A 72,089-nucleotide genomic window follows, 5' to 3' on the forward strand; every position below is an offset into this window, starting at 1 on the left:
ACTTTCTGTCTTCCCCTAATAGTTCACTATGTACATAAGGTCCCTCTTGATCTATAGGAACCTCAATAAGGGGTAAGCCAACTTCCCTCTCTAGGCTATTTCATGTGTATCGCTGATAATCGGGATAGTCATTTTGTGCATACTGGTACATCTGTTGCGTTGTTGCTTGTGTGGCAGCAATAGGCTGCACTTGTGGTGGTGCTACGGTCTGTTGTGGAGCTAGCTGTTGCGGAGCTGGCTGTTGCGGAGCCGGCCTAGATTGTGCATGCTGAGGGATTTGTTGTTGATTCTGATCCTGTCTAGGTGGACGTGGTCTTTCCTGGGTTCTACCTGTGGCAATGTTATGTTTCAAGACTGGACAATCGTGTATATAATGACCTTGTTGTTTACAATAGTTGCATGTCCCTTTCACCGGACCTGCGGAATCACCTTTTTTATGACCATCAGCTGGAACTGACTGAGCGACAAGCATTTTCATTTTCGTATCTTTCATACGTCTTTGTTCATGTTCTTGTTCTTCTCTAATTCTATTGTGGTGATATTGTAACATCTGTAACATCTGTGACGGGGTGTTACCTTGCCAGGTACTCTCAAATTTCAATACTCTATTCTTAACTTGCGGTAGGGAATTTTCAACTAATTTTGTCACAAACAGATGTGGATATGACTCGCTACTTGCTTTTATGCCACTATTTATACCAAAACATTTTTCAAATCGGGAATAGAAATCACTAGTGTCTTCATCTTGCTTTTGTTTACAGGCTGAGATTGCACCCCAGTCCTCCTTTTTCGTAGTTAATAAACGTGGCAGTACCTGTACTAGTAGTCCTGGTAGTGCTGTAGTCTTTTCCCCAAGCCCTGATCCTGCAGCTCGGGCCTTTTCTTCGTTTTCTAATGCTGTCCAATCTATCTTTTGGTCTCCCACCTCCCATTCCTTTTCTTTGAGTTTCTCGTAAACACCGGCAGGCATTAACACTTTCAGTATTTTCATAATGTCGGGGTAGGTATACTCTCCCATGAGTAGCATGTCTTTTATCTCACGGTGGAAACCTGCTGGATCCTTGTCATGGCTGGGTACTACTTTCTTCATTTCTAATAATTCGATTTTAGTTATAGGCGTGTACACAAACACGCGTGTAAAGTTATTACCTTCACCTCTGATTGGGTGTACTTCGCGTAACGGATTCAGTCTATCTATGTGATACATTTTTCTTCCCATAGTGGGAACTGGAACGTGTTCTGGGCACACGAAAGTTATATACTGGTTTCGAAATTCTAGAATTTCTTTAATCAAATCAGTACCTGAACCTCTCCATTTATTCGTGAGTAATTCGGTCAATATGTCAGGTAAGGGTCCAGGATCGGAGTGTTGACTTTTATATAATATAAGGAGGTGTTGAATCATGTATATACTAGCTAAACGCTGTTCGTATGGGGTAAGATTCAGAAACGTGTGTGCTAGTGCATCTTCACTGTATTTGTCGGGACAGTCAGCCCATTGTACTGCTGACCTGGCCAATTCTTGTTCATCCATGGAATCGAGCATATGGTACCCCCTTCGATCTCGGAGTAATTTATCAGCGGCTTGGAATAGGTGTTCAGGGGACCTTGTATTTAACATAGGGGTTTGAAAATGTCTATTACATTCTGGACGTATCGGACATATCGGATCATTGAAGCCTCTAGTATTTATGTGGGGTCTTCCTCTACCTACATAAGCTATCGTATCTAATTGTTCTGATTCTTGCTCCTCCTCTCCCTCTGATTCAATTCCGTCTGCTTCTCGTCTTTCTTTATGTATTCGTTCTACTTCTTTGCGGATCTTTCGGCACATAACTACTATGCACGACTGTTTATCATGTTTCTCGTCTGCTATGTTCTGACCCCATTTGGCAAGTTTTTGCATGGTATCATGATCTGCCTCAGGCCTGTCTTGGTTCCTGATCACGCAGTTTATGAAAAAACGTAGTAGTTGTCTTTGTACATCCACTTTCTGGTATTCCATAGCTTCGTTAATACTTTCTGGGCCTCGCCCTGTTTGGACAAAGTGATATATATTGTCTAGATGTTCAACCATTCCTGGTATCGTCATTAAATACAATGTAGCTCGTCTTATACGTAGTGATGATAGTAGCAATCTGTCCTGTTTACCTGGCACTGGATCGTATCTACAATCCACAAGATGTTCTTTAAACATGTCGGATGTCGCTAGTTGGGGTGTACGTTGGAGTGCTAAATCTCTAAGGGTCTGTTTATTTCGCGGCGGTGTGGCAAACATGTCTGTCGTACCTCCTGTAGCACCGTCTGAGGTGCTGGGCAAGAAAGGATTCGTTGGACGTAAGATAGAAATTGTAGATGCGGGAAAAACGGTAGAAACGGACGGACCTGTGGGAATGGGCGTAGGAGTTTGTTGTTGCGGGGATACAGACGGATGATATTGGCGTTGAACACCATCAGCAAGCGGTGTGTGTGGTGTGGTATTAGCATACTCGGGAGCTACGTCATCTAAATAGGAGGAAAGGAAAACGTCTTTTGCTGTTTTAGGATGTGCTTTTATCGGGAGTAATGGGGGTGTCAAGTTTTTCGGTATTTCCGGGGTGGCCTGAGGTAACCCTTCGGCCAAAAGAGGATACATACCATTCATAAGGGTATTTCTTTGTCTATCTACTTGTTCTGATTTTACTCGGGTACCTTCCTCAATTAATAGATGTTCTCGGGCTTTATTTGAATTCTCCCTACCTTTCTCTTCCTGTCTGAGCGCTTTTTCTGTACGTCTATATGATTCTTTACGCCATAATTCAATGGCATCTTTCTGTGACTGTCTGGCTTTCTTTTTCCATAATCCTTCTTCTACTCTCATGATGCAATCTGTATCCCAGGTCCCCGCTGCGGGCCACCTCTGACTTTCTGGCAACTCTTTGGTGTAGTCCACCCATAAATCAAGAAATAACACGGCATCTAGGCCATGCTTATGATACATAAAGTACCCTGGAGTGTCCCTAGGTGGGATGGGAACAGCTTCTTCGAGTACACCTTTTCTAGTTTTGATCTGTCTTAGTTTTGAAAAGAGCGGCATTTTTAGATCTTATTATTTGAACACACTTAATACAGTAAACACAATAATGAACAATCATTCACACCACAATATGTAGAACGTATTAAACATTTAACATTTGACAGTTTAACGAACGATGATAACTAATAAGAAACTCGTTACGGACATAATACTAACACTAAATAATACTTAATTATATGCAAGACATACTAGATATACTGCTAAACAGTACAGATACACTGCTGAAACAGTGCAGACCGGATTTGTGTACCCAAACCCGTCTTTACCGGCACAGATTATGTGCACGTTTAAATGCCTCCCCGGCAATGGTACTCACCGGGTAGCTCGGAACGGAAGGCCTCGGAACTGAACTGAAACTGGACCGGACTGGACTCGACTCGTCTGGACTCGGAACTTCGGAACCTGGTGGGCCTCTGTATACCTCGGATCTTGCTCTCTCAGCTAGGCTCTGGTCGGGATACTTCGCACTTCTCACCGCCTCGTCTGGGTGTTGATCGCAGCCTCAGTCACCCCCGCTTGGCCGGAGGGAGATACAGGAAATCCTGCAGGTACGCGTTTTTGTCTGTTCAGCTGTGGCAGGAGACCGGGCCTGCAACGCACATCCGGCGCGTGAGATGAGAAAGTGTCCCTGTTCGGGCGCCAATTTATGTAGTAAATATTTCATTACCGGTACTATTTTTTATGCGGTAAAGTCTAGTAAGAATAACTCAGTAAATATAAGAGGCAGAATCCGTGATATTAGAGGTTCTAAAAGGCTTTATTCCTCTACAAAGGAATTTCAGTTCGAACTGAAGGCTTCAAATTCCATCACCATGAAGGTTCAGGAAGGAAGGCAATACATTATTGACAAGTAATGGTATTTATATGGAAAGCATTACATTAAGACAGATGCAAGAGGCGTAACAGCTGATAATACAGATATAATACACATACGTAATGGAAAAAAGGCGTAAACATAGGTGTAACTAAATACGTCATTAAACATGATGTCACAAGTGGGTGGATCCATGAGAGAATCCTGCAATGTCAGCAGAAATACTTGGCAGAGATGCGCGCGCAGCCGCATGACGTGTGATTGACGTGCAACTAGAGGGTGAAGGGGACTTGACATTTAGCTCTACATGTGGAGACAGAAGTCTGGGGGGTCATGTCAACCTAATCCCAAATCATATCTGATATCTTATGTTTAATGAACTGTATTATCCAAAAGGAAAAGTCTCTCGGACGGAATCTATTCTATACTGACTGTTAGTGCGTGTACAAGCGTCTAAGTGTCTACATGAGATGCGAGGGGGCAGGAATCTTCCATGGTAACAGGGGCTATGAATTACTAGCATGAGGACAGTGAGGCATGGCCCTTTGCACGGTAGCTGGAAGAATGTTTACCTAAACTACTAGACAGGAATGCATCGGATGAGGAGCGGAGCAGATAATCTTGAAGGTGAAATACAGTTTTTGGCAGGCAACAGGCTGGATCAGGCACCGTTAGCCGCGCAGGGAGTAGGACAAAGTTCATGGATACAGATGCAGGCTCGGACTGGAGCTTTCAGAGGCAGAAGGCAGGAAAAGACTTGATGGCAGAATTCAGGGCCTACTCGCCTGAGTCTGTAAAATGTGGAAAGCGAACCACATAAAGTCGGTGGCCTTTCATACTTAGGAATGGAATATCTGACCCATTCATAGCGGATCTGAAAGAGGACATGTTGACGGTGGACGCACATGTATTTGCGTCTTCATAACTGAAACTGGAGGGAACATACATGTACTTATAGCATGCACATGGAGCCGTTGGGGTCTACGATAGGGGACATAACTGATCACAAAATTCATATTTCCTCACTCTAGGAGCAGCAGCCCCAGGGCACTGCAGTTTCCAAGCAGGGCCTGTGTGCAGGGAGCTGGCATAGAAGCTCTGCACGCACCGCTGTGCTGCTTGTCAATTTTATATCGCGTGAACTTAACCTAAAGATATTATAGCGCTTCATATGAAAACCAGTTGTTTTACAGTAGGACATATTTTTTTGTAGGCATGTGGAGAAAAGTAAGTTTGTTAGAACCACAAAATGTTTAGCTTTAGGGCAAGATTTAAAGCCCCATATTAGTGTAGGCCTTCAAAGGATCAAAACCCATAGGCACGCTGTACCATATTGTCATAACAGAAAAGCTGCACACGTTCTAGCCAAGAATACAGCCACGCATGTTTCACAAAGACAGACATAGCCTTTGATTCCTGATCCTTCTCTTATCAGGGCTACCTCCTTTCTGCAGCACCCATAAAACACCTTGGCAGTAGTGTGAGCACTTGCAATAAACTACTTAGAAATACCAAAAGGCTGGCTTTCTCGGAGCAAAAACAGAATCCTCCTGCTCCACCTTTTTGTAACCATTTTTTTGGGTAAATATTTGTGTTGGCGTGAAAAACGCAGTACACGCACATCATATACACACGCATATACAGAGTACACAAACACACACGTCAACTGAATGCACACATTACATATGTACACAGATAATAGACAGTGTTTTGCCCCACACACAAATTCACAAATACATAATGCAACCAGCAGCAGCAACAGGATGCTACAGTTTATACGTGGGACGTGTGTAGGGAACTGGCTTTAAAGCTCTGCACGCGGTGCCGCGTTTCAATTTTGTATAGCGTGAAGTTAACGGAAAGATATTACAGCGCTTCATATCCAAATCGGTTGTATAGCGCTTTATATAAAAAACTGTTGCATTACAAAAGGACATTATTTTGCACGTGGAAAACATTGCGCCGAAGGAGTGGGGAGCCAACTTTAAAGGGCTACACCGATCGTACGTCAATTTTATATAGTGTAAACTTAACCTAAAGATATTTCAGTGCTTCATATGAAAACCAGTTGTATTACAAAAGGACATGTTAGCATGAATTTAACCCGAAGATATTACAGCGCTTCATATAACAAGCATTTGCAATGCAATAGGTCTCGCATTTTCAAAGTTTAAAGTTATTGGTATTGTAAATGGCAATGTCTTTTATGTATTTGTTTTTAAAACTAACAAATAGATAAAAGGTTTGTTATTTATAATGACCGTAGGTGAAAGGTTAATGCAAAACGCTGCTAAAGGAGGAGCTCCCGCGGACTGCTCTGGTTTTTAAAGGGCAGTGTATTTGTTAGCTGCTTAAATAATTTTATAGATTTTGTAACTTAATACAACATAATGTTTTCACCCCCCAAAAGTTTTTACGTGCATAATACACACCAAAATATATGTTGTTTAATTAAAGCAGGGCGGGAGGAGGTCGAAATTGTGCTCTACAGCAGTAGCAGAGTCTAAGATGTTAAATAGAAACACCCTGTCACTCCTATCACCGTACACAGAGATGTTCCCAGGCTCGTCGCCTATTTCTTTGCAGCACAGCTTCCTTTGTTCTTATTCAAAGATGTAAACGGATGCTGCTTTGATGTATGCAACAACAAAATATATGCTGTTTAATTAAAGCACCATGGGAGGAGGCCCGGATTGTGCCGTCTCGTGTTAAGAGAGTCTCCCAGTGAAAATAAAAAAACCCTGTCACTCCTATTACTGTACACAGCGATGTTGCCAGGCTCGTCGCCTGTTGGTTTGCAGTTGGGCTTCGTTTGTTTTTATAATATTATACATTACAGTAGCGATAGCAGTGTGTGGTGCTTAAATAATTTTATATATTTTGTAACTTTAAATAATGTGATGTTGTTTCCCCTGTGTCAAGCAAACATTTACACTTCCTAACACTAGCCTGCTGCCTCTCCCAGGAGATACTTCTTCCGGGACAGATACATGCCCTCCAGCATTTGTTTACTGTCTGGTATGCATGTCTTTGAACGTTATCTATATTATCACCTTTTGTTAGTGATCAGTTAGCAGCTAAAAGCAAAGTGTTATGTTGTTTACACCATGCTGAGACATTGCGCCACAGCAAAACATAGAACTCTGGTGGTAAAGCTGCCTTTAGGGTTGCAGGGTAAACAATTCACTTGAGGAATGACAACTTGAAATGCTGCCAGAGGTGGACCTCCCGCTGGCTGCTCTGGTTTTAAAACAGCAGTGTATCTTTTAGTTGCTTAAATAATTGTATTTATTTTGAAACTTAAAAAAACTTAATGTTTTCAGTAATAAAAAAACACCGTTTGCGTGCATAATACTTGCCCCCAGATATATCTGCTTGTGCTGGGTATTGTAAATTATAGTACTGATAGCAGTTTACCCAGGTGGCACAGTAACTTAAAGCAACGTAATGTTTAAAAAAAAAAAAAAAAACACTGTTTACGTGTTTAATATTTGCCCCCAGATATATTTGCCTGTACTGGGCATTGAAAATTACAGTATTGATAGCAGTTTACCCAGGTGGCAATCTAAACCTAATTTTGAGTAATCTGTGGGTAACACCTTTCGTAATGCACAAAAAGTGACTGCAGCAGAGCGTCTCATTGCGTGTGTGGTGTAATGTAATATTTGGACGCAGTTTGCATGCACATTTGGGGGCAGATCTATATTGGAGATGCGCCACTTTTACGCCGCCGTTGCGTCACTTTTGTGACGCAGCGGCGGTGTAAACCCTGCGCCACGTTGCGCCATATTTACACTGTGACGCATCTATGGAGATGTGTCACGATGTAAAGCCCTGCGCAACGTAAAACCTGCGTCAGGTTTCACGTGGGCGTGTCGACAGAGGGGGGGGGGCGTTCCGTCGCGGGAACGCCCCTGAAAGATTTGACTGAGTCACTTTCCCAACGCTGATGCGCCAAAACCCTGCGCCTGCTTGAAGCAGGCGTAAGGCTTGACGCACCATGTTAGGGATAGGGTAGGTTGGAACAGTGCTGGAGTTGCGTCGCGCTTGCGACGCAACTGAAGCACTGCGCCAACCTTACGCCATCGGATGCGTCACGCATCTGTTTATTCCTGCGCCATGATGCGCTGCATTGTAAATGCGGCGCATCATGTGCGGCGCAAGGGTAAACTTGCGTGACACATCATTCCTGGCGCATCCTTGCTGATTTGCAGGGATGCGCCAGGAAACATAAATCTGCCCCTTGGATTCTTAGAAAATGGAGAGAGATGCGACCAGACCATCAAAAGGATGGGCTACAAGGAAGGGATGGAATCCTTGTAGCAGAGGGGAATTCTTGGGCCAAAGGAGCGGATGATAAATGATACAGACGAAAAGGAGACCGAATGAAAGTGAGGAAAAGGGAGGAAGGAGATGCGAGCAGAGCAAGGCTGTGCGAGAAGGAAAGTGTGGAATGTTTTGATCAGAGTGTAATGCAAAGGCCAGAGGAACGTATGCTGAATGAAAGTGACGAAAAGAAGACATAATGAAAGTGAAGGAAAGGGAGGAGAGAGATGCAAGCAGAGCTGCGCAATGCTGGGCGAAGAAAGGGAGGATTGAAATGCTTGGAGCGGAGCTAAATGAAACTGACGAAAAGGAGACCGAATGAAAGAAAGGGAGGAGGGAGATGCGAACAGAGCAGCGCAATAAACAATGCAGAAGGATGTCACCATGTGCCTTGCGCTCGGCTGGCCCCTCGGCCATGTTTACTGCAAACACATGGGAATGCAAAGGCATTAATTCACCCGGATGGCTCTGTGTGCCTTCAAGCCCTGTGGCGCCTGTAGTCTGTTTCCGGAGCGAATTAAAGATTCAAGCGCCCGATAATGCGTGAGACATTCTGCTAGTATCTTGTGTGTTGTCATAAAAATTTGACCAATGTCCAATTTGTAAAACATCCTTAAAAAAACATGACAGTGTTGTGTTTGTATATCCCACTCTTTTTGTAAATTGTATTCTAATACACTTACTCTTACATCAACTCTTACATCAAGTACAATCTGTAAGCTAATGCAGGAAGGGCACAACCGAGTGTCGTTATATTTGTACACTACCAAAAATGCAATCTAAACCTAATTTTGAGTAATCTGTGAGTAAACCCTTTAGTAATGCACAAAAAGTGACTGCAGCAGAGCGTCTCATTGCGTCTGTGGTCTAATGTAATATGTGGACGCTGTTTGCATTCCAATTTGGATTAATCTGTGGTTAACAACTGATCTAATTTACAACGAGTGACTGCGACAGAGCGTCTCATTGCGTGTGAGGTGTAATGTAATATTTGGATGGAGTTTGCATGCACATTTGGATTGTTAGGAAATGGAGAGAGATGCGACCTGACCCTCAAAAGGATAGGGTACAAGGGAGGGTTGGAATGCTTGGGACAGAGGGGAATGCAAGGGCCAAAGGAGCGGGTGATGAATGAAACTGACGAAAAGGAACGGATGATGAATGTGATGAATGAAAGTAACCAAAAAGGAGACCGAATGAAAGTAATGCTTGTTATTTATTAAGTAAGCTGAATAACAGCGCACAGTCTTTTCAGAGCGGGGGCAATAAGGCGTGGTGTGACAGGACTTCTCTGACCCGCCGAACCCTCCCTCACTGCATCTGCTAGCAATAACTAACGACCACGGCTGTGCGCCCACTGCAAATATAGTTTTTAAGAACGCATTTTACCACATTTCCTTCACACACAAGTAACATTTTTATTCACGTTCTGCTGCAGTTTCTTAGAACTTCCGACTTCAGCAGATAATGGAACCAAGGCAGATGTAGACAAGGGAATGTGCCGAGGATCACAGTTTTCTTTTTAAACTGGAATGCGAGCGTAGGTTTCTGGTTGGGTTGAAAGTCAACCTTCAGTAGCACGCACAGTCGGCAGAGGAGTCAGGGAAGGACAGACACCGGGGGTTATGCTTTCATTCATGCACTCTCATCCGCACCGGTTTGTTTTGAGAGCAAAGTGAAGCAATATATTTATCTGTAACATGGCTTCAAACAGGTACGACCGGTCTGGTGCAGAGATAAATGCGCACACAGATCTGCATCATGGGTTTTGGAATACATGACGCCGGATGTGCTCTGCCTGGAGGGACGGCAGTAATGTGTCATGGGTTCCGCACGGGGGGGGGGGAGGTGGTGCATGGCGCTCTGCGGCTGCTAATGCCCGCTGCTGCCCTTCATGATTTCACACAAAGCAAAGGGGCGGCATCGTTCCCAGCAACATAGTAAAACAAGCCCGGTAGAGCGTGGCAGCAGATAATGGAACCAAGGCAGATGTAGACAAGGGAATGTACCGAGGATCACAGTTTTCTTTTTAAACTGGAATGCGAGCGTAGGTTTCTGGTTGGGTTGAAAGTCAACCTTCAGTAGCACGCACAGTCGGCAGAGGAGTCAGGGAAGGACAGACACCGGGGGTTATGCTTTTAGTAGAGGGGAATGCAAGGGGCAGAGGAGCGGATGCAGCAGTGAAAGTGAAACCGAACGCGCTGACACGAGAATAAACAAGCCCGGCGGAGCGTGGCACGCGCGCTTGGCGGGGGCGGGGGAGCGCATTCCAGGTGGGGGAGCGGACCCTTTGAAGTACTCCCAAAAGCGGAGTGCATGGCGGCACGATGCGCGTGATTGTGCGCGTGCTAGCCATGCAATCCGCTTTTGGGAGCACTTTGAAAAGCCCTTTTACAATAGTTTATGCAAAGGTTGGTCGCACACTGCTTGTCACACCAGCAAGTTGCCCCAAGGGACTGTGGTAGATGTAGTGGCGACGGCGGGTACGCCTATGCCACGATGTATAAAGAACAGTATGTGTTGTGTTAGCCATCCCTGGACACATGTTTCGAGGTAGTTGCCTCTCGTCAGCAGGGAGCAGGTCAGTGTAAAGGGGTGCCGCGTGGACTGCCAAAATGTAATTAAAACAGGTCAAGTACCTCTCATGGCGCGCGGGTGCAGATCCAAGGCTCGTCAGCCCGTTGGCTCAAGGGAGCCGTAATAAATTATGCAAAGGTTGGTCGCACACTGCTCGTCACACCAGCAAGTTGCCCCAAGGGACTGTGGTAGATGTAGTGGCGACGGCGGGTACGCCTATGCCACGATGTATAAAGAACAGTGTGTGTTGCGTTAGCCATCCCTGGCACATGTTTCGAGGTAGTTGCCTCTCGTCAGCAGGGAGCAGGTCAGTGTAAAGGGGTGCCGCGTGGACTGCCAAAATGTAATTAAAACAGGTCAAGTACCTCTCATGGCGCGCAGGTGCAGATCCAAGGCTCGTCAGCCCGTTGGCTCAAGGGACACTCATTTTCACTTAAACTTTGGCATAGGCGTACTCGCCGACGCTACTTCATGGACCACAATGCTTTGGGGTAACACGCTGGTAGGACGAGCAGAGTGCGGCCAATCGGACTTTTGTTTATATTCAGGCTCCCTTGAGCCGGTGGGGCTGACAAGCCTATGGCTATGCACCAGCGCGCCTTGAGTGGTACTTTACCTGAGAATACTTTTTATGGCAGCCTACGCAGCAACCCCACACACATACCTACTCCCTGCTGACGAGAGGCAACTACCTCGAAACACGTGTCCAGGGATGGCTAACGCGACACTCATTTTCACTTTAAACTTTGGCATAGGCGTACTCGCCGACGCTACTTCATGGACCACAATGCTTTGGGGTAACACGCTGGTAGGACGAGCAGAGTGCGGCCAATCGGACTTTTGTTTATATTCAGGCTCCCTTGAGCCGGTGGGGCTAACGAGCCTATGGCTATGCACCAGCGCGCTTTGAGTGGTACTTTACCTGAGAATACTTTTTATGGCAGCCTACGCAGCAACCCCACACACATACCTACTCCCTGCTGACGAGAGGCAACTACCTCGAAACACGTGTCCAGGGATGGCTAACGCGACACTCATTTTCACTTTAAACTTTGGCATAGGCGTACTCGCCGACGCTACTTCATGGACCACAATGCTTTGGTGTAACACGCTGGTAGGACGAGCAGAGTGCGGCCAATCGGACTTCCCTTTCACAATAGTCTCGCTTTGCGAACGCTTACGCGATTGCAAGGCGAGACCTAAAAACCAATTGTAGAGTGCTCTATGTAAAAAAAAAAAAACAGTTGTGTTACGGAAGGACATGTTTTTTTTTGCACATTAAAAACATGTTCTGCACACGCTGCGGTGTTGCATGGTAATTTTATATACCGTGAGCACTTCAATTGAAAACCATTTTAAAAATAAGCAGGGCTTTGTGTCAATTTTATGTAGCAAAACCTTAACCTATAGATTTTTCAGTGCTTCATATGAAAAACAGATGTGTTATAAATAAAAATACTTTTTTCACGTGGATAACATTGCTCTGAAGATGTATGGAGCTGGCTTTAAAGCTCTATATGTGCTGCGGTGTATCAATTTTATATACCGTGAACTTAACCTAAAGATATCACAGCGCTCAATAAAATAAAAAACAGTTGTAGTATAAGAGGTCATTTTTTTGGACGGAAAACATTGGGGCCAAGGTTTGGGGAGCTAACTTCGAAGCGAGACGCGCGCTGTGGTGGGGTAGGGGCGGAGCGAGGCGCTTGGGAGAGCAAGCGAGAGGAAAGCCAGATGGTGCCTGATCGCGTGCTTTAAGGGTGCCACGAGGAAAGCCAGATGGCGGCTGTGTGCATGTCCGCGCGCTTAACCGCAAGCTTTAGGCCACAAGCAAAAGCTTGTGGTCAGATTTCTAAAGCCCACTCACTAAATGTCTCGCCAATCCAGCACGTGCGCTGGCTCAGACGAGACCTAAAAATAAATATGTAACCTATTCCCTGGCCTTAAACCTGGGTCGCCAACATGAATTCATGGGAAATTCTTTGTTTAATTTGAAAGGACTCTATTATAGCCGAAATATCCATCAATACTATTAGCCCCTTATATAGGCACCGATTACATTAAACAAAAATAACACAGAACCCAAACAGAAAAACCCAATCTAGCGCTCTCTTTCCAAACTGTCAGGAGACCATTAAGGCCACGCAAGTATCAAACATACAGCAAATTAAATATTTGAGAAAAAATTCTTGATTCCAAATCAAGAACGGAGACAACAGACAATCAATTTCAACATACACCCAAAATATATGTAACTACCCCAAAAAATGTAATAACTGCAACGTTTAAAAAAAAAATGGAACTTAACGTTGCAAACTAAATTCCAGTTTTATCTTTGCAAGGCTGTTTCTCAACACCGGGCTGAGATATAGAGATATATATATATATATTCCATGTTGGTGTAGTCCCACATTTCCTAAAGGCAAACTCAATTTTACATTGGACAGTCAACTTTTTTTTTTTTTACTTTGTTTTTTTTAATATAATTTACAGACGATATATTTACATCCTTCATTATTTTTGATGAACATTTCGAAGGACAAACAGCATTCACATCAGCCTAAAGTTCCTTCATAAGTGCTCCATTCATCCCCGCTTCTGGACACACAATACCATCCAGCCCCTACGCAGAGTAACACAGTTGGATACATGGACGAACTCAGACTGATGAAAAACCACTAATCACAACTGGAGTGCAACTTGAGAATGACACATGACAATGCAGACAGGAGCACATTCAAATGCAGCCTGAGATGCTACCACCAAATGATACGGACCACCAAGTGTGCTGCTCTGGCGGACCGCACCAACAGAAGCAAAGAAGTTTTTATCAGGGTTGTAACATAAAATACATATTAGTGAGAAAACCACAATATCCTCCAACTGTATGTTTTGATGAAACTTTGAATGAGACTAGGAGCCATTTACTGGCAAGCACGTAATAGAAGGTCTACATCATTATCTGTAAATATACTTGGTACCACGGTCTAATTTACAAATTTGAATAAATAGTTGTACTCAAGACGAATGGTGAAAAACTATAAGTTACTATCATATAGCTGAAGCTGTTTCCGAGAGAATAAGTTTCCTTTTTAAAGTGCTGGATTGGACAAAAAACATTCCTGATCTACAATGCACATTTTTGTATGGTTTTGTCAGGGGCTAGCTAACCTATGGTCATCTATATATAGAAAGAAAAAAAATAAAGAAAAAAAAAACAGTGGTTGCCTTTGTGTAGTTCAATACTGTTCCTTGCAAGCTGCAATGCAGTGCTTGATGCACTCCCTATTTCAGCAATTGTTCCTTTTGTGTGTATATGGCGGCTTGCACCTGCAAAGTGAAAACACCTTGGCTTGTGGTGCTATACAGAGATGGCAAGAAAAGATATCTAGTGGAAACCCTTAAATTGTCTGTAGCACACGGCATTCTCAGTCAATGATTGCATATTGTGAATGAATCCGCTTACTATTCCCCTGACCTTAAAAGGGAAGAGAGAACTGAGCTCACATGAGAATCCAGAGATGTGCTTGCTATGCCACAGGTACCCCTTCACAAACTGCTGTTACGGATTATGGTTCTAAATGAAAAGCCCAGAATTGTTGTTGGTCACACCAATTGTGCTTTTGCTCGGAGCCTTGGAAACTTTGGGAGACTTACTGAAAGCAACAGCTCTCTCCCACAGCCAATCTAAATTAAAAGGTCAGATTAAAAACTTCCTTCATTGATTTATTGCATTTTGTTGAAGCCTTTAAGGGATTTAAAAATGTGTTTGCAAACTGTTCTTCAAAAGGAGCAAAAAGAACAATTGATGGACAGAATGTAGAACAAAGTCATACATTCACCCCAGTACAGAGATCTGGGCCTAAATCCATCGTTTTTTTGCTCACCATGCCATTCCAGTTTGAACCCAGCCATATGCAAATCAGTCTTGACCCTGTGCCCCATGGGAACAGTCCAGCCCGAACTGCCAAGCCAGGTCCTCCCTGGACTGGAAACAAGCATCCTAGGACCGGTTTCGGGCTTTCACCCCTCATCAGCCAGGATAGCTTGAATCCAGTGGAATGGAGAGCACGGGTGAGGATGGCCTGCTATTGCCCCTGGTTCCTATGAAGTCAAGTTGCCTAACTTGACATCCACTAGGATTAGAACAGCGTTGTATCTACTGAAGAAATTTTTTTTTTAACTCTGCCCATAGGCACAGTGTCCTCTGTGCCAGTGATGCTAAGATGTCAGGGGTCTTTGGACAGAGGAGTTGGAGATGCACCTAAGCAGCCAATGTACAAAATGAGTACCACTGTTTGCGCCGAGCGGATTAGCAGCATCCTGCCCTGCCATGGAAACATCCTGTGTGGAAACATAACACTGTATGTATAAAGCAGATTGGTTATAACTTTGATCCTTGCACTTTATTCTCGCCTACAATTATCGCGTTTCACTAAAACTTATATTGCTCTTTCCCTCTTCCTATTGTGCTGCAGCGTTGGTAACATCAACATTGTTAGAAGAGCAAGATGTAATCAGAAGTTGAATAAGACACACAAAGCTGCTATACCACAAACCTCTGACCAGGGCTGCTACGATGTCAGAGGTTGATGAAAAGTTCTTCATCTTTAGTCGAGACAGCCAGGTCCAGTATTTTAGTTAGTAATTGATCAGGAGAGTATTTTAGTCTCTGTCAAAACCCTTCTTTAGGAATCAAGTAAATTCCCCTATAAATATTCGCATTCCTACAGTAGACATCACAAGCAGTGGCCACACGCTCCTCCAAGGGAAAGTCTTGTTAATTCAGTACAGAATAAATTCATGATTTCCTTATAAACTTCCAGGCACAGACACATTGCACATCAGCTAGCACTTTATAGGGAGAGCTTTAATCTCAGATTGGCCGGACTAGATACTTCAGACTAAACAAACTCTAGTGATAGCTTAAGCGTGAATCCCAGTAGTTCTAAGAGGTCACTTTTGCAGACATGTCAGACCCTCTTATTTTTTCTACTCCCCATAAGGGAGGGTCACCAAAGGTGCCCGTCTTCGTTCTGATTATACAAATCTGAGCCTCTAGACTCCGCTCATTCATATCAGAAGAAATGTTGTTCTACTCATGTAGAGAGTAGTCTCATCATTTTACTAAAAGAGCCGCTGTAACCAGCTAAGTCCTGATAATTACTGCTACATAGCTTCCCAGGCGTGGTCAAGGGACTTCCTTAATCTTTTCCCCCGCAAAAATAGTTCAGTCTTAAACTTCCCTTTAATGTGAGGAAGTGTGCTATCCTCTTATGCCTCTCACTGGATTTCTGTTGTTTTAAAGTTTCCTCTCTGTCTTCCAACAAAAGCTTATAACTGGAAACTTCAGGTTCTTCCACAACAGGTTGACACCACCAAACTAATATGCATTTAATTTCACTTCCACCAATGGGGTCAATCACGCAGTAATGCCAGAAGCCAACAACCCAAAGGGTGCTCAAGGAAAGTAGTCAATTTATTTCACAAGTTGGTGCCTTCTGGTGTAGATCTATTCTGATACCTGCCACGGTTTCAGATTCCTATGGATGATATTTTCATTACTTCAGTGTAGTTAGGAGTGATATTTCAATGGCTATGAGTGACACTTTCTCTTGAGCAAAATAAAGCAACGAAGATGAGGGTAACAAATACCAATCATTACACACATTTTATACGTTCTAGAAATCGTGCACTACCATTAAACTTAATTTGATTGTGTTTCACACTGCACTCACTGACAACTGGAAGTTGCTTGTTATTTTTACTTACTCTTTCTGTTCTTTCAGTTTGAGCCAGGCTGGGCAGCGTGCCTGGGTCATTGGAGACACCAAGGCAACTCAAGCTGGCTGCTACAACCAGTGACTCCTGTGGCAGTTTCAGCTCTCGGTCCTCTATTCCTTCAGCTGCAAAACCAGACCTGACTCAGTGTGAAGAATGGCCTGTTCCAGTCACTCTCTCAGCCGCCAGGGTTTGTTAACTTGCTGGAGGCTGCAGACCATTTGACATATTACACCCCATAGTGCGTGCGGTCCGGTAGTCCAGGTCGGGTGTGGGCGGCCAATATAGATATTATTAAGTACCTAAGAGCAGCCGGCCCGGTTGGGGCAGGCCAGGTGCAGATAGGCCATTATAAATATATTTTTAAGCCCCGCAGTGCGGTCGCCCCGGTAGGGCAGGCCAGGTGCGAGCCAGCCCCGGCCCCCTGAGGACCATGTTTAATGCCGCCAAGCACTCAGCAGCTGGCTAACTGCCCTGCCTACGCGCTTCTGCAGCAGGACATGACGTTACTTCCACTCGCTGCGCCAGGGCCACAAAGTGTGTCACTCAACCAGACTGGGGCAGGCCCCCGACAGGCTGTCTTGGTTGTAGCTAATTAGACACTCCCCCTGGCCGGGCCATGACATCAGGCTGTCTGACTTACAGAGCGCCGCGGGAAATCGATGAATACAGACACATTGTATCATCAGGGGTGTGGAATTTAATAAAATATCTACTTGTCCATGGGGCAGGAAGTTCATAAATCTACTTGTCCTGAAACAAAATCCACTTGTCCCTTTTGTGCCAAGTAATGTGGCGACAAATTACGGCAGCAATCTCATTAAGCAAGAGTTCTGATAAAGCCTCTCTAATTAGGCCAGGGCTTGTACCATAGTAGGGTTTGAATACTAGAAATTCCCTTATGTTGCTACATTTCTGCAGGTCTACATACTGGAGCTGAAGGTAGTGGTAAGCAATTGTTCAAGGGTTGGAAGGCATTTTGAGTCTGTGCAAACCTACTAATTTGCATGTTTTAAGGGTTTTCACCAACTCTTTTTTAATCTTTTCCCATACTGAAAAAGGTTGGAAATGAACTCCTGGCAGTGGCAGACGTTAAACTTCTTCAGGATTGGGAAAAAAGTGGTTGGAGGAAAAGTGAACTTGAAACATTCAGATTTTCACATGAGCAAATCTACACAAGCACATTTGCTCATGCTAAAATGCAGTTCACAAATATTACAGTACTATTTCTTGGCCTACTTCTGTAAATTCTTGTGAATTCACAGAGACTGTATATATGCACTTAATGCATGGATATATACCATGGATGCACTTTTGAGACTTTCTTTAATAATTGGGCCTCCAATTAGGCCTGGGGTTAACCATGACCTTTTGTGTTTAGTAAAATTATGTCTCTCTCTCTCTCCTTCTCTCGGTCTATCATCTGGCTTCACTGTGAGTGAGAGTATTCTGCTCTATTACAAGCAGCATATTGGCACACAAAGTAGTTTTGTTCAGAGCCTGGAAGTGCTGTGGCAATGTGTGCTTTTTGAACCCAAAAACAGTTTTTTGCTTTTGCCAATGCTTGTTAGAATGGCGAGAGCCCTGCAGCTCCCACACAGATATTGTTTTACAAAAAACAATGCCTAAACAAGTCACGCATTGACAAAACCAAAAGCCTGACCACTAATTTCAGACCTACTGGCTTTGCCAATGCTTGTTTATTTTTTTTTCCCCACAATCATATTTTAACCCCTTCGCTGCTAGGCCTTTTCCCCTCCTGTGCTAAGCCTTTTTTGGGCTATTTGGGGTAGTGCGCGCTTAGGCCCCTGTAACTTTTTGACCACATTAGGTATCCACGCCAAATTTGCGTCCTTTTCTTCCAACATCATGGGGATTCTAAAGGTACCCAGGGTTTGTGGATTCTCCTAGAGGGTTCCCAGAAATTAGTCAAAAGACAGCAACATTTTGTTTTTTTTGAGAAAAATGGGGAAAAGTGGCTGCAAATGAAAGTGTCTGGGTTTTTCTCTGCAAATGATATCAAAAAAGGGTTTGTGGGGTAGAAATCACAATTTCTCCAGCTTTTAGGGAATGACAGATTTTTGTCAGAAATCCAACATTTTTTACACAGTTTTGACATTTTTCTGGGACATACCCTACTTTTGCTATTTTTTGTGCTTTCAACCTCCTTCCAGATAATGGTAGAAATGGGTAGAAAAGCAATAATGGATCCTGGAAAGCTATACATTTCTGAAAAGTAGACAGAATTCTGAATTCAGCAAGGGGTCATTTGTGTAGATCCATCAAGGTTTCTTTATAGAAACTAACAGTTAAATATAGGAAAAATAAAACATTTGTTGAAAAAAGCAGCCTTTTGAGTCAACGTTTTCACCTGTAACTTCTTCTAATTATGACATCTCTTTGAAAGCAATGTACCGTTACATCTGGTGGACCTTCCTGGTTGTGGGGATATATAGGACTTGTAGGTTCACCAAGAGCCCAACGAACCCAGAGTAAAAAACTGAGCAGCATTTTGTAATGGTTTTTATTTTGTTCCGGGTATATAGCAATTATTGTGGGAAAATGTATACATGGAAAAATCTGTATGAAAGACACCTATGTATTTCTGAAATGGGAACAAATTACAGAGTTTAGAAACAGTGCATATTTGCACATTTTCGAAATTGGGAATACTCATACTTGCATGACAATTATTGGTAATTTTTCAAAATGACTTTTTTTTTTTACACAATGTCTTTCATTTGGAAGGGAGAAATGCATCAAAAATCAATAGGTAATAAAAGTTGCTTTACAAATCTGAACTACCCTAAGTCTCCCGATAAAAATGGTACCTCACTTGTGTGGGTAGGCATAGTGCCCATGACAGGAAGTGGCTCAAAACCTAAGGTGAATACACCACATTTTCACACTGGAAATTTAAACTTTTTTTGCGAAGAGTCTAGCTGTAGTTTTTGAACTCTAGCCCTACTGGCACCTAGGGAAACCTAGCAAACCTATACATTTTTGAAAACTAGACACCCAGGGGAATCCAGGATGGGGTGACTTGACTGCCTCCCACCATGGTCTGTTACCCAGAATCCCTTGCAAACGTAAAAAATTGACAAAAAAAAAAAACACATTTTCCCCACATTTCTGTGATGGAAAGTTCTGGAATCTGCGTGGATCCACAAATTTCCACCCACCCCGCGTTCCCCAAAGTCCTACGAGAAAAATGGTACCTCACTTGTGCGGGTCGGCATAGTGCCCGCGACAGGAAACGGCGCAAAACGCAACGTGGTCACACTTCAATTTTGCAGTGAAAAATGACCCTTTTTTGGCAAAGTGACGAGCTATAGTTTTTGAACCCTAGCCCTGCCGGCACCTAGGGAAATCTAGCAAACCTATACATTTTTGAAAACTAGACACCCAGGGGAATCCAGGATGGGGTGACTTGACTGCCTCCCACCATGGTCTGTTACCCAGAATCCCTTGCAAACGTAAAAAATTGACAAAAAAACCACATTTTCCCCACATTTCTGTTATGGAAAGTTCTGGAATCTGCGTGGATCCACAAATTTCCACCCACCCCACGTTCCCCACAGTCCTATGAGAAAAATGGTACCTCACTTGTGCGGGTCGGCCTAGTGCCCGCGACAGGAAACGGCGCAAAACGCAACGTGGTCACACCTCAATTTTGCAGTGAGAAATGACCCTTTTTTGGCACAGTGACTAGCTGTAGTTTTTGAACCCTAGCCCTGCCGGCACCTAGGGAAACCTAGCAAACCTATACATTTTTTAATACTAGACACCCACGGGAATCCAGGATGGGGTGACTTGACTGCCTCCCACCATGGTCTGTTACCCAGAATCCCTTGCAAACGTTAAAAATTGACAAAAAAAACACATTTTCCCCAAATTTCGGTGTGGGAAAGTTCTGGAATCTGCGTGGATCCACAAATTTCTACCCACCCCACGTTCCCCAAAGTCCTACGAGAAAAATGGTACCTCACTTGTGCTGGTCGGCCTAGTGCCCGCGACAGGTAACGGCGCAAAACGCAACATGGTCACACCTCACTTTTGCAGTGAAAAATGACCCTTTTTTGGCAAAGTGACGAGCTATAGTTCTTGAACCCTAGCCCTGCCGGCACCTAGGGAAATCTAGCAAACCTATACAATTTTTGAAAACTAGACACCCAGGGGAATCCAGGATGGGGTGACTTGACTGCCTCCCACCATGGTCTGTTACCCAGAATCCCTTCAAACGTAAAAAATTGACAAAAAAAACACATTTTCCCCACATTTCTGTTATGGAAAGTTCTGGAATCTGCGTGGATCCACAAATTTCCACACACCCCGCGTTCCCCAACGTCCTACGAGAAAAATGGTACCTCACTTGTGCGGGTCGGCCTAGTGCTCGCGACAGGAAACGGCGCAAAACGCAACGTGGTCACACCTCAATTTTGCAGTGAAAAATGACCCTTTTTTGGCAAAGTGACTAGCTGTAGTTTTTTAACCCTAGCCCTGCCGGCACCTAGGGAAACCTAGCAAACCTATACATTTTTGAAAACTAGACACCCAGGGGAATCCAGTATGGGGTGACTTGACTGCGTCCCACCATGGTCTGTTACCCAGAATCCCTTGCAAAGGTAACAAATTGGCAAAAAAAACACATTTTCCCCACATTTCTGTGATGGAAAGTTCTGGAATCTGCGTGGATCCACAATTTTCCACCCACCCCGCGTTCCCCAAAGTCCTACGAGAAAAATGGTACCTCACTTGTGCAGGTTGGCCTAGTGCCCGTGACAGGAAACGGCGCAAAACGCAACGTGGTCACACCTCAATTTTGCAGTGAAAAATGACCCTTTTTTTGGCAAAGTGACGAGCTGTAGTTTTTTAACCCTAGCTCTGCCGACACCTAGGGAAACCTACCAAAGCCACACATTTCTGAAAACTAGACACCCGGCGGCTTCCAGGGAGGTATGGCTTGCGTGGATCCCCCAACGTTTCCTTACCCAGAATCCCCTGCAAACCTCAATTTTAGCTGGGAAAAAAAACACTTTTCTCACACATTTTGGTATGGGAAAGTTGTGGCATCACCGGGCTCACACAAATTTACCACCACCAAGCATTCCCCCAGGTCTCCTGGTAAAAATGGTGCCTCACTTGTGTGGGAGGCCCAAGTACCCGCGGCAGGCAAGGGCCCAGAACGTAGTGAGGCGACATCAAAATGGCCTATCGCAAAATCACCTGGTTTTGCAAGGGGGGTCACTTTGGCTTTGACCCGGTGCTCGGCGGCCATCTAGGGAAACCTACCAAACCCACACATTTCTGAAAACTAGACACCCGGCGGCTTCCAGGGAGGTATGGCTTGCGTGGATCCCCCAACGTTTCCTTACCCAGAATCCGCTGCAAACCTCAATTTTAGCTGAAAAAATCACTTTTTCACACATTTTGGGGTGGGAAAGTTGTGGCATCACCGGGCTCACACAAATTTACCACCACCCAGCATTTCCCCAGGTCTCCCGGTAAAAATGGTGCCTCACTTGTGTGGGAGGCCCAAGTACCCGCGGCAGGCAAGGGCCCAAAACGTAGTGATGCGACATCAACATTGCCTATCCCAAATGTCGCCTCACTACGTTTTGGGCCCTTGCCTGCCGCGGGTACTTGGGCCTCCCACACAAGTGAGGCACCATTTTTACCAGGAGACCTGGGGGAATGCTTGGTGGTGGTAAATTTATGTGAGCCCGGTGATGCCACAACTTTCCCATACCAAAATGTGTGAAAAAAGTGATTTTTTTCAGCTAAAATTGAGGCCGTTGAGCACCGGGCCAAAAACCAAAGTGACCCCCCTTGCAAAACCAGATTAACTATTGTTCCTACAGCGTGAGAATTTTGGAATAAAATTGCAAAGAAAATGTGGCAGACATTTTGAGGTTTGCAGGACATTGGGGATAAAAAAAACTTTTTGAATTCACAAGAGAGACATCACCATGAACTCCCATGGGTTTTCGACAATATCTACAGTTGGTGGGTTATTCTCACATGGAAAGTGTACCTGGGCAGAGAAACTAAAGACAAAGATTTCTGCACAACCATCTATTCCTCAAACACACACACATACTGGTTGGATTTGGCACGAGGGCGAGTCTTGGTTCAGTGTATTACATTTTATTAACTAGAGATTTCACAAAAATGAAATGCACTGTCAATAATTAAATTCACAAAATACCAAACCAATGACTCGCAGCTCGTGAGCTGTAAAGCCACGTCAAGACACCAACCACTTTACAGGCCATTCACACACCTTTCATACGTGATACAAACAAGACCATTCGCACCACCAGGTACAAAAGCAACACATTACAAAATTCACCAAAAAGGAACTAGGTACACCCTGCTTCAGAAAGACAAATATTACTGCACAGCCATCTAATACGCAAGCACACACACATACTGGTTGGATTTGGCACGAGGGTGAGTGATGGTTCAGTAGATACAATTGTATTAGCAAGTGATTTGACAAAAATGAAAAGCACTGTTAATAATTGAAAGGGCGAGAAACTGAACCATTGACTCACAGCTCGTGAGCTGTAAAGTCACGACAAGGCACCAACCTCTTTACAGGCCATTCATACACCTTTCATACGTGTGAGACATACAAAACCATTCACACCACCAGCCGCGTGCCCATCACATAACAAAACTCACACCAGCACACAGCGCCATTCAAGGGCCCATCACTTTCACACGCCCACAATCCAGACACAGCAACTACACAGGCTGATGGATTGCGTGGAGTGGCACTCAGCTAGCAGTGTGTGTAGTGACCAGCAGAAAGTCACTACTCACACACAGCCAGCCGAGCACCAGTCCACACACACCGCTAGCAGAGCGCCAGTCCAGGCACACCGCTAGCCAAGCGCCAGTCCAGGCACACCGCCAGCCAATCGCCAGTCCAGGCACACCGGCAGCCAATCGCCAATCCATGCACACCGCCAGCCAAGCTCCAGTCCACGGACACCACCAGCCACGCACCAGTCCGCACACACCATCAGTCCACGCACACCGCCAGCCAAGTACCAGTCCACGCACACCACCAGCCAAACACCAGTCCACGCACACCGCCAGCCAAGTACCAGTCCACGCACACCGCCAGCCAAGCTCCAGTCCACGCACACCACCAGCCAAGCTCCAGTCCACGCACACCACCAGCCACGCACCAGTCCACGCACACCGCCAGTCCATGCACACCGCCAGTCCACGCACACCGCCAGCCAAGCACCATTCCACGCACACCACCAACCAAGTGCCAGTCCACACACACCAACAGCCAAGCACAAGCCTACACACACCGCCATCACATTTAGGATTTTTTTAGAAAAAAATAAAAACACAAACAAATCGCAAATAGATACAAATCTTCTAACAGAAAATCAGCAACTAAATACATTGCACTAACACCAACCTTGAAACAGAATCAAATTATCCAAAGAATACAGACCAGGCAGTTCACTTTACCACTCATGAATGCTCTCAAAAATTATTTTGCGTGTGGTACGCTCTAAAACAAGCAGGGACACACATTGCAGGATAAGAAGGACAGTCGGGGCAGTACATACGACTCTCCTTCCGCGTACCTCTTCGCCAACAGACTCTACATCTCCTACTGGGAAAATCTTTTGAGGGTGTGGGAGGAATGTGATCTGGAAAGTGGCGATCTTTCAATCTAGCAACATCCTCCACCACTCCAACTCTAGGAACACTTGCCTGTTCCACTACAACAAGGCTGCCTATTACAGACTCCTGAAACTTAGCAAAAGTCATCTTTGACTCAGGGCAAGAATCCTGGAACACAACAAAAGCATTAAACATTGCCAAGTGGAAAAGATGGATAGCCAACTTCTTGTACCAAATGTAAGCCTTACGAAGAGCAGTGTAAGGTTCCAACCTCTGATCTACTCTGTCAACACCACCCATGTGCCTATTATAGTCTAAAATGCACACAGGTTTGTGCGCTTCAGCGACCTGACCCCAAACAGTCACAGGTGCAGTGCTTTCATCATGGATGGTAGTCAGCATGTAGACATCTCTCCTGTCTGAAAACTTCACAGCAAGAAGCTCCTCGCAACGCAACGCACTGCACTGTCCCTGCACAAGCTTTTGACAAACAAGTTCTTTCGGGAAACCTTTACGGTTAGAGCGGATTGTGCCACAAGCAACAGTGTCCACTTTGGCCAATTCCCTGAACAACCGCACACCAGTGTAGAAGTTATCTACATATAAATGGTGGACTTTGTTAAAAAATCCTCTACCAAGTTCCCAAACAATTTTCTCAGTCACTGCAAAAGTGGACGGACAACCAGGGAGGTTAATCCTAGATTCCTTACCGGTGTACACCTTGAAATTAGAGACATATCCAGTCCTACTGTCACACAGCATATACAGCTTTATTCCATAGCGTGCCCTCTTACTAGGAATGTATTGCCTAAAAACCAAGCGGCCCTTGAACAACACCAAAGACTCATCCACTGCAATTTCTTTCCCAGGGGCATAAATCTCAGAAAATTGATCCACAAAGTGATCAAGGACAGGCCTAATCTCAAAAAGACGGTCCCACTCAGGGTGATCTCGTGGCAACGCTAAACCATTATCAACAAAATGCATCATCCGAAGCAGAAGCAAATACCTGTCACGACTCATGACTGCCGGAAAAATAGACGTTGCCATCAAGGGACTGCTAGACCAATATGAAGACATTGATGGCTTCCTTAGCAAGCCCATCAAAAAAGTTAAACCCAAGAACTTCTTCATCTCTTCAACATTTGTGGGAGTCCACCGGGTAGCTCTAGAGTATGGCTTAAGACTGGCACTGTTGTCCCTCAAAAACTGTTCGGCATACAAATTAGTCTGCTCAACAATCTCTGCCAAAAACACATCGTCCATAAACAATTGAAAAAAATTTACCGGCAAAAAGTTTTCAGTATTCACTGTAGACCCTGGAACACCAGTAAACTCTGGCAATGCCGGCTGCACCATGCCAGGGGCAACCCAGAGGTCATCACTTTCAAAGGGAAGCCTTGCAGCTCCAGCCTGCAGCCCAGATGCCTCTTGCCGCACTACACCAACGGGAAGCCTTGCAGACCCAGGCTGCAGCCCAGATGCCTCTTGCCGCACTATCGGCACATCAGTCTCCTCCTCTAACACAGGCACTTCATCCGCACTAAGAGTATCTTCATCATCCGATGACTCCATATGGAGAGAAAACTCACTGCCAGAATCGTCCCCTGCCTCCTCTCCCTCAGATGCAGAGTCAGTCTCTGAACCATGGTCAGAGGAAGACTCAAACAGCAAACCAACAACCTGCTGAGCAGTAATCCTGCAGCTAGCCATTATACTTACTAAGATAGAAGACTGCACAAACAAGTCAACAACAACCAACAATGTGCAAACCAAGTAAAGAAATGGGTACCTGTATCACAAAGATCAATGTACTCAAAAACTATACAATTCAATTACAAGAGACAGCTGCACTCACCAGAAACCAACTCTGCAGTGACACAGCAAAAACCAACGATATCCAAATAGAAAGAAGAAAAAAAAACAAATTACTCACAAGACACCAAAATACACATCGAGCACCAATGCAAAAAGTTTTTGACACTCAAAAAACAAACATACTACTATTATTAAACCATTTGCAAAAAAAATTCATGCAGAGAAATCAAACACATTTACATTGTACAAAAAAAAGTCTCTTACCAAACTACACAAACAGCAGAACCACCAGTAACAACACGGCAAACTGAAAAGAGCAAAAGCCTTCACCTAGAACAAAAAAGTAAAAAAAAAAACATTACTATTGCAATTCACAAAAAAATAGAACAATAAACATTATAACATGCTATGTTACTACCCAAATGGTCAATCGGGTTGTGTGCCAGGTGGGGCAGAAAACAGCAGGCAAAAAAAAGGCTACTCTGTCCCGGGGCGGGTGGACCAAATACATATTATAAAAATTGCACCCTGGAAGCGACACTTGCCAAAGGGGTCACTTTCATTTTTATTCACAATAATTCCCTGGTGTCTAGTGGGCTTTTCTGCCCTCCCCCCCCCCCCCGGGGCCAGAAACGGACCGAAAGTCGACCGATCTGCCCCCGGGGGGGGGGGGGGCAGAAAAGTCTTCCAGAAAATTATGCCCCCAAGGAAGCGACCCTTGCCCAAGAGGTCGCTCCCTAAATGAAGAACAAGACATCCCTGGTGTCTAGTGGGCTTCCTGGGGGCAGAAACGGACCGAAAGTCTTCCACTAAATTATGCCCCCAAGGAAGCGACCCTTGCCCAAGGGGTCGCTTCCTAACTGAAGATAAAGACACCCCTGGTGTCTAGTGGGCTTTTCTGCCCCCCTGGGGGCAGAAACGGACCGAAAGTCGACCGATCTGCGCCCAGGTGGGGCAGAAAAGTCTTACCATTAATTATGCCCCCTAGGGAGCGACCCTTGCCCAAGGGGTCGCTTCCGAACTGAATAAAAAGACATCCCTGGTGTCTAGTGGGCTTTTCTGCCCCCCCAAACGGACCGAAAGTCGACCGATCTGCCCCCAGGGGGGACAGAAAAGTCTTCCAGAAAATTATGCCCCCAAGGAAGCGACCCTTGCCCAAGAGGTCGCTCCCTAAATGAAGAACAAGACATCCCTGGCGTCTAGTGGGCTTTTCTGCCCCCCCTGGGGGCAGAAACGGACCGAAAGTCGACCGATCTGCCCCCAGGGGGGGCAGAAAAGTCTTCCAGAAAATTATGCCCCCTAGGAAGCGACCCTTGCCCAAGGGGTCGCTTCCCAATTGAATAAAAAGACATCCCTGGTGTCTAGTGGGGCATCCCTGCTCCACGATCGCGACGCTGTGCGCGATCGTGGGACAGGAATGCCCAGCATTGAGACATCAGGGGAGAGGAAATACTCTTTCCTCTCCCCCGATGCTGCAAGGCCTCCGAATTCCGCCCCCCCCCCCCGCCACACCGGAGCCAAACACTCACCGTCTCCGTTGGACGCCCTGGAAGAAATGAATTCCAGCGCGTCCAACGCTTCCTGATGACGTCGGCGCGCGCTGTGCGCGCTGACGTCATCAGGAAGCGTGGGGGGGCTCGGGGGTGGCAGCGGAAACTCTTCCGCTGCCATCCCCCTCTGTGGGGGCACGATCGATGCCCCAGGGGGGGGAGCGCCAGCGCTTCCCCCAGGGGCTGTGCTCATGACGGAGCGGTTCCGTCATGAGCACAGCCCAACCGATGCTCATGACGGAACCGCTCCGTCATGAGCATCGAAGGGGTTAACTAGTTACACTGATTTTCCATTATGAATATTTTTGGGAAATACAAGCATACATCAACATGTGACTAAATGATGCTGCAAAGATATGGTACCTAAAATCTTACAGTAGTTTAGCAATATATTTTTTTCCTGCTTGCATTTTTTTGTGAACATTTTATTTTGAAAGCAAAGAATCATCACGGTTGCTTTCAAGCTGCTGCAAATATTTGAATATAATCAGAGAGCATTCTGGGAGCATTATACATAGCCTCATATTACTCAACTTTGAAAACGTGTGTACACATTTATACTGGAACCACCTTCAGTAGTGCAGGCAGAGCTGACATTTAATTTTAGTGCTCACCCTAATAATAAAGGCTTTGCATTAATGAACCATAACTACAAGTTTGAACAGTGTTAGCACATGGACACACATATTACCTTAACTTTAGACAATGCTCTTCCTTGATCCATAATGTGGTATTGTAAACTGGCAGCTAAAGGGTTTGTGCTGTAGGGGGTTGGGCCTACTTGTCCCAAGGACAAAATAGACATTAAAACTTGTTGCCCTTGACCCCAAAAAATATGTCCCGGGCGTCGGGCTATAGGAATTCCACATCCCTGCATTGTATCTGACTTTGAGCCTGCTCAGCTGCTGGGAGCGTCCCAAGCCTACGGGACTCGGAGCAGCCCGCACTGACCACAGAGGCGCCCTGTCACACTATTTGCAATGGCACGCTACTACTTGTGACAGTGACAGCTGAGACATACGTGACAATGCATTTAAATACAGTGATGCAGAGCACCCCACTGAAATGTGTTAGTCTAACACCTAATGCGTGATACTTGGCAGGACTGTATTCCCAAGTAGTATAAAAATCCCCCTCAGATTCCTGGGGTTCCCCTTTGACTTACACCCCTACGTTCCGAGTGAGAGAGAAGTGGGAACGAAAATAACTCCCAGTAGAATAATAAATATCCAAATTAAACACCCACTATTGAATTTAAGAGTACAGAGAAAAACAACAGTAATGGTATGCAAAAGGTCAGTGACATGAGGCTGACTAGTAGAAAATAAGTGCTGATCGAGCTGTCAACCAGAAAACACAATAGTGCTAAGCTGCCATTAGACAATGTTGGGAGACTTGTGTTTTTTCTCACAACAAAACGTGACGATTTAAACTCTTATAAGATGCTCCTATTGAAAGAAAAGGCTGCTTTTTAGCCAGTAAATAATGTTACAGCATTAGCCTCCCGGCCAGTCTGGACATTGCACAGTATAGGTCCACAAGCCTATTTATTGTATCCCTTAAAAATAAGCTACTATCTCCCTCATTCATACAGCCCTTCATGTGCTTCTGAATGCGAGTGGCATGGTCATGGCTGTGGCTAGATGTCTGGGTGTCCACATACTCTGAAGAGTAAGTAATCATGATACCAAGTTGTATTCATCAACAATCTATTGTGAGTTGCTCATGGAGAAACACAGCAATTCAGAAGAATATCAGTCGGGGTTTGGGACGGCACAAATTATAAATCCTTGGTGTAGTCTGTGCACAGTAGAATTTCGGTTCTGCAGGCTAAAAGTGCTCAAAATCTCATAAAACTTTGTGGTTTCAAAAGGCGCTAGGAGCCGCTTGTTTTTGTGATTGATATTTTCACAGTAAGGCCAGCAAGATCCCTCCCCCACCCCCCCCACCCCCCACTGACTTGCTTGAATTCACCGGCTCCCGAGCTCTGTCCGGCAGTATACTTCGGCATGATTTGGATGCTGTTTGCTGCCTGTGCCCCGAGTAGGCCTGGGCCAAAATTCCGTTCAGTTTGCGGAAATTGCGATAATTTGGCATTTTCGCGTTCCGCGGAAAGCGCGAAAATGTCAAAATTTCCGCATTCCGCAGCTAAGCAATAATTTGTTTCTTGCTCGTGCTGTAAAATAATACATTCTCGAGTGCACGCGATCGCCTTACCTGAATCCCCGCGTTCGCCGACAAGTTTTCCCGATCCGGTCGCGTTCTCCACAAGATGTTGGATTGTTGGTAGCCATTTGCGTTGTCTCGCGACAGTTCTCGCCCGCAGTAACGTCATGCGTCGCGCGATCACGTCTTTCTTCTCACGATCATGGATCGCGAGACAAGTGAAAACAAGATGGCCGCGCCCGCGAGCAACCGCATGGGTAAGTTGGCGAGCCGCGACCAAGCAGAAAATACTGCGAACGGGCGGGAAAAAAACTTCTGCATCTTCGCGATATTTCCGCGTGTTTGCGGAGATTTTTAACATTTTCGCGATAATTTGCGAAAGTGAATTTCGCAAATTCCACCCACCCCTAGCCCAGAGCCGAATATCTCAGGCACTGCAGCGCACCTGGTTTCCTCCTCGCAGTACCTGACCGCTGCTCCGCCAGACTCGGCGTGATCTGTCTTTCCCAAAAGACCCGTGGACCGCCCGTAGCATCGGGTTTCGTGAAGGGAGTAGGAACAAGGGCAGGAGCATAAGTACAGCATTCGACCAGAGGTGCTCCTCGTGACTCCGGAGACCCTATTCAGAAAATTAGCTTCTCCGCTCGCAGCAAGAAACAGTACTTGCATTGTTTCAAGCAACCCATGCACTTAAGGCTAAAAAGATGCACTATGCAGCGACGGAGACCGAGATGGCAGTAGCTGGTACCAGCTTGGCTGCTTTATCGGGTCCTCAGCTCAATCAGGAAGCAGCGCTCCAGCCACCCTCCCGAGACTCTTCCCGAGGCAATGAGGTCAGCGATGGAAGAGGACAGGAAATAGATAAGAACAGGGGGGGCTTCTGATTGTGGTACAGGTCTAGATGATGTCGAGGAGGGGCTCGGTTAAAGGGGTCGCAGGGGGTAGCTTGCTTGCAGGCCCACAGTTTGTTGATGAGGCTGGACAGCATATGGGAGCATCCCAAGCTGAAATGGGGGCTCCTGCGAGAACTTCTGGGGAAAGAAATTCTAGTAAAATATCTAAACCTGGGAGTCACAAAGCTCAGAACTGGAAGAATCAAGCTGACAGCTTGGATAATCCCAACGCCCTAAAGGAGGTGGACTTTGGCGATAAGTTCTTTTCTCTATCAGATCCCTCTAATTCTTCAGGAGTAAAAAGCTTGGGAGGCACAAAGGATTGGTCAGGTGGAGAACTGACCCATAGAGACGGGAGTGACACAAGCAGCCTGCGTTTTGAAGATGGGAATACTGGAGAAGCAGGGGTCTGTCCTTCCACTGTGCGGAAGCAGAAAGAGCAAAGAGCCGCCAAGGACTGAGTCTAGGGGAGCCGCAGGGCCTCTAGTATGGGATTACTCCTTTTTTCCTGGCTTCATGGACAGCGGAGATGGTGCCACCTTAAATGTAGCTTCAGGGGAAGTAGAAGGCTCTGAGGAGATCTCGCTCTGTCATTTACCTGAGCATTATGGCACACAGAGAGGAGACACGGACTGAGAGCCAAAGAACCCAAGGGGCATGTCGTAAGCTGCAGAACTCTGTCACGTCGCTAAGTCCTGCTCTGAATTTGCAGAGCAGATAGGTGAAGTAGAGACTCGGACTTCTACGCTTAAAGACCAGCTAGTCGCTCAAAGATCCCTCGCAGACTCTCTAAAGACAATACGCAATGGAAGCTATCGGATTTGGAAAATCGCTTTAGAAGGAACAACCTGAGAGTTCTGGGTATACCTGAAGGAGTGAAGGGATCGAATGTTTGAAAATTTATCGAAGAGCTGTTTACAGATGCATTCCCGGAGCTTACACAATGGTCCTGGGACATGGAAGTACAGAGGGCCTACCGATTTCCTTTCAAGCAGCACTGGAGTTCGGCACAACTAGCAACTAAACCAAGAGCTATTTTAATTTGTTTGAACACTTTTTGGGTCCAAGAAGCTATTTATGATCTAGCACGGCCAGATACGAGAAGGGCAGGGAAGGGAAATGAGTTCTTTGTCAGGCTTGACTTTTGTCAAGCGATAGTGGTTAAGAAGTGGCAACTGCGGCAGCTAATGCCAATGTTCCAGGCTAAGGGTGCTCAGTTTTTTTTTTACTCAACCATGCCAAATTGAAGGTCATACGTAAGGGTCGAACGCAGTTCTTTACTTCTGAGGTCCAAGCAAAAGATTACTTGCAAACAATAGGGGAGATCGAGGAAGTAATATCAGCTTCACATTATATTGGACCTTGGGTACTTTTGCCTCACTAGGCGGGGAGCACAGTAACCAGGGGGGTCAGTGGGGGTTGGTATGTGGTGTTGGGGCAACGGGGTCACTGGGAGAGGGTGGGGGGGAAAGCAAAAAGTCATGGTGGCAAAGGTTGGAGCAAGGTGTAAGCTTTGAAGATACACACAAAAACAATACAATAAAGTTAGATGTGGAGGGGTGTGTCTCGCTTAGTTGGGGGATGGGCTGATGGCTGGGAGGCAATGGATTTGTGTGTCTGGTTTGAATGATACGGCCAAGAGACAGAGGGTAGCAATGGAGCAGAGTTATTCAACCTGATATGGTGTGCCTACAGGAAACATGTATTCCCTGGGAGAAGAGTGGGGTGATTACTGAACTGGGGTATACAGTATTAGTACGCACACAGCATAGCTCCACAATTGAGGTGGGGGGGGGGGGGGTTTGGCTAAACCGAATGTACGCCTGGTGGGCAGGGCAGCTGCAGATAAGTACGGACACTGGGCAATTTCTGCGTGTGCTGTTGGGGTTAGTAAATTTGTTATATGCTCTATGAATGGGTCAAATATGGACAAGGTACAGATCTTGGATCTTCTTAATATAGAGCTAGATTCCTGGTCGACCCCGCTGGTGATCTTTGGGGACCTCAAAAATACACTTAGATGGCCCAGAGCTACAACCCAGTATTAGATGCTAAATCGGGAGGAAACCTAAGGCCTTTAAGGCATTGCAGCAACTTGCGTTTGAGCATGGTCTAATAGATTTGTGGTTTATAAATAGATATCCCGTCACCGGCTTCACATATTTTTCCTGCCCGCATAATAAATGGGTCAGATTGGATTATTTTCCTGCCCGCATAATAAATGTGTCACATTGAATTATTTTTTTGTCTCCCGGGGAATGGCAGCAGTGGCTAAAATTCAGTTATATCCCAGACTTATGTCTGATCATAGCCCAGTATTTATGGATATTCAAGTTCAGGGTCTTTTTTGACCTCAGAGAACTCTCTCTTTTGATAGGAAGATTTTAGCAGATGAGATATGTTGTTGTTCATATAAAACACTGGATAACTCAGTTTTTGAAAATCAATAGGAACACAGTGGCTCCCTCCGTAGTTTGGGATGCTTTAAAGGCAGGACTTAGGGGGGAGATTTTGAGCTCTGGTTTCCATAAGCAGAGACAGCATAACTGTTTGGTCCAGGGTTTGTATGATGATCTTAGAAGGGCCAAATGCAACTTGATACAATCCATAGTAGATAATGGGCCAAGTACTTTGGCACAATCGGAAGTAGCTCGCTGTAGGGCCAGGATTCATTCTTATGGTCTAAGGCCATTGCTTGCGGATATCAAATATATAGGAGAGAATGCTATGAATTTGGGGAGGCTACTGGCAGGTGCCTGGCAAAATGAAATTGAAATAAGGAGATCGATAGAGGAATAGCTTCCATGGAGTATACGACAGGGAGATTAGTTAGTACACCCGCTGAGATTTTAGCGGTGTTGAGATCCTTTAATCAGGACTTATATACAGAGAATGTGAGAATAGGGAGTTCCCCGCTTTGTCCACTATCACAAGCCCAGTTTAGTCAAACTCTTAGCTGTGAAGATTCTGCATGTCTAGATACACAGATATCCCTGGGAGAAGTTGAAGAGGCTATAAAATTATTAGCGATAGGTAAAGCATTGGTTCCTGATAAATGACCTCTAGAATTTTATAAAACCTTTTATCAAGAACTAAAAATAGATATGCTGTTAACCTGTCAGGCAACTCAGTGGGGGCAAGCACCATTATCATGGGATGTTGGCAATATAATTTTTTTTAAAAAGGAATAAAATAACATTGCCATGATCGTATAGACCTATTTCTCTTTTAAATTGTGAAGGTAAAATCTATGCTAAAATCCTGGCAACGCGTCTTGTGAGGGAAATCACCCCCTTGGTTTCCATCAGTCAGCATGGTTTTATCCCAGGAAGAGGCACGGTCAATCATATTAGTCGGGTGGTGACCCTGTTTGACATAGCTACAGCTCAACAGACCCCACTGGGGCAGATACTTCTGGATGCCGAAAAGGTGTTCCACCGTGTGTAGTACAGCATTGGCTGCTTCTACGGATACCAACAAGGTAGCCAGTGTTCGACTAAACCAAAAGCGGAGGTTAGCGTACCAGTGTCTCCAGTATGCGAAGCGGGAGGGGAGGATGATGCTACGAGGCTTGAGACCAGAAGAGCATCGAGTATATTGGGCGAGGGTTTGTTCGACACCGGAGGAGGAGGAGAACGCGCAGAACGAACCAGACTAAAAGACCGAGGGAAGTGAAAGCGGGAGCAGCCTGACGAAGGTACCGGAGCCGCTACTTCGTCCTCCTTCCCCTACGGACCAGAGAAAGGCTCTTCTGTTACCGCAGAGGGCCCTGATCAGGAAACTGCCAGTACACCCCAGCCACGTCCTAGGAGGGTTGTGGCTATAGGCAAGTCTCGTTATTTAAGTTTCTGGTAGCACACAGTATGTGGGCGGGGAGTACACACCGCCACTGAAGCTCACCTTTATACCAACACCAGAGACACGGGTACGGTGACGGTGGCACTACTTTGTTAAGTATAAAATGTGCAGCCCATTCACAACGTGTATTTTGTTTCTCTTCCTTTTTTGTTGTTTTTCTTCTTCTATTGTCGTTTCCTGAGGCTTTTCCAAGGACACTCCTTGCAACCGGAGACCTATGGAAAGTCAAGGAAAACCCGGGAGAAGCTGGGAATAAACCCAAAAGAGAAGGCTATTTCAGGAGGACCTAGTCAACACGGTTAAATGGCATAACCATAGACTGTCCTGTCCCTAAGCTGAAAGCAAGCTGCATTATTTATTTGCTTTTTGTTGTTGTACTCACTCCCACAATAAAAGAGACGCATATATTTTCCTTCTGGATTATAATTTGGATGCTCTGTTTCTTTACACTCCCAAATTAATCCTTTTTTGGCTCAGCTAGAGCAAAGCATGATTATCCTACCAGTACAAATTCAGCGGGAAGAATACAAGGTGTTTGCCTACGCGGATGATGTGGCTATTGTCACAACACCACCAGCTATAGCAATGCCTGAAATAGAGCGATTGGCTGCTCTTTTTGGCCAAATGTCAGGATATAAATTAAATACTGCTAAAACGCAGATCTGCACAAATCAGGCTAGCTTTGACGATTCAAGAATCACACAGGAGGCAGTTTATTTAGGCATCAAAATCAGAGCTTGTCTGGACGAATTAGTGGCTGTTAATTGGGGGCCTAAGTTGGGAGAAATTAAAAAAGAATTAGGTAGGATCGAGTGTCTACATCTCTCACTGGTCGGTCGGTGCAATGTCTTAACAAGCATTTGCAATGCAATCGGTCTCAACTTTGGGACCTTATATGTATTTAGCTATGCAGCACATTAGCCTGGGTGCTGAAACATCTACTGTTCTTTAACAGGGAGGGGAAAGTAAGCACCAAACTGCGTGACATGCCAAGTATGAGAACACATGGAGAGAAATATTGCCTTTCAGAAGGAAATGCTATAGTCCAAAGCTCTGTTTTTAATATAAAATCAGGGCCTTCGCTGGTCTTCTCACTGAAAGTACAAGATTTGAAAAAAATATTGTCTACTGGTGCTCGTGGAAGACCATTTCTATGGACTGGAATTTAGAGAATGCTAAAGTGATTCTGGTATTTTACTGACCTCTACTGGTCGTTTTCTATCAAGACAGTTAAATAGATGCAGTTGAACAGAAAAAAGTCCTTAAGCGGAAGCAGACAAATCCTAGGGCTGATCTCCAGAGCCCACAAAGTACATACACATACAAGTATATATTAAAATATATACAAGAGGTCTTGAATGCTCGACCTAAAAATGAACATACTACCCAAAGTGCGCTACTATTTTAGGTCAGTGCCTTTAGAGCTCACCAGAGCGCAGCTAAAGAACTTGCAAACAATATGTGGTAGATTCATCTGGGGTCAGAAACAAGCGCGCAGAGCAATGAAGTTCAAGACATTACCCAGAATATGGGGAGACTGGGCGGTCCCTAATTTCACACTTTATGATTATGCGTGCCTCTTGAAAAATATGAGGATTTTATTAACTGGAGAAGTGCGTAGCAATGTAGCAGATGCCCCTTCTACTTACCAAATATGCTTGACGCAGAAGCAGAAAGATGCTTCTTTAGAGTGATTGAACCGAGCTACTATAAAAGGACCCGGTTTAAGGTTCTCTTGGCAGCTTTTAAAGTCTGGAAACCGGTCCATAGAAGTCTGAAATCAGCAGAATAGGCTACCATACACCCACATTCACAACACAGCTATTATCCCCTATTTTCTGGGACATGATCATGGTTATGTGGAAATTAAAGAGGAATCACAATTATTGGGGATTTCTATGAGAATGATTATATCTGTACATTTGCTGTAATTGGGGAGAAATAGTGCCTGCCTAACACAGATTTCTTAAAGTTCTTCCAGATACAGGATTATGTTCGGAAAAGTCTTCAAAAGGTGGTAATGGGTAAAAATTGTCTTATTGAAGCAATCATACATAAAGAGAAGATCAGTAGCCTCTATATGTGCCTCTTGGAAACGCAGAAGGATGATGATCTAGAGGTTCAGAATAGGAAATGGAATATCATTCTGGGTCAGGGTGGCGGACTCTTACAGAAGACTTTTGGGATTGCTGACAAAAATCTTGATCTCCTCAAGTCTTAGGGGACAGGATGTTAAAGCCATTTTTAAACTGTATTATACACCCGCCAGAATGTTGAAGTCTGTGTTGGGGGGGGCGTTAGGGGAGGGGGGGGGGAGGAACGAATGTTGGCAAATACTTTCACTGCTGAGCAGATTCAGCTGATATCCTCCTTGTGTTTTTTTACACGTGCTAAGCTGAACCAGCTTTTTTTAGGGATAGAGGGCTTTTTAACTGATGTATCTAGGACTGAAATTACGATTACTCCCATGTCCATGCAATTGGATATCTCAAAAGCGGTGGCCGAACTGGTTATACCACATGTGAACTCTTATATTTATGTCAACTGCCATGGCCTGGCTGTGTATAACCTCCTTGTGGCTTCAAAAAGAACCACCTACCCTTTGAGATGTGGAGAGCTAGATTTTACGCTTATGAAAATCTTGAGTACAGTTTATATTTCCTTAAAGGACCTAGTAGACTGGACATAGGTCTAAGGGTCTGGGGAGCTATACTTGACCATATGAACACAGAATGAAATGACCCTTAATAACTTATTAGTTTTATCCCTCTTAACTGGCTATGATTGTTTTTATGTACATCTTTATTCATCACTGTCAGTATGGAATATAAAAATATGATATTATATATGAAACCTATGTGAAAAACGTGTTTGATATATGGTACCTGATGTCAAACTTCTTGCTCAAATCTAATGGGTCTATATTTTCTTCTTTTTGTATTTAAGTATATCATGGCAAAATAAAAAAATTAAAAATAAGCAGATAACACTCCACTTTGAGTGAAGACACCCAGCAATTTTGCTCCGGGTTTTCATATAGTTTTTAGGTCGAGCCTGGGCAGTGCTTGTGCTGCTCTGCAACACGCTGTATTGGAGTATGGAATAGAAGCCCCGTCCACTCTCCACCCATATTTGTCACTGGCTTGTGTCACTGTCCTTAGTAAATGCTGGTTTCTGATTCGTTAATATGTTTGTTAGTCCCTCCTTAGTACCGCCTTGTCTTCATTTGTAACCTTTCATGAGGACCGACCCTTTTACTTTGATTGTTACATGGTATGTCTTCTTTAGTCTGTAAGCACCTTTTTATTTAACGAGTTTCTCCTACTGCAGGCACGAGGTGCTTTCCTGCAATAGCTGAAACTCGTGTAAATGCAAGACCTATTATATTGCAAATGTTTGTTTTCAGTGAATATATATATATTTCCTAGCTGTCTCTAGACCAGACCCGAAAAGAGTAATGGATGCACCTGCCAGGGACGGACTTACCCCGCTTTACTCTGCGTAGCATGATATCATAGCCTCATGTCAGGTGTGCCACCCATGCGTCCCGGGTGTTCAGAAAACAGAACGTTGCATTGTGTGACTAAGTTTCATAATTTACCACAGCAGCGTGAAGGGATCGGGGTGGGTGTCACCGGTGAAGGGCAGGCACGGTCGGTTTGTGTACAGCCGCTGTGTCTAAGTGGTGTGGCTTTCGCTTTCTGTGAGGGCAGGTGTCGAGAAGCAGGGAGCTGGCACAGTGTGAGGAGGCAGCAGCTGTAAGAATGGCTCCCGGGCGTTGCAGCTTCAGCAACATGTGCGAATATGAGACGGATAATTTTGTCCGTATCCGGAGCGTCAAGTATGGCACCCTCAAGTGGGCCACCCACCTGGCCGTGCTGCTGTATGTCTGGTGAGTGGGTGCGGAGATGTGCCCTCTGACCTTTGGGTGGCGAGGGCGCGCTGCGCTGTGCACGCTGCATGGATGACTGACCTCTCAGCGCATCCTTTCAGAGAGGCGAGGGCGGACTGCACCGCGCACAGCTGCACACTTAGCTGGCAAATTGTTTCAGATCATGAGTGACGCCGCTGCACAGCTCTGGCTTTTTAGCACACAGCACTTTCCAAACTGTGATTTTTGGGATGGTACTTACGATGTTGAACATGAAACTACAATGACCAGAATGCAACGTGTTGATTTAAAAAAACAAGCCAGTAAAAAACAAGCTAGCAGCAGACCCTCCTACGTCACGACAAAGATGGAGTCAGCCAGTCCAGATGGGCAGTCCGAAAAAACGACACGGGGGTAACAAAAAGCCCAATTTCCAATCACGAGCCAGCGTTTAGCCTAAACGATGACGCCAGCCAATAGAAAAGAGGGGCGGGGCTTAAACCCCACTTCCGAAATCAACTCTACGACAATAGATCTCGCAGAGCAAGTAGCGCATGCGCTGCGACGCTAGGCGAGGCCTAAAAAACTACACATATTCTGAGCCAGAAAAATGTCTTCCTGTCAAAGAGATAGTGTGTGCGAAACTAATAAAACGTGCTCAAAACACCACGAATCTGGATGAATACAGCTCTAACTTTGTAAACGTAGTGGACATTTCATTTTGGCCATCATGGGTTGAATTCCATGACAGATACAATTTCTCATCATGGAGAACAAAGGCGTTAGTTGCAGAAGCAGAATGTTCCACAATTATGGATGTGTTGCATTTACCACAATCTATCATCGACTGCTTAATATGTTGATTTTACCCCAGAAATATTTCTAGCACTAATGAATCAAAAGATAAAAATTTAAAAAAGAAGTGGCGACACTAGTCAGTCCCCACACAGTGAAAAGGCAAGCTAAAGTAGATTGATTACCTTTCAATTACATATTGCTGGATTTGCCTGTTAACAGGTATTCGCTCGCTGCAAAGGTTGCCCTGACCGTGTTACCATTTGTCAAACTGACAAAATAATAGTCATTCGATCACAAAATGTGCCGCACACTTTGCCTTTTCTTCCCGCATACTTCGGTCAAACCTATTGCATAATTTGGTTCTCCCCTGCCAGGTAACTACAGGAGCTTTGGTTTTAGACTGCCGATTTGAGACAGCCATATCGCCTTCTGACAGCTTTTTGTTGTGCTGTGGCAACTGTTGGTCAGGTGCCTAGTGCAGAGTTTAAACCCGCTGCCAAGTTCTTATCAATCAGGAAGTTACCATTTACCCGATTAGCCAGAGAGCGCGGGGCCAGGGCTTATCGCGGCTAAATGTTGGCACTATTGACTGAAATGCAGCTCCTTCATATTCTACACTATAGAGCTCACCTGGCCTTTAAAAATCCCGGTTTGTGTGGATCGCCATTGATAAGTAGAGGAGCTTTTTACTGCTGCACACGCTGCCTCTTTGAACAGAGAGGAAGCAAAGAGGGACTCCTAGGGCTAGGGGGGCAGTCTGCGAAATGAGTACCACGGTCTGCGCAGAGCGGGTTAGTAGCATCCTGCCCTGCCACCGAAACATCCTGTGTGCAAATAGAACATCGTATACAACTTGCAAATGTAAAGCAGACTGGTTATAGTTTTGATCCCTGCTCTTCATTCTCGCCTAAACCGATTTTACTTTTCACTACAATGGATTGTGTTTTTCTCTTCCTATTGCGCTGCAGCATTGGCAACGTTAACGTTGCTGGAAGTGTAGTGAGCCCCACTATCAATAATAATAAATTTAGAAAGCGACAATCTGAAAACCATCAATGCCTATAACTTTTGTAAAGAAAGATGTCCACAGCATCGCATCTTTATTAAATATAAGGTTTTCAGTTTTTGATGACTGTGAAGATAAACATATATAGAAAACTATTTCTTTCCCCGTCTATATTAACTTATGTTTGGGGGAAAAATCCAGAAAAGGTTTGGTTGATGGTCAAAGTTGTCAATTATTACTGTCATGTCAATACTTAGGTAGATTGACATGCAGCAGGCAAAGAATTGGTTAAAGAAGATTAAACACGTTTGTGCATAAAGCTAACTTTTTAACGAGTTTTACTGGTATTGTGGTCTAATAAAACTCTTCTCTCAGAGCGCTAAAACTCACCAGGAATCACAGCATGAGTGCATATGTATAGATTAAATGCAGAAACACACTAGTAGAATTGTATTTAACAAAAATAAAAGAGATTCATCCAGATATGAGAAAAAATATGTAGAAATACAGACTAATCTAAAAACAATAAATACCGTAAAACATGGAGCCCTAATTATATGCATCTTTGTACTGATGTCATGACAGCCTGAAAGTGAGGCTGGGTTCCAAGGATAGCACACATATTGTAGAGGATGCACTTGGAGAATCTCGTGCTGATGCAACTCAGTTTCCAACTCTCCTTCTTGCTCTCTTTTGGTTCTATACCCCTTTTTATATGCCATGTCTTACTTTTCTTCTTGCCTCTGTATGAATATTTCACCCTTCCTGCCTTCTCCAACTTGCTCTCTTCCCCTTCATTTGTTCCCCTCCCTTAACTCCCCACTCCCTCATATCCCTTTTTCTCCCTTCTCTACATCCCTCACTTATATCTCTCCCCATCTCTTCTTCACTTTCTCTTGTGACCATACCGTTCCCTCTTTTACCATCCACCCTCACCTCCTGTCTCCATTCCCTCACTTATGTCACCATTCTCTCCACCCCTCATCTACATCTCATTCCTCCCTTCCCACCTTGGTCTACTCTCCATTTCTCCTCCAACCCTTTTTGACAAGGAAGTTATACTCTCCATTCCGATGCCTCTTTCCCTATTTCCTTGTCCCCTCACTGCTTTCTTAAATTGCATCATCAACTCTTAATCCTTCTCCTCTCTCTGGCCATCTCATTTCTGAAATTCTCAACCCTTCTTTTTTCTCCCTCCTCCTATCTCACTCTCCTTCCACATCCATGTTCTAACTTCTATCTTTTACTTTCTCCGAGTCTGCTCATCTGTGAATTCTTATCCCGAGTAATCCACCCAACATCTTTCTTGCTCCTTCCCCCCTTTTCCTTACTACATCCTCTTATCATCTTTTCCCACTCCTCGCTCCCATTTATTACCCCTGCCTCCTTTTTCTCTCCCTACAACTTCTCACCCTTTTCTTTTTTATACCCATTCTCTTTCAGATTATTTATTATCCCCCATTTACTCTTAAAGGCACAAGCAATTAATGATAGAGCCACTGTACTTGCACGCAAAAGGGTGAAGCTGGAAATCATTCAGATTCAAATATAAACAAGAAGGCACAATTGTGGGTGGGACTAAAACACTGAAGTAATGCTGGAAAAGAGGTAACCCTGGAAATCACATATGGTCGACGAATATACTACGGGTGGTAAATGGGTATAGCAAAAGGACGAGTAGTTCTCGGCTGCCATGTTTCTAGGAGGTGTCATAAACTATCAAGTTGCAGCTCTCAAACTACATAGTTTTGTATAGCGCGCTAATCACTCCGCAGGGTAGCTCTAATACTCTAATATCACTTGGTGATGTCTTCTTTATCAAAGAACATATGGTCTTCTCCTATGACTTCATCTAGATCATGTCATGTGAACTCATTTTCAGTGACCTTATGTTTAGGATAAAGGTGGGGTTAATGGCATTGTGGTACTGTCATTTAGCAAATTAGTATGTTTGAAAGCTCCCAAAAAAAAATCCTACATATTTTTGGTCATAGACCGTTGGCATAGTGATCCCTGATGCAGAAACACGAGCAAATAATCTTAAAAAAGTGGGCGTCCAGAATAAATGGCAGTAAATGCTCACCTATTGCAAGACCTTAAAAATGTCAAACACAGCCTTCTCCTTCAGCAACGTCATCTCTGCTAACAGCACACAGTCTTCCAGGGACAAACTAGAGTTAGGAACTGTCATCAAATCAAAACATCAGCAATTCTGAAATAAATCAATTCACCAAGATAATCTGAAGTCTCCCACAAAAATCTGTTTTAGAAAACTAGATGACAATCTTCTTCTAACACTAGTCTACCGTTGCAATAGTTATTCTGCTTACCACATATTAAGAAAGGACGAAATCTTATTTAAAAGGACTATAAAAAGGAAACCAAGTTCTTAAACTCAGTGTAATTTTAAAGGTAGGATAACCCCTGGTGTACCGCATTTTAATCTCGAAACCTAGGAAATGAGAAGGTTTCACTTACTTTGTTAAGTACACACCTGGTATCAGCGAGTGTGACTGGCGTATAATGGTGGTTTTTGTAGCAAACGTCCTTTCAGCTTCTTTTAGATTCGTAACAGAAACCCAATCAAGCGAGTGGTTATCATTCAAAATCAATCAGCGGCCCTGATAATGTCAAGGACTATAATCAGTCATTCCTCAGTACATACTCCAGTACCATAGGAATCTTTGCATTAGCTGCATGCCCTACACCAGCAGAAAATATAAAACTACAAGACATGCGAGTTAAAGTTCTGACCGGGATCATCCACACAAAAAAGGTACAAAGAAACCCCAGAGCTTGTGGAAAAACCAAAGGCGGTGCTCATGTTTCAAAATTCCTTAATAAGGCGAGGAATAAGAATCTTGGTGACTGCGAGTAATTAAAAAAAAAATAGTGTCAACTACTATAGGAGAAATCTGCTCATTCTGAATACTTATCACACAGGAAACATCTATCTTAGGAATTGTTTGCAACAATCAGAAATCTCTGTAAGACAGGACCAGGCAGGGAAAAAATATAACTGAAAAATACACATATAGGCTGCAAAAAAACGAGAAAAAAAAATAAATAAAAGCACATGCCCATACAAGCATACGCATGCATATTTGAGAATGTTATCTGGAGGATTCCAACTGTAAACCGACATGCTAGGATGCATCCCCAAAACAAAATGTTTTCCTTCAACACCCTCAACTAAATGATGCAAGCACCATGCCATGTCACTGAGAAAACTCAGAAAATTAACATTCTGTTGGTTACTTACTACTATTCAACAATTAGGACCAGTCCCTAAAAAGGTCATAAACTTGACTGCAAAAATTATGAAATAAAATAAAAACGGTCGGAGGGTAAAATTGCTAAAAAAAACATAAAAAAGTAAATAAAAGCATAGACCAACAACTATGTTGCCTTATATGTCAAATGCCTCACTTCAGTGACAACCCGAAGCCCACAAGGCACTAACTTTACTACTACTACATATTTACAGTATTTCGATCATAATGAAACCAGGTACAAGTCCCATCAATCAAGACATTTGTAAAGCGCGCTACTCACCCGGAGGGTCTCAAGGCGCTAGGGGGAGGGGGGTCCGCTACTGCTCGAACAGCCAGGTCTTGAGTTGCTTCCTGAAGGAGAGGTGGTCTTGGGTCAGGCGGAGGTGGATGGGGAGGGAGTTCCAAGTCTTGGCTGCCAGGTAGGAGAAGGATCTTCCTCCCATGGTGGCTCTTCGGATGCGTGGAACGGTGGCGAAGGCGTGGCTGGTCGATCGTAGCTGGCGTGTGGGAGTGTAGAAGGTCAGGCGGTTGTTGAGGTATCTGGGGCCCAGGTCGTGGAGGGCCTTGTGTGCGTGGGTGAGGAGTCGGAACGTGATTCTCTTGCTGACGAGGAGCCAGTGCAGGTCTCTCAGGTGACCGGAGATGTGGCTGTGTCGGGGGATGTCAAGGATGAGTCGTGCGGAGGCGTTCTGGATGCGTTGGAGTCTTTTCTGTAGTTTGGCTGTGGTTCTGGTGTAGAGGGTGTTTCCGTAGTCCAGTCGGCTGGTGACGAGAGCCTGGGTGACCGTCTTTCTGGTTTCGGTGGGGATCCATCGGAAGATCTTTCGGAGCATGCGTAGGATGTTGAAACATGATGATGAGACGGCGTTGACTTGTCTGGTCATCGAGAGGGAGGAGTCCAGGATGAAGCCCAGGTTGCGTGCGTGGTCCGTAGGTTTGGGTGCGCTGCCCAGGGCGGGGGGCCACCAGGAGTCGTCCCAGGTGGAGGGTGATGATCCCAGGATGAGGACTTCCGTCTTGTCTGAGTTCAGTTTCAGGCGGCTGTTCATCATCCACTCGGCTACGTCTTTCATCCCTTTGTGTAGGTTGGTTCTGGCGGTGGCTGGGTCGTTGGTGAGGGAGAGGATCAGCTGAGTGTCGTCGGCGTAGGAGATGATGTTGAGGTTGTGTTAGCGTGCGATGGCTGCGAGGGGGCTCATGCAGACGTTGAAGAGCGTGGGGCTGAGTGATGATCCTTGCGGGACGCCGCAGATGACTTCGGTGGCCTCGGATCTGAACGGGGGGAGGCGGACTCTCTGGGTTCTTCCGGCGAGGAACGAGATGATCCAATCTAGAGCACTTTCTTGGATTCCGATGTTGCTGAGGCGCTGTACTAGGGTGCGGTGGCAGACAGTGTCGAACGCTGCGGAGAGATCCAGGAGGATGAGGGCCGCTGTTTCCCCGTTGTCGAGCAGGGCTCGGATGTCGTCAGTGGCTGCGATGAGGGCGGTCTCGGTGCTGTGGTTGGCTCGGAAGCCGGACTGCGAGTGGTCGAGGGATCCGTTTGTCTCGAGGAAGGCGGCAAGCTGTCTGTTGACGGTCTTCTCGATGACTTTGGCAGGAAAATGTCAGATTTCTGTCCCAAACTGTGTAATGCGCTTTGCTATAAGGGCAGAGATCAGTTGGGTACAGGACTGCTCAGGGACCTGCCTAAACTAGTCTATAATGCAAAGCAATGTATTAAAGAGGTAAAGTCTACATGAACTCAGACATTTTTTAAATAGGACTAAGCTGAAAATAATGCATGCGAGAAAAGGTCCTAGAATTTACACCAATGCATCCATCCCTCTGGTTAGTCTGAAGAGCCAGCAAGACTATGTTTTTTCTAGATTAGGCTAAAACGGTTTCTAAGCCAGATTGTATAAAGGCTGGTTTTAAAATTTACACAATTGTAACTTTTAATAGAAAATGACGATACATATACACATATATTTCAGAACAGTGTTCCAACTGAAAGGTATGAACCCATGCCAAACAATTTCTATAATTAGAACCTCAAACCAATACACAATAATAAAGAAACAAGTATACATCAAACAAATATCCAAGTTATACAATGCTGTTAATTAAAACATTAAAAAAAAAACACCATTTTAATGTGAAGGCTCAAGAGTTTCAAAAATTGTTTTCAATAAGACAATGTGATATGCCAGACTCTAGCATATAACGTTTTTTCCTGCTCCCAATGCATGCTCTTTTTGTCAGCACATACCAGCGCTTCAATTAAGGAGACCAGTAGTCCATACTAGATTCATAGCTGTATTTGCCCTGGTCCCGCGACTCAAGCTAAGGAAACCAACGTAATTTGTAACCTCCAATTTCAAATACCTTCACATTTAAAAGTGTTTTTCAATGTTACATTTTGCTTTTCTACACATATACATACACACACTTTATTGATCTGCTATTATTTAATTAATTGAAAGGTTTTAACAGGGCTGATCTGATGTAAATGCAAACTTTCACCACATGACTCAAACTAAGAGTACAGGGTCAGACAACCACAATAGTGGACTGACATCAATTACATGAAAACACACTGTACTCTTAGTTTGAGTCGTGCATTAAAAGTTCGCTTTTACATCAGCCCCTTGGTTTGTACATATGCTTTGTATATAGCACTGCGCACATCTCTGTCTCCTCGGTCACCCTTCACTGCACCATCATGTTGAAGCACCCGAATATAATGCTAATTTTGTCTCTTGCATAATAAATACTCACACAGTGCAATAATGTAACTGTATAGGTGCAATTCAATGGTTGGCATAATTATTTAACCAGAAGCACAACTCGGCATCAACTGCAGACAGGCGTAAATAAATTTGCTGCTTTAGTATCAATTATCCATGTTGCAGACCTGTAGGCAAACTTAGTGAGACAACAAATGTAAGGGGGGGAGCCATGCTTAATACTAATAGCTAAAAGCCTATATTGTCATATGCATATCCAGAGAAAACAAATGCCTTGTAACTTGAACACTACAACAAGGAGTGACAAAGCCAATGGGTCTGGCTTATACCTTTAGAAGCAATTGTGTATGTATGTGGAATTGTGGATGGGCGGGTCAATGGGTTGACAGACGGATGCGCGAATACAAGGGTGTCTGACAGAGGGAATGCATTATGAGTGACTGAATGCCTATACTCCAACAAGTGAAGAGACACCAGTTAAAATAGAGTTGTAGTGCCAGGCTGCTTTCAGAAGTGCTTAGGACAATTTCTTTCTCAATTCAGCCCACCCGGCCCCCAATACAAGCAAGATGAAGAGCAAACAAAGCTGTTTGTTCATTGTCAACGAAAAAGAAGAACCGCGATAGACTGGAGTTTTTCCCCTTCTTCAAAGTGGCAACATATGCACGACACCATAGGAAGACCCGATTATAAAAAGCCAGCCCATTACCATATCACAGCTCATGGAATTTCAGTATTATCAGTTAGGGTTTGCCAACTTCTTATATTCATCAATGTCCAGCCCACAGAATGAGGGTGCAGTGGGCACCTCCCCTCCCTGAAAGACTTCAGTCATGTTTGAGATGCAAGCCTTTGATGTAAATAGTGGTTGGGTATTCCTCAGGGAGCTCGCAAGGCAGAACAGTGTCCTCGAGGGTCCAAGGTAGGATTTCCACTAGAAGGAGGGTGTGGGGGGGGAGGGCTGTGCTGTGTCTTCTGTTCAAGTCCAGGGATTCTATCCTGCAAAGGTGGGGCAGTCAGGTGAGCAACCCTGAATAAGCCAACTACAGCATAAGAAGCACATACGTTACAGAACATGCAAAACAGCACACACGGGTCCACACTGTTCCTTCACTCTGGGTAGGCAACAGCATGTTCTCCAATAGCACTTGCTGCTTCCATATAACTATCTTTCCTGCATTCAACTTTCAGATAGCTCCCTACTTTGATGGCTGCAACCCCTCCTCTAGTTCCTACCACAGAAATCCCCTACTCACATGTACAGTGCATCTCCCTCTACTTAAAGGGAAAAAAAGAAAGAAAATAATGTTCAAGTTGGGTAGAGCTGGGTATCGTTATTTACGCCAAAAATAAGGGTTATGCGATATGGTGTGTGATATATAGATAGTAGATAAACAGATAGTGTACAGATCATTTGTACGAAAAGTGCTTGTAGGTTTGACGTTATAATGTAGGAATGTGCACGGATGCTTGTCGTGTTGCCTCTATGTAAGAGCAGTCTCACAACGTGATCTGGTCACAAACGAAAGATCACTGGGGCAGAGGCAGATGGCACCATGATCTAGGCTGCCATGGCCTACTGTGTAACTTTCTGCTTTAATCAAAACAACATTCTCTTCTCTTTGGTTGTCACGCTCTTCACTTCAAGTTGACGAGTGCGCGATGGGAGGCTGGTAGCCTCTGATGACAACAAAGGGAGACCCGTCTTGACAGCACTGCCCAGTGTCCCCAGGTTGAATCTAAACAAAGGTACAAGGAGCCTTTGCAGCTACAGCTCTAGAAGCACACTACAGTAAGGCAGCACACCCTTTCATATGATGCTTTTAACAGTGTGCGTTAAGCAGAAGAGGTGTTTCATTTTTCCCACCGCCCATTTTAGTGCCAACACCCACAGGGTGTAAGTATAGTAGCAAACTATACAAAATGTACACATGGGTAGAAAAAGTATGAACTATTGATTGGTCACAGTTCTAAAAAGTTGATTTCAGTATGTGAATTTGAGAACAAAACTGAATAATAAGATCAGAACATCTATTGGTACACCACAGAGACACAAACAATACATGAAAGATCATTTTTGAGAAAAACTCTAATCTTTAAATATGACTTCAAAATTACCAAGTTATATATAAGAGTAATCCTCAATGTGCTTGAAAGTACTGGAGATAAAAGAAGACACACAAGCAAGGAAATCCGGGGAAGGAAAGCAGAAGTGACAACAAAACGGGCAGAGATGAAGAAACATTTGTTCGAAAATAAATGGCCCGCAAAAATAATCAAGGAACATTTTCATCAGATTAGGTGAGCACAAAGGAGGAAACCTATACTTGAAGGGGTTTTGGGAAACCAATCTAGTTTTCAACTATGCGGCTGTAGGGGTAAGGTGTATTTATTGAAAAGGCAGCAGCTATTTCGGGATAAAGACCAATAGGACTCGCACAGAACCTTAAAACCAGGCCTGAGTGAACAAGTGTTAGTAGTTGACCAAAGAATTGAATCAACCCTAAAAAAGATGTTAATTGACAAAGTTGGCATGGTCAAAGGGCATGAATACAAAATAAAGGTGGAAAAAGAATTGAGTACCAGTAAGACAAGGTGAAACCAACTCTGTTAGCAGTAAAAGATCTGTGAAGAAAATTATGACAGACATGTGGAAGGGAAGACCCAACTAAACCACTGGAAGCCACGGAATGTCTAACTACTCGTAATAATGAAACACTCCAATGGAAAGTTATGCCTGCAAATCGATTTGAGAAACTAATGCATTCAATTACACAATTATTCCTTCCCGAACAAAACAAATGTTACACACCTTAAAAGGGACGATGATGTTCAATAAATTTTATTTAAAATTGGTTTATTACCAAACTGAATTTAAAGCTATAGAGTCTAAAGCACTAACCACTTTTGTAAATACAGAGGGCTTTTCGGCCTAGCTACAGTGGCACGTGCATCTCGGAGGTAAATGAACAGCGAGAGGTTGTATAGCTTGGTTAGAACAGGAACTACAGTAAGAGCAAAAAGACTTGACTATCTCCACGCTGTATTGATCAACAGGCAACCCCAAAGAAATAGACTTAACCTTAGATTGGAAATCGTCGTTTGATGCAGGAGTAAAGAAAGAATAATAAGGGGCAGTATAGATACAGTGGAACATTGACTTCTGCTAGTCAGTGTGAAAGAGGTGCCGGCGACTTAACTGGCTTGAAAGTTTTGGAAAATATTCATACACAAAAATAATCTGATCCGAGCAAAGGGTCTGAGAAGGAATAATCTGAAAGCCACATACAGCTAGATTGGACAAACTGATAGTACTAGAAAAGGCTTCCCTTTCCTGATTGGAGGCGCTCAAAATGCAGATTTGATAATTAGCTGCACATGTATATCACAGTGCTCTTTAATATTTATTTTCTTGTCTATTTAGGGCAGCTGCAAAGCTCAAGGAAGATAAACTAGCCTATCCTGGTGTGAATATAAACCGCGCCAGCTGCTTTGAAACTTTTTACATTTTCATGTAAAGCCCGCAAGCTTGGCTGAAAGCTATGGGCACGATGTAACATTCAGTGCGAGAAAAATTATTTGAACGGAACGGTGTCATCTAGTGCCTTGGAAGACAAAGTTATGATATCCAAGAGTTAGTTGTAAGAACTTAACACCCCGTCCTTTTCAATATATGGTACAGAGGATTGCAAGTGGTTAGTAAATTGTCTTGCCTTAAGTTGAGACCATGCCCTGCCTAAGCGTGATGTCGGCAAAGGGCTGAAGACGTTTAGGCCAAAACTGGCTAAGCAGTAAACATTTCTTCACATCCCACATTCTAAGCAGCAAAGTAGTGTTCCCAAGAAGCCCACAGGATGACCTCTGCTTTGCAGTAAAAGGTAGTGTACCCACTGGCAGCCTGCTGTGGGAAACTTGAAATGGTGAAATTTCAACCATAGTAAATACATACAACATGTTCGCCACTAAAATTGCCTTTGTATGAAGCATTTCCAAGATAAAGACTAGCTAGGATCAAACAGTGGTGGCCAGGCACTTGTCAACCATTTCTTTTATCACACACAGCCCATCCACCCCCTCACCACAGAGGTGTGAACAGTCCGAAAGGGCTCCTACATCCTAACCATGCATCAATGGGGAAAGTCAGAAGGACGTAGTCTTGAAAAAGGCAGATGAGCAAAGCAAGCAGCCAATATAATACCCTGAAGTAGAGAGACTGCAGCGAAAAGTAAAGGCACATTTTGTAGCCAACCTTTCACCTCTACAATGCTGAATAAAATGGACTAACTCCCTCAGCCACTAGTAGCATTGAAGTAGGAAGTGTGCCAGCTAAAGAGGTGACTGCCTCTTAATTTTTAGGTCTCGCCTGACCCAGCGCATGCGCTGGTCTGGCGAGACTTTTTGTGAGGGCTCATAAAATGCTACCATGGCCAGCCTAGAGCTACAGTGCATGTGTACGGGCGCACGCTTAGGAGCAGAGGCTGGAAAACCTCGTCATGCTCATTAAGCGCCCGCGATCACTTTCACTTTCGCCCGCGATCAATTACGCAGCGCCCCTTTGATGTTCTCATTCAAAGAACATCAAACATCAAAGAACATGTTGTTGTGTCAATGCTTTGCTGCGCCCGTTTGACTTACAATGTGCTTTCTCTTTCCACAAACTCGATGTTTGTGTTCCTTTATTTTGAGATGCTTTTAGTATTACTGTTTTGTGACTTAACCCCTTCGATGCTCATGACGGAGCGGTTCCGTCATGAGCATCGGTTGGGCTGTGCTTATGACGGAACCGCTCCGTCATGAGCACTGCCCCTGGGGGAAGCGCTGGCGCTCCCCCCCTGGGGCATCGATATTGCCCCCACAGAGGGGGATGGCAGCGGAAGAGTTTCCGCTGCCACCCCGAGCCCCCCCCACGCTTCCCCATGACGTCAACGCGCACAGCGCGAGCTGACGTCATCAGGAAGCGCCGGGATGCCTGGAAGCCATTTGCTTCCAGGCGTCCCAGCGAGCAGTAGGTGAGTTTTCTTGTCCGGTGGGGCCGCGGGGGCATGTTTGAAAGTATTGAGGCATCGGGGGAGAGGAAAGAGTATTTCCTCTCCCCTGATGTCTCAATGCTGGGCATTCCTGCTTCACGAATGCGCACAGCGTCGCGATCGTGGAGCAGGGATGCCCCACTAGACACCAGGGATGTCTTTTTCTGCATTAGGAAGCGACCCCTTGGGCAAGGGTCGCTTCCTTGGGAGCAAAAATAATGTTAAGAATTTTCTGCCCCCCTGGGGGCAGATCGGTCATCTTTCTGTCCGTTTCTGCTCCCAGGGGGGGCAGAAAAGCCCACTAGACACCAGGGATGTCTGTTTTTAGAATTAAGGAAGCGACCCCTTGGGCAAAAGTCGCTTCCTGGGGGGCAAAATAAATATTAAGACTTTTCTGCCCCCCCCCCCTGGGGGCAGATCGGTCGTGTTTGTATCTGTTTCTGCTCCCAGGGGGGGGCAGAAAAGCCCACTAGACACCAGGGATGTCTGTTTTTAGACTTAAGGAAGCGACCCCTTGGGCAAGGATCGCTTCCTGGGGGGCAACATTTTTATTAGGACTTTACTGCCCCCCCTGGGGGCAGATCAGTCTTTTGTGTAGCCGTTTCTGGTCCCGGGGGGGGGGGGCAGAAAAGCCCACTAGACACCAGGGAATTAGTTTAATTAAAAATGGAAGTGACCCCTTGGGAAAGGGTCGCTTCCAGGCGGCAATTTTTTATAATATGTATTTTGCCCCCCCCCCCCCCCCCCCGCCCCGGGACAGATTAGCCTGTTTTTTTTTCCTGCTGTTTTCTGCCCCACCTGGCACACAACCCGATTTACCATTTGGGTAGTAACATAGCATGTTATAATGTTTGTTATATTTTTTGTGAATTGCAATTGCTTTTTTTTTTTTTACTTTTTTGTTCTAGGTGAAGGCTTTTGCTCTTTTCAGTTTGCGGTTTCGTTACTGGTGGTTCTGCTGTTTGTGTAGTTTGATAAGAGACTTTTTTTTGTACAATGTAAATGTGTTTGATTTCTCTGCATGAATTTTTTTTGCAAATGGTGTAATAATAGCAGTATATTTGTTTTTTGAGTGTCAAAAACTGTTTGCATTTGTGCTCGATGTGTATTTTGTTGTCTTGGGAGTAATTTTTTTTTTTTCATCTTTCTAGTTGGATATCGTTGGTTTTTGCTGTGTCACTGCAGAGTAGGTTCTGGTGAGTGTAGCTGTCTCGTGTAATTGAATTCTATAGTTTTTGAGTACATTGATCTTTGTGATAAAAGGTACACATTTCTTTACTTACTTGGTTTGCACATTGTTGGTTGTTGTTGACTTGTTTGTGCAGTCTTCTATCTTAGTAAGTATAATGGCTAGCCACAGGATTACTGCTCAGCAGGTTGTTGGTTTGCTTTTTGAGTCTTCCTCTGACCATGGTTCAGAGACTGACTCTGCATCTGAGGGAGAGGAGGCAGGGGACGATTCTGGCAGTGAGTTTTCTCTCCATATGGAGTCATCGGATGATGAAGATACTCTTAGTGCGGATGAAGTGCCTGTGTTAGAGGAGGAGACTGATGTGCCGATAGTGCGGCAAGAGGCATCTGGGCTGCAGCCTGGGGCTGCAAGGCTTCCCGTTGGTGTAGTGCGGCAAGAGGCTTCTGGGCTGCAGCCTGCGGCTGCAAGGCTTCCCGTTGGTGTAGTGCGGCAAGAGGCATCTGGGCTGCAGGCTGGGGCTGCAAGGTTTCCTTTTGAAAGTGATGACCTCTGGGTTGCCCCTGGCATGGTGCAGCCCACATTGCCAGACTTTACTGGTGTTCCAGGATGTAGAGTGAATACTGAAATTTTTTTGCCAATACATTTTTTTCAGTTGTTTATGGACGATGTGTTTTTGGCAGAGATTGTTGAGCAGACTAATTTGTATGCCGAACAGTTTTTGAGGGACAACTGTGCCAGTCTTAAGCCACACTCTAGAGCTACCCGGTGGACTCCCACAAATCTTGAAGAGATGAAGAAGTTCTTGGGTTTAACTTTATTGATGGGCTTGCTAAGGAAGCCATCAATGTCTTCATATTGGTCTAGCAGTCCCTTGTTGGCAACTGCTATTTTTCTGGCAGTCATGAGTCATGACAGGTATTTGCTTCTGCTTCGGATGATGCATTTTGTTGATAATGGTTTAGCGTTGCCACGAGATCACCCAGAGTGTGACCGTCTTTTTAAGATTAGGCCTGTCCTTGATCACTTTGTTGATCGATTTTCTGAGATCTATGCTCCTGGGAAAGAAATTGCAGTGGATGAGTCTTTGGTGTTGTTCAAGGGCCGCTTGGTTTTTAGGCAATACATTCCTAGTAAGAGGGCATACTATGGAATTAAGCTGTATATGCTGTGTGACAGTAGGACTGGATATGTCTCTAATTTCAGGGTGTACACCGGTAAGGAATCCAGGATTAACCCCCCTGGTTGTCCGTCCACTTTTGGAGTGACTGAGATACTTGTTTGGGAACTTGGTAGAGGATTTATTAACAAAGGCCACCATTTATATGTAGATAACTTCTACACTGGTGTGCGGTTGTTCAGGGAATTGGCCAAAGTGGACACTGTTGCTTGTGGCACAATCCGCTCTAACCGTAAAGGTTTCCCAAAAGAACTTGTTTGTCAAAAGCTTGTGGGGGGACAGTGCAGTGCGTTGCGTTGCGAGGAGCTTCTTGCTGTGAAGTTTTCAGACAGGAGAGATGTCTACATGCTGACTACCATCCATGATGAAAGCACTGCACCTGTGACTGTTTGGGGTCAGGTCGCTGAAGTGCGCAAACCTGTGTGCATTTTAGACTATAATAGGCACATGGGTGGTGTTGACAGAGTAGATCAGAGGTTGGAACCTTACGCTGCTCTTCGTAAGGCTTACATTTGGTACAAGAAGTTGGCTATCCATCTTTTCCACTTGGCAATGTTTAATGCTTTTGTTGTGTTCCAGGATTCTTGCCCTGAGTCAAAGATGACTTTTGCTAAGTTTCAGGAGTCTGTAATAGGCAGCCTTGTTGTAGTGGAACAGGAAAGTGTTCCTAGAGTAGGAGTGGTGGAGGATGTTGTTAGATTGAGAGATCGCCACTTTCCTGATCACATTCCTCCCACACCCTCAAAAGATTTTCCCAGTAGGAGATGTATAGTCTGTTGGCGAAGAGGTACGCGGAAGGAGATTCGTATGTACTGCCCCGACTGTCCTTCTAAACCTGGGCTGTTTGTCCCTGCTTGTTTGAGAGCGTACCACACGCAAAATCATTTTTGGGAGCATTCATGAGTGGTAAAGTGAACTGCCTGGTCTGTATTCTTTGGAATATTTGATTCTGTTTCAAGGTTGGCGTTAGTGCAATGTATTTAGTTGCTGATTTTGTGTTTGTAGATTTGTATCTATTTGCGATTTGTTTGTGTTTTCATTTTTTTCTAAAAATGTGATGGCGGTGTGTGTAGGCTGGCGCTTGGCTGTTGGTGTGTGTGGACTGGCACTTGGTTGGTGGTGTGCGTGGACTGGTACTTGGCTGGCGGTGTGCGTGGACTGGCGGTGTGCGTGGACTGGTGCTTGGCTGGTGGTGTGCGTGGACTGGAGCTTGGCTGGCGGTGTGCGTGGAATGGTGCTTGGCTGGCGGTGTGCGTGGACTGGTACTTGGCTGGCGGTGTGCGTGGACTGGTGGTGTGTGCGGACTGGTGTTTGGCTAGTGGTGTTCGTGGACTGGAGCTTGGCTGGCGGTGTGCGTGGATTGGCGATTGGCTGCCGGTGTGCCTGGAATGGCGATTGACTGGCGGTGTGCCTGGACTGGCGCTTGGCTAGCGGTGTGCGTGGACTGGTGTTTGGCTAGCGGTGTGCGTGGACTGGCGCTCTGCTAGCGGTGTGTGTGGACTGGCGCTCGGCTGGCTGTGTGAGAGTAGTGATTTTCTGCTGGTCACTACGCACACTGCTAGCTGAGTGCCACTCCACCCAATCCATCTGCCTGTGTAGTTGCTGTGTCAGGATTGTGGGCGTGTGAAAGTGATGGGCCCTTGAATGGCGCTGTGTGCTGGTGTGAGTTTTGTTATGTGATGGGCCCGCGGCTGGCGGTGTGAATGGTTTTGTATGTCTCACACGTATGAAAGGTGTATGAATGGCCTGTAAAGAGTTTGGTGCCTTGTCGTGACTTTACAGCTCACGAGCTGTGAGTCAATGGTTCAGTTTCTCGCCCTTTCAATTATTAACAGTGCTTTTCATTTTTGTGAAATCACTTGCTAATACAATTGTAGATACTGAACCATCACTCACCCTCGTGCCAAATCCAACCAGTATGTGTGTGTGCTTGAGGATTAGATGGCTGTGCAGTAATATTTGTTTTTCTGAAGCAAGGTGTACCTTGTCCCTTTTTGTGAATTTTGTAATGTGTTGCTTTTGTGCCTGGTGGTGTGAATGGTCTTGTTTGTATCACGTATGACAGGTGTGGGAATGGCCTGTAAAGTCATTGGTGCCTTGACGTGGCTTTACAGCTCACGAGCTGAGAGTCATTGGGTTTTTTTTTTGTGCATTTAATTATTGACAGTGCATTTCATTTTTGTGAAATCTCTTGTTAATAAAATTTAATACACTGAACCATGACTTGCCCTCGTGCCAAATCCAACCAGTATGTGTGTGTGTTTGAGGAATAGATGGTTGTGCAGGAATCTTTGTCTTTAGTTTCTCTGCCAAGGTGTACTTTCCATGTAAGAATAACCCACCAACTGTAGATATTGTCGAAAACCCATGGGAGTTCATGGTGATGTCTCTCTTGTGAATTCAAAAAGTTTTTTTATCCCCAATGTCCTGCAAACCTCAAAATGTCTGCCACATTTTTATTGCAATATTGTTCCAAAATTCTCACGCTGTAGGAACAAACCAATAATTATGTCTAAACAATCTGGTTTTGCAAGGGGGGTCACTTGGGTTTTTGGCCCGGTGCTCGGCGGCCATCTAGGGAAACCTACCAAACCCATACATTTATTAAAACTACACACCCTGCGGCTTCCAGGGAGGTATGGCTTGTGTGGATCCCCCAACGTTTCCTTACCCAGAATCCCCTGCAAACCTCAATTTTTGCTGAAACAAAATCACTTTTTTCACACATTTTGGTGTGGGAAAGTTGTGGCATCACCGGGCTCACACAAATGTTCCACCACCCAGCGTTCCCCAAGGTCTCCCGAGTAAAAATGGTGCCTCACTTGTGTGGGAGGCCCAAGTACCCGCGGCAGGCAAGGGCCCAAAACGTAGTGAGGCAACATCAAAATGGCCTATCGCGAAACCACCTAGTTTTGCAAGGGGGGGTCACTGGGGTTTTTGGCCCGGTGCTCGGCGGCCATCTAGGGAAACCTACCAAACCCATACATTTCTGAAAACTAGACACCCGGCGGCTTCCAGGGAGGTATGGCTTGCGTGGATCCCCCAACGTTTCCTTACCCAGAATCCCCTGCAAAGCTCAATTTTTGCTGGAAAAAAATCACTTTTTTCACACATTTTGGTGTGGGAAAGTTGTGGCATCACCGGGCTCACACAAATTTTCCACCACCAAGCGTTCCCCCAGGTCTCCCGGTAAAAATGGTGCCTCACTTGTGTGGGAGGCCCAAGTACCCGCGGCAGGCAAGGGCTCAAAACATTGAGGCGAAATCAACATTGCCTATCCAAAATATGTTTGGGCCCTAGCCTGTCGCGGGTACTTGGGCCTCCCACACAAGTGAGGCACCATTTTTACCGGGAGACCTGGGGGAACGCTGGGTGGTGGAAAATTTGTGTGAGCCCGGTGATGCCACAACTTTCCCACACCAAAATGTGTGAAAAAAGTGAGTTTTTTCTGCAAAAATTGAGGTTTACAGGGGATTCTGGGCAAGGAAACGTTGGGGGATCCACGCAAGCCATACCTCCCTGGAAGCCGCCGGGTGTCTAGTTTTCAGAAATGTATGGGTTTGGTAGGTTTCCCTAGATGGCCGCCGAGCACCAGGCCAAAAACCCAAGTGACCCCCCTTGCAAAACGAGGTGGTTTTGTGATAGGCCATTTTGATGTCGCCTCACTACGTTTTTGGGCCCTTGCCTGCCACGGGTACTTGGGCCTCCCACACAAGTGAGGCACCATTTTTACCGGGAGACCTGGGGGAACGCTGGGTGGTGGAAAATTTGTGTGAGCCCGGTGATGCCACAACTTTCCCACACCAAAATGTGTGAAAAAAGTGATTTATTTCAGCTAAAATTGAGGTTTGCAGGGGATTCTGGGTAAGGAAACGTTGGGGGATCCACGCAAGCCATACCTCCCTGGAAGCCCCCGGGTGTCTAGTTTTCAGAAATGTATGGGTTTGGTAGGTTTCCCTATGTGCCGGTAGAGTTAGGGTTCAAAAACTACAGCTATGCACTTTGCCAAAAAAGGGTCATTTTTCACTGGAAAATTGAGGTGTGACCACGTTGCGTTTTGCGCCGTTATCTGTCGCGGGCACTAGGCGAACCCGCACAAGTGATGTGCCATTTTTCTCGTAGGACTTTGGGGAACGCGGGGTGGGTGGAAATTTGTGGATCCACGCAGATTCCAGAACTTTCCATCACAGAAATGTGGGGAAAAAAGTGCTTTTTTTTGTTGTCAATTTTTAGGTTTGCAAGGGATTCTGGGTAACAGACCTTGGTGGAAGGCAGTCAAGTCACCCCATCCTGGATTCCCCTTGGTGTCTACTTTTCAAAAATGTATAGGTTTGCTAGGTTTCCCTAGGTGCCGGCAGAGCTGGGGTTAAAAAACTACAGCTAGACTCTTCGCAAAAAATGTGTAAATTTGCATTGTGAAAATGTGGTATGTTCACGTTAGGGTTTGAGCCACTTCCTGTCGTGGGCACTATGCCTACCCACACAAGTGAGCTACCATTTTTATCGGGAGACTAAGAGTAGTTCAGATTTGTAAAGCAACTGTTATTACCTATTGATTTTTGATGCATTTCTCCATTCCAAATGAAAGACATTGTGTAAAAAAAAAGTCATTTTGAAAAATGACCAATAATTCTCATGCTAGTACGAGTATTCCCAATTTCGAAAATGTGCAAATACATAGGTGTCTTTCATACCGATTTTTCCATGTATACATTTTCCCACAATAATTGCTATATACCCGGAACATAATAAAAAACCATTACAAAATGCTGCTCAGTTTTTTACTCTGGGTTCGTTCGGCTCTTGGTGAACCTACAAGTCCTATATATCCCCACAACCAGGAAGGTCCAGCGGATGTAACGGTACATTGCTTTCAAAGAGATGTCATAATTAGAAGAAGTTACAGGTGAAAACGTTGACACAAAAGGCTGCTTTTTTCAACTAATTTTCAATTTTTCCTATATTTAACTGTTAGTTTCTATAAAGAAAACTTGATGGATCTACACAAATGACCCCTTGCTGAATTCAGAATTTTGTCTACTTTTAAAAATTTTATAGCTTTCCAGGATCCATTATTGCTTTTGTACCCATTTCTACCATTAACTGGAAGAAGGTTGAAAGCACAAAAAATAGCAAAAATAGAGTATGTCCCAGAAAAATGCCAAAACTGTGTAAAAAATGTTGGAATTCTGACAAAAATCTGTCATTTCCTAAAAGCTGGAGAAATGGTGATTTCAGCCCCATAAACCCTTTTTTGATACCATTTGCAGAGAAAAACCCAGACGCTTTCATTTACAGCCAGTTTTTCCCATTTTTCACAAAAAAAAACAAAATGTTGCTGTATTTTGACTAATTTCTGGGAACCCTCTAGGAGAATCCACAAACCCTGGGTACCTTTAGAATCCCCATGATGTTGGAAGAAAAGGACGCAAATTTGGCGTGGATACCTAATGTGGTCAAAAAGGTACAGGGGCCTAAGCGCGCACTACCCCAAATAGCCCAAAAAAGGCTTAGCACAGGAGGGGACCACCAGCGAAGGGGTTAAAGAACATTAAGGAAATGTTACTGTGAAACTGGACAACGTTCACAGTGTTTATTTCTGATCGCAGCGGCTGCTTCATGTCCGTTGCACCTTTCAGGGAGTCCTTTCATTGGCGCTTTCATGAGGACATGAGGAGGAAGCTGGAAACTTTTGGCACATTCTCTTTAAAAGCACAGCATGTTGGCAACTGGTTAATCGATTAGACCTATGTAGCGCTTTAGATCTCAAAGCGCTATGGTGGGTGCAGCAGTTACAACATTAGTGTTCCTCATGTAAAACGCTCGCTCCTATCCCCTCTCCCCCTACCTGCTACACCGCCTAGCCCCCTGTCCTTTGTGCCCTTTGACTAAGCACTCCTTCTCCCCTTGTTGGGGAAAGATCCAATATTTATACCCTGGAGTCTCAGCGAACCCACTGAGAGAGTCCACAGCGCCAAGGGAGCCACTCACAACGGGGGTATGGTATGGCCCCCCTTGCCAAAGCACTCCCTCTCCCCTTTTTAGGGAATAGATCCAGTATGTAGGCCTTGGAGTCTCAGAGACCCCTCTGAGAGAGTCCACTGCGCAAAGGGAGCCTCTCGCAACAGAGATGGGGAAATTATACCACTTCCCCTATGATCGCAGCTTACTGGACTTTGGACGCAGCTTTGACTCGTCTTCCGGTTTGTGTCCCCATCGCCCTCCCCCTGCCCCCTCTTTCCACGCTGTGTCTGTCCCCCTCCCCTCCTCTTTCCCTCCTTCATTCTCTGTCTACTTCCCCCGCTCCTTACCCCCTCCCCTGAATCTCTCCCCTTGCCTGCTTTTTCCCTTATGTATATGTGCTTATTGTTTATCTCGACCTTACAAGTAACTAGGTTGCCATGCTATAATAACTGTGTAACGTTTGTAACGATGTAACCTGCAACTATGATCTTATACTCATGTAAAGCGCTCCGATACCTCCGGGTCTAGCCAGCGCGATATAAAAACTTAAAAAAAAAAAAAACTCATGAATTATAGGGGGTGCAACTCACAAGGAGGGGGCAGGTTTGAGTGCACACTGGCTGCAATCAAACTCTTAAGATGATGGGCTGTGTGTATCCATTATTAGCACTCCGTCTTTGCTAAGTGATCTATTTTGTTTTGTTGTTGTGTTAATGCTTTGCTGCGCCCGTTTGACTTACAACGTGCTTTCTCTCTCCACAAACTCGATGTTTGTGTTCCTTTATTTTGAGATGCTTTTAGTATTACTGTCACACACACACACACCCAACCACAACCCCCCACACACACACCCAACCACAACCCCACACCCACCCACAACCCCACACCCACCCACAACCCCAAACACCCACCCACAACCCCACACACCCACCCACAACCCCACACACCCAACCACAACCCCACACACCAACCACAACCCCACACACCAACCACAACCCCACCCACCAACCCCAACCCCACCCACACACACACCCACACCCAACCACAACCCCACACACACACCCAACCACAACCCCACACACACACTCAACCACAACCCCACACACACCCCCAACCACAACCCCACACACACACCCACACACACACCCACACCCAACCACACACACCCAACCACACACCCAACCACACACACACACCCAACCATGCACACACACCCACACCCAACCACACACAACCACACACCCAACCACACACACACCCAACCACACACACACCCAACCACACACACCCACACACACCCACACACACATCCCCTCCCACCCCCCCACACACATCCCCTCCCACCCCCCACACACATACCCTCCCACCCCCCCACACACATACCCACCCCCCCACACACATACCCTCCCACCCCCCCACACACATCCCCTCCCACCCCCCCACACACATCCCCTCCCACCCCCCACACACATCCCCTCCCACCCCCCCCACACACATCCACCCCCCACACACATCCACCCCCCCACACACATCCACCCCCCCCCACACACACACACCCCCACCCCCCCCACACACACCCCCACCCCCCCACAGACCACCACCCCCCTACCCCCCACCACACCCCCCAACACACCCCCCACCACCCCCCCAACACACACCCCCACAACACCCCCCCACACCCGCCATCCCCCCCACCCCCCCACCACCCCCCCACACACCCCCACCTAACACCCTCCCCAGCCCCCAACACACAATCTGGGCATTCGTCTGACCCGATGGTACGACCTCCGCGGCGTCCCATGTCCGCAGCTACAATGCCCGGACGCCAGTGCTGATCGACGGATCCCGTGCTCCCAGATCGATCTGCTGCTTTGCGGCAGATCTGACCCGCAATGTGCTCTCAGTTTTCCTGTAGCTGCTGGCTCGTCTATTCACTCGCAGCCTGCCTTACGGAGGCACTAGTTTGCCCGTTGCCAAGCTCGGCTCTCCAGGTTGGCGCCATTGCTCAGGACTCGCGATGCCCAAGTGAAAGGCCGAGGAGTTCTTGCCAGCTGCCGAGGTTCCCCGTGCAGGAGGAACTGACCTTGAGCCAGCAGCCGCACCGGAGAGGTGAATCTCCCCTTCCGTCCTCGGAGGAGCGACATCTCGCCCGATGTAAGTAGGAATGTTTTGTTTCGGCTCCAATATTCTTGGACTTCACCTTAGAGCCTCATGTCAATGCTGCGTCTCTGCCTTGCCTGGAACGCTGTGGACGAGCGTATCCATTGGCACGACATACGTGGCTCTGTCACGTCCGGCCAGTTCTGCCATAGGAGCTCTGCCTGGTTGGTCCATTGGCGATCTAAGACTCCGAGCGCCATTTCCATTACGGTGACCGCCCTGGGAACCAGCATCGTTCGGCGGCGGATCCCGCCTTGCTCATCATCACCTGGGAGCCTCCGGCACACAAAATGAACTGACCGTGAAGCCCTGCCCCCGTCTATGTGAATACAAAACACGCCAGCGCCTGGCTATTTCGTGCCGCGTCTTCCTATTAAATATTAGAGCAGGAACTAACGGCTTGCCAGGACCTAAAATGGCGGCGCCTCTGTAATGCGTGAACACTGTTCCTTCCCGTTTTGTTTGTGGCAGCATTCATCAAAATAAGTCGATCAGCTAGCGTTTGAGAGGCTACACTGTTTTCAGTATTAGATATTGTAATTTACTGTTGATGACTTTCATAGTAGCCATATGACTCACAGACTGACCACTGCCTGACCCCAAAATGGCGACGGTCTGAAGACATTATGATTGCATTGCATTGCCTGACCCCAAAATCGCGGAGCTTCTAAGACATCCTGATTATTCTCATCCTCGCTAGCTAATTCTTGAGAACTGCTAACCAGGCTCCTAATCAAAGGCTGCCGTCTCCTGTGTATTGCCACATTACAATTCTGTTTCTACACTGCAGTTAATATGGCACTTTAAAGTTTAGTGTATTTACTACATATAATTATTTGATAACTACCACCCTGCCTTATGCTTGATCCCGGACTGTGCCTCGGCATTTCTTCTTCGGTCTTAGCCCTGATTGTATCTCGGCATTTATACCGTTCAACCATACGCCCACCTTACCTCACCCGGAACTCGAATCTTGTGCGCTAAGGACCCAACTCCTGGTCCATTAACTACCCTGACAAAATGACCGGTAATGCAAAAAAGAACTTCAAGCATAGTACTCTAAAACAACACCCGGAAACACTCATTGTAGATAACTACCACACAGCGACCAACGGCAGCACGAAAACTAACTTCATTTTCTACACAAATCGCCCGGATAAATGGAAAACCACCTTCTCTCTTCACCTTCAAGTCGCCAAGTCAGTAATCATTCCCTATGGTGAAACAATCTCCACTACCATCTCCCTAACCTTCAAAGGGGAGCTCACCATCTCCATCTACAGAACTGGAACCATTCTCATTCAGGCCACCGACCCGCACCTCACCACTTTTGACCGCCACTTCCCCACACTTCTTTCCTCATTAACTCAACTAAGCCGCCAAACCATATCTCCCCAACCCACCATCACCCTTACTAATAACGTGGAACGGACCCAAACTCCCTGCCCTGAAGAACCTCTATTCAACTCATGGACATCCACCATCACTCACTATAATCACACTACCCCTATCATTACTCTCCGCCGCCAAACGCCCACAACTACCACATCTACTGAGCACACCAGGAACAACAATCTCACAATTAACAAACACCACAAGACCGATCTAGATCCTGACAGCTCAGATTCTAACCGCTGCCCCCGCGACCAAAATCCCCACAGGCACTCTCCGCTCGACCCCTGATAATCTGAAGCCTCCCTTACAAACTACCTCTTCCTCCAACACAGACCTTTTTCCCCCGACCCTTACTTCCCCCCATATCCAATGTCATCTCCAATCCAGTGGTCACTCTCCCCCCTACTACCACTGCACACACCCCCTCCGATGTCCCACATGCACAGACACAACCGGCCTCCACCGATTACCTCACTGACAACACCCGTGACATCCCCATGGCCAACGTCGTCACCAATCCTATAAACTCGTTCCCCCCTATTATCACTACACGTTCCCCCTCCACTATCGCACACCCTCATACACAACCTGCCTCCACCGCTAATCTTATTGACATTCCCCGGAACTCTGACTTGAACCTAGAATTTCTCTCCCTCCTCACTTGGACAGTAGACCCTCTACTCCTCCTTTGAACTCCTTGAATGGGAGTATTACTAATCCGGCTCCCCGCGTCCAATCTCTCCCCTCTCCAAACCCCACTGATTCCGTCCAATCCCCGACCCCTGTCCACTCTCCCTCCAAAGACCCAAGTCATTCTCGGCCCTTGCCTAAAACCTTAAACTTTTTCAGCTCAATAGCACAGCAACTGAACAGAATGGAGCTGAAAATTAACTCCCTTGCGGCTGATTTCCTATACTTACAACAAGATCTTCTCAACAGGACCAAGCCGCCATGCTCCCTCTCCCCAGGTAGATTCCCTCCCACCCCACTCAATAACGCTCCCCTGGCCCCTCAGTGCACCCCTCGTGCCTCCAGTCCGTCAGCGAGTCAGGCACTTTAACCCAACCGGGATCGCCAACCCTTTTCAATACCGAAACCTGTTGAGATCAACGACTCACCTCGCTTTGAGCCAGAAGTCAGCCCCTTTCCCTATGCCTGTTATTATCGGCACTAACAGAATCCCTAAAAATATCCCCTCGCCTAGACCTCCTGCTCAATTCTCCTCTATCCACCTTACTCCCCCCATCATCGAGGCTCCCCGTCCTTTCTCTTGCATGCTCCTCAACTGCCGATCAGCAGTACAACACGACACAGACATTGCTGAAGCTCTATTCGCTGAAGAAATTGACATCACTTTCCTCACTGAATCCTGGCTCAATGTCCACTCCACCCCCATTCTTGACATTCTCAACCCCCCAGGGTACACCATCATCAGACAAGACAGACCGATCAAAACGGGGGGAGGTCTAGCCATCATCCACAAGGTAGGAATACAGATTACCAAACTTAAACCTGCAGAATACCTATCGTTTGAATACCTGGGTGTCGAACTCACTGCCAAGGGCACCTCACCCATCAAATTCCACACCATCTACCATCCTCCTGGAGAGCGTACCCTTTTCCCTGAAGAACTAACAGACCTAATTTCACGGTTCTCCATGACTGACACTAAAGACGTGTTCCTCTGTGACCTCAATATCCACTGGAACGACCCAGAAGACTCCACTACCCAGAACCTATCCAACCTACTTGAAATATATAACCTCAAACAACTCTGCAACAAACCAACTCACATCAAAGGTGCAACACTGGATGCAATCATTACCAACAATGATCTGGACTCTCTGAGAGCGATTTCTCCCATTGACTGGTCCGACCACCACCTCATTCTGTTCAAGATTGATGCACTTGTCTTCCACCAACCGATTCGTGATGACAAACCTAAACACTGGACCAGAAATATCAAAGCAATCCCTTTATCCGAACTTGAATCCAGGATTTATGCCCATCTTCAACTCCAACCCTCATCATCGACAGCCGATGACCTCACTACACACTTTAACTCAAAAATGACAGAGGTCCTAGACCAATTAGCTCCTCTTAAACTCAAACAATTGAGGCGAACCAAATCTAAACCCTGGTTTAACGTGGATCTGAATGAGGAAAGGCGTCAACTCAGACAAACGGAAAGGTCCTGGAGACTAAACCCCTCGACCTTACACCTAGCGCAACTTAGATCAGCTCGGCAAGCATACAAAAAACAAATTTTCAGTGAAAAGGCGTGTTTCTTCTGCAGCCAACTAGATCTGGCGAAAAACAGACCGAGAGAACTCTTCAACATTGTCAAAAGCCAAACTAACTGCACTCCCTCTCAAGAAATCAAAGCCACCAATGAGTGTTGTGAAGAAATTGCCACCTTCTTCACTAATAAAGTCTTGAAAATTGATCAATCCTTCAACCAAACCTCTAACCCTCCTTCCCTCTTAACCTGCCCCACTCTAACCACCCCTGATCTTTCAGAAAGAGTTCTCACCAAGGACAATCAGGTCTGCCTCCAGCTAAAAAAAATGTGCACTGGTCCGACTTTGAGCTAATGTCAGAAAATGAGGTCTTCAGGATAATTTCTAACCTAAAACCTTCCTCCCACACTATGGACCCCATCCCATCCACATTCATAAAAGAACTTAACCACACCATTTCCCCTTTCTGGACAAAAATCATCAACGCCTCTCTCACCTCAGGCTGTGTCCCAGACTCCCTTCAACTTGGACAAATCACACCCATTCTGAAAAAACCAGGGGCTGACCCTAATGATCTCAACAACCTCACCCTATCTCCAACCTCCCATTCCTTGCAAAAACATTGGAGAAATGCGTTCTCCACCAACTCAACAAACACATTGATGAGTTCAACCTCCTCGACAACTTTCAATCAGGATTCAGGAAAGGCTGCAGCATGGAAACAGCTATGCTCAATGTCTCTGACGATATTCACAAGGCTTTAGATGAATGTAATGCTGCCTACTCATCATTATTGACCTATCTGCGGCATTCACCACAGTAAATCATCCAGCGCTTCTAGAGACCTTGGCGAAGCGCTCCGGCATCAATGGCATAGTGCTAATATGGTTCACCTCCTTCCTTCAACACCGCTTGCAACAAATTAAAATCAACTCCTGTCTCTCGAAGCCAACAAAAGTCACACTTGGGGTCCCGCAAGGTTCGATCCTCTCCCCGGCCCTCCTCAATCTTTTCATGGAGCTCCTCACAATCATCTTGAAAAAAGCTGGAGTGAATTACCACCTTTACGCTGATGACACCCAAATCTATTTCAAAATCAAGTCCCCCAGCGACATCCAACACCTCAATACCACTTTAACCGAGATCCAAACTTGGTTCAACGCTAACCACCTAAAGCTCAACCCAGATAAAACAGAACTAATCCTATTCTCTCCAAAAAGCAACCATCGTCCAATCCAAGAGTGGCTCAAGAATCTGGTCACCCTAAACTGCCCCATCGTCCTATCCGACTCAGTTAAGTCTCTAGGCATCACCCTTGACAAGAACTTATCTTTGGAGGCCCACATCAAAAACTTTGCAAAAAGTGCTCTTTTCTCTCTAAAACACCTCAAGAAATTGAAACCTTTTCTTCCCCATCATGACCTCAAGACAGTAGTCCAATCCCTAGTTCTCTCTAAAATCGACTACGGGACCGCCATCCTAACAGGGACTCCTAAAGCTCACCTAGCCCCTCGAAGGGCAGTGTTGAACATGGCCGCTCGGCTCGTATCTGGAGTAAAAAGATTTGATCACATCACTCCAGCTCTCAACTCCCTCAACTGGCTTCCCATGGAAGGGAGGTGTATTTATAAACTGGCCTGCATCACACACAAAACCCTTCACTCTCTGGCCCCTAACTACCTGAACAACAAACTGGTAAGAGCAGGTTAATCCACAACGCTGAGAAGCTCCAACTCAATCCTCCTTATTCCTTCGAAACTGAAAAAGAAATCCACACAAAACCGATCCTTCTCTGGCAACGCTCCCAGGTTGTGGAACGCTCTCCCTAGAGTCCTCAGATGCAACCCCTCCTTCTCCTGTTTCAAAAGGGACCTGAAAATCCATCTCCTTAACAAATACTTTTCTGACCAACGTCAACTAACCTAGACTTCAATTTCCGAGTTTACTCCTCTCTCTTGACATTCAAGACCAGACTGTTAACCACCTTATCTTCCATGCTGTATTTTATTTATCCCTGGTTTTTGCTTCCTTACTGCCTGCCTACTATGTAATGCAATTTCCGTCTGTTCTCTCTTTACAGTATGTATGTAAAGCGCTCTGATACCCACGGGTCAACCTAGCGCTATATAAAACTTTTAAAATAAATAAACACCCCCCCACACATACCCCCTCACCCCACACACACATACCCCCCACCCCCCACACATACCCCCCAACCCACCCACACACCCCCCACTCCCCCCACACCCCCAACCCCCACACACACACCCCCACCCCACACCCCCCCCCACCCCACACACACCCCCACACACACACACCCCCACCCCACACACACACACACCCCACACACACCCCCACCCCCACACACCCACACACCCCCACCCCCACACACCACACACACACCCACACACCCCCACCCCCACACACACACCCACACACACCCCCACCCCTCACACACACCCCACACACCCCCACCCCCCACACACACACCCACCCCACACACACCCCCACCCCCCACACACCCCACACCCCCCCACCCCCCACAAACACCCCACACCCCTCCCCACCCCCCCACACACAACCCCACCCCCCCCACACACACCCCCCACACACAACCCCCCCACACACAACCCCACCCCCCACACACAACCCCACCCCCCACACACAACCCCACCCCCCACACACAACTCCACCCCCCACACACAACTCCACCCCCCACACACAACTCCACCCCCCACACACAACCCCACCCCCCACACCACCCCCCACCCCCCACCCCCTCCCCAAAGTTGACGTCATTTCGTATTACTTTGACTGCAGCATTGCCTTGCTGCTTAAAAGTGCTAACATATCACTGCAGTCAGCAAGAGCAGTGTAGGGAACTACCTCACCCTGCCTCGCCATATTTAAGTATCCCTGATATCAATGACAAGAACAAGCATTAAAAATGCAACAGGTCTCGTCTTTGTCAAAGCTGGAGCATTTTTTTTAGCAAATGGAGTTTCTTTTTAGAAGTGTTTTTATTATTGTGTTTGCATTTTTCAATGTACATAATATGCATATTTATGCATGCATTTAGAGGTTTCGTTATTTAGATATGTTTGATTTGATTTGATTTTTATATTTGTAGAGCGCACGCATGCCCGAAGGCGTCTTGGCGCTGAAGTTGGATGCAGGGAGATTCTGCGAGGATGATTAGCAGGGGTATAGCCATGTCTTGATGGCCTTTCTGAAGGCGAAGAGAGTAGGGCTGTTTTTAATGTTGAAAGGTAGAAGGTTCCACAGCTTGGTTGTCCTCAGCAGAAAACTTCTTCCTCCCCATCTGTTCTGTCTGAATTTGGGGACTTGGACAAGTTTGGTGTTGGAGGATCTGAGACTTCTGCCTGGGACATACCATTGGAATTGGGTTCTCAGGAAATGTGAACCTGAGCCATGAAGTGCCTTATAGGCCAGGCACAAGGATTTAAACTGTATCCTTTTGTCCACGGGGAGCCAGTGCAAGTCCTTTAGCTTGTTAGTCACCGATTCAAATCTAGGGATGTCCAGCACCAGTCTTGCTGCCGCATTCTGGAGGCGTTGCAGTTTGGTAAGGTATTGAGTTTGGATACCTGTGTATAAGGCATTGCCATAATCCAATGTAGACAAGGCAAGCGCTGTAACCACAGTTTTCCGTGAATCCAGTGGAATAAATGGGCATATTCTTCTGATCAGTTTCAATAAGTGTGCCATATGGAGGATGACACCTTATTTACCTGGGAATTAAACGTCAATTTGTCATCGAAGATAAAACCGAGATTTTTGACTTTCCCCACTGGGAGAGGGCAGTCGCCCAGAGTGTCAGGCCACCAGTCGGGGGACCAGAGGTCGGCCATAGTACCTAGCAGCATGATCTCGGTTTTTCCACAGTTTAGCTTTAGGCAGTTACATCGCATCCAGTGGTTGACTTGGGTCATACAGTTCCTGAAGCGGTCTATTGATTCCTCTATATTGCCAGAGACTGATACCACTATTTGAGTGTCATCGGCGTATGAGACTGGTGTGAAACCGAAGTTTCTAATAACTGAGGCTAAAGGGGCAACGTAAATGTTAAAGAGAGTGGGGCTAAGCGCCGAGCCCTGAGGAACCCCACATGGTGTCATAAAAGGGTTGGAAGCGTGTTCTCCCAGGGTGACTGTGAAAGATCTGTCTCTCAGAAAAGACGCCATCAGCTGGCGGGCAGAATCTTGAATCCCTAGTTCGTCCAGGCGTGCCAGGAGGATATCGTGGTTCACGGTGTCTAAGGCCGCCGATAGATCTAACAAGATCAAGGCGGCCTTCCCTCCTGCGTCTAACGCACTCCTGAGACCTTCTGCTGCCATTACCAATGCTGTCTCAGTGCCATGATGTTCTCTGAACCCATATTGTGAGTTATCCAGGTAATTTCTGGAGACTATAAGATCCTTCAGTTGTTGATTAAGCAATTTCTCCAACACTTTAGCTGGAAAGGGTATTCTGGAGATTGGCCTATAGCTGCTGAGGTCTTTAGGGTCCAAGGTACTTTTTTTTAGTACGGGGGTGACTGCAGCGATTTTCCAGGCATCTGGAAAGGCTCCTGAATGGATTATTTCTGAAAACAGGACGTGTAGCTGCTCGCTGAGTATATCTGGAAATAAATGCATAATTTTTGGCGGGCAAGGATCCGTTGGGTTGCCGGATCTGATGGTTTTTACCACCTGGTGTATCTGTTCTACTGTAGGGAGCGTGAAGCGGAAGCCTGTTTCCGGATTTGATGTCTCTCGTTCTGGGCTAAGGTAGTTATTTGAACTTATAATGGAGTGGTTCGTTTTGAATGGTTCAAATACTTTAGCAACTTTGTCCACAAAGAAATTTCCTAGGTTGTTGCAGAACTCAGTGCTGCCTTCCAATTGATTTGTGGGTGAGGGACCTGCTAATTTTTTAATAGTCGCGAAGAGTTCCTTACTTGAGTTCATCGTCTCTTTGATTTTGCTGGTGAAATAATTCGACTTTTCCCTGATTACAAGTTTTTTGTAGTCAGTTAATGTTTGAGCATAGTCCTTTTTAAGGTTTGGTTCGTAGTTGGCTCTCCATTTTCTCTCAGCCCTCCTACATGTTTGTTTCTGTGCCCTGAGTTTTCCAGAAAACCAAGGTTCTGACGGCTTTTTCCGTTTTGGAACAAAGCATTTCGTAGGGACTGCCAGTTTCACCGCAGTCTTTATCCAAGAGGAGATCCTGTCGGCTAGCTGATTACTGTTGGGCACTGACTCAGGTCTGGTCCTAGTGAGTGTCTCCTGTAGCAGCTGTGTGTTAATTTTTGCCCAGTCTTGGTATGTAACTGGCCTCAGGCCTTTGGATACTCCAATCTGTACCTGACTAATGGTGATAGTAAATATGATGGCTTTATGATCTGACCATGTGACGGGTAGAATCTCCAAAATCTTAAGGTTGGAGTTGGAGGAGAAGATCCCATCCAGTGTGTGTCCTGCCACATGGGTACCTTGATTAACGATCTGGTCCAGGGAGAGTCCAGACACTGCATCGAGCAATTCACCAGTATGTAGATGTATTGTATGTGTTATATGTGCATATATATGTTGGTCTATATATGTATCTAGGTATATAATAGCATAGTGTGCATACATATATAAAGATCAAATTGCCTCCTTGGCCAATCAACTTGTATTCACCCACGACTCACACCCTGCAGTGTGCATGCAGAAATATGAATGCCCCCAAACCACTGGTATAATTGGTGTAAGCAGCTTTCGAAGTGATTAACAATGCAGTGATGATAGCAACTAAAATATATGTAAATGTGAACTTTTTAAATGATGCCTCGTGGTGTGCATTTCTCATATTCTACTTTTTAAAATTTTCACCAAGCTTATAAAATACACCCGCACTCAATACATTTCACCGTGTGCAACCAGGAAGCAGCAAGGAGAGATCACTGGATATGCATGCTTACTCCAACATGCCACGGACAGCATTTCAACCCTACAAAATGCCTACTTTTGAACCAGCACCCCTCCATTTAATATTGCGTATTATCTTCAGGGAGTGACAGAAAGATTCCTGCTTGGTACCATAAACATCATAATACTCATGAACTCACTTTTCAACCATGACAAAAACGATCCAGGCGACCAGTTCAAAGCAAGACATTTTGGGAGCAGGTTAAACGCTGAGAAGGGCATTCACACGTCCCCACAGGGACAGAGAGACCCAAACGTGAGCTCATTTTTTCCATCTTGTGTTCTTCACCCTGTGTATGTATACACTGACCACAGAACATTAAGGCAAGTTTGTGTCCAGCAATTCTGCACAAGGAGTCACTGGCCTCGGTCCCCAAGAGAGAAAAAACAAGCATTGGCATAGTCAATAGGTCTCACTTGTGGGACCTTATAAGTGTTTAGCGATGCAACAGTTGATGATGTTGCACCAAGGGTATTGTGCTGCATTACTAAATACTTATAAGGTCCCAAAAGCGAGACCTATTGGCTATGCCAATGCTTGTTAAAAAAAAACTCAGCTCAGCACCGGTGAGACCCGGCCCACTTAAAGCCCTGCTTATCAGGCTACACTAAAAAGTAAACCATGCAATTATGTCTGCCCAGTTCATTACCCAAGTACAATGTGCAGAGCTATATTGTAATTGATTAGGCTTGTTTGTCCTGTATCAGCAGAAAAACCCCATTTGTGGTTCCTAATGGCGAGCATACAAGCTCATGCTGTACTGTTAT

Source organism: Triturus cristatus, chromosome 1_1 (genome assembly GCF_964204655.1).
Source record: "Triturus cristatus chromosome 1_1, aTriCri1.1, whole genome shotgun sequence".
Taxonomy (NCBI): Eukaryota; Metazoa; Chordata; class Amphibia; order Caudata; family Salamandridae; genus Triturus; species Triturus cristatus.